Source organism: Coturnix japonica, unplaced genomic scaffold (assembly GCF_054131305.1).
Source record: "Coturnix japonica strain WE unplaced genomic scaffold, WE-NBRP24 Scf041, whole genome shotgun sequence".
In the NCBI taxonomy this organism is placed as follows: Eukaryota; Metazoa; Chordata; class Aves; order Galliformes; family Phasianidae; genus Coturnix; species Coturnix japonica.
In genome coordinates this window covers 2,685,018-2,755,435 of record NW_028188944.1, presented here as the reverse complement: position 1 = coordinate 2,755,435, position 70,418 = coordinate 2,685,018, and the positions used below count along the sequence as shown (strand labels likewise).

Here is a 70,418-nt window from a genome sequence, read left to right as displayed (position 1 = left end):
TAATGTCTCTGCTCATTACATTTGGGTGATTGAGTTTCACCTCTGGAGATACTCACATACAAACGTGTGCTTGATTCTCCTGTGTAAGGAAACAGTAAGTTCTATGCAGACAGTTCTTATTTCTTTTAATCAATTCTGTATTCTGCACGTGTTCTTCTGTAGCTAAAATGAAGGCAGCTAAGTAACGTGTTTTCAATGCATGAACAAACCTATTCAACACCTTGTCTCTAAGCTAACAAGCAGCGTTTGATGAGCACATCAGTATTTCATGCCCTTCATTCCATCCAGACAGAACCTGCCTGAGGAGCAAGCTGATGGCTGTCAGCTACAGGCAGACCAAGCTTAGTATTGCATTTCTTACAGCAACAACTGTTGCTTTCAGTCACTGGATATACCAAGGCCAATTGCTATGCCAGGCACATTTATGGCATCAGTGAACAAATAATGCATTAAAAATTGTAATAGACAGGAGCCATCTATTCTTTTAAAACTAGGTGACCAAAGAAGAACAGCCCCTCTAGAGTCAAGCTGTTAAGAACTAATAGCATCAATCAGTATCACATAGATAGATTACTTCCCTGCCCTAAGACCATCTTGTGACCATTTGTTGCTCCTAATTAAGCCCTCTTGATGGCATTTTTGTCTGAGCCACGTGACATTTTGTGATAGGAGTTACTGCTAGTGTTCCCTTCACCCTGCACCAAAGTAGGAGGTATCCATTCTCAGGGAATCATGCAGGCTTCCTCTGTATTTGATGCTCAGAGACAGCCCCAGAACTTTTTAAATCTTAGCTTAACTCTCATCCAATAATGTTCATCAAACAGTGCAACTTGTCCTTTGGGGATGCCTTTGTTCTGCATCCACCAGTTCCAATGGAGTCTTCTTGGCTTGTTTTAGATCAGTTTTTCAACAGATAAAGAAAGGGTCTTTGAATTACAAAGTGAAATTGCAGAATGCATGATTCTCAACCAAACAGAACGGGAGGTGGGATGCAGGGTGAATACCTGAGCCAACACCACCTGCAAGCAACCCTTCAATATCTTAGGAATCTCTAGCCATCCCAAATCCAGTGTTGTGCTTGATCTATCATCTCTGCTGAGTTTTTAGCCTGCTGATGGTGAGCATAATGGTGGTGATGGGTGAGCAGTTGGACTAGAGGTTCTTAATCAACCTTAAGGAGCCTGTGATCAGAGGAATGTGAATGTGGTGTTAAAGGTCACAAGCGCTGCACTGCAGCATGAGCATACACAGCAAATAGCTTTCAGTAGAGCTTCAGTTCATAAATGAGGACTGGGTTATGGAAAAGAGGTTCAAGAAATAAACCAGAAACCAGATCTTAACGCCAGGTTCTGTGAATGCAGCCAGCTGAATTTCACAGATATTGAATTTCAATGACAATTTCTTGTGTTATTTTACCCTCCAGCTCCACCCTGAACAGGAACAGGTCAGTGACAAGCATTACTCCTCCAGGCTTGACCTGACAGTGCTTTACTTGTACTATGAGCTAATGCCAGGAAGAGCAGGAAAAGAGTTTCATCCACGTGCCTTCTCCTTCCTTAGTAAAACCAGTGTGAAACTGCAGCCACGTCAGGCTGAAGGAGACGTCTCAGATGTCCTGCCTGGATGCAGGAGCTCACGTGTCAGAGGATGTCTGGCACGTCAAGTCTCATGGCAGTGCAGTGCATGACAAACTGCAACAACACTTTCCTGTGGGTTCCTTTGGGCACGAGGCCCAGCGGGTGACACACCTCTGGCTGCAGCTCTTCAGAGCCTCCCAGCAGCCACGTGATGCCCATGGGAGAGACACAGCTGACCCGCACAGCAGATGATTTACCAGCTAGCTCTGATTTACAGCAAGAGAAGATACAAGTGGTGATGCTGAATGGTGAAATACTGCGAGTGTGTGGCATAGGTATAAGATTTGTGAGCCTGAGGATGTTCAAAGTCAGGATGGACAGGGCTCAGAGCACCTGATGGAGCTGCGGTGCCCCTGTTCATTGCAAGGGAGTCCAACTAGCTGACCCTTAAGGGTCTCTTCCCTATCTATGAGATACACAAAAGCTGATTCTGCAGTAACCAAGCTACCAACAGCAGCTGTTTGTCTTACAGCTTGCCAACACAGATTTTAAAATAACAGCATTGATTACTCATTTGATAGTCACATTACAGTGCAAAGCACATGGAAACGTCCATCAGCTAATTCATTTAATTCTTTGGGCAGACCTGCCAGTATGAAATATTATGCTAACATGACAGAGAGAAGAAAAGCAAAATTAAGACTAGCTGACAAGCCGTGGCAGGAAGTTCTGCTCTCCATCAATTTAGTCCCATTATTCAATTCTGTTTGGAGATGTCTCCATGACTCTCTGGAGTTTGTTCTTTGAGAAGAAGCAATTAAGTAAGCTCTCCAATGCCAAAGTGCATACACTACTCTAGGCCTTTCTTGTTTCTCCATGGATCAACAAGGGTGACAAGCCAGCAGAAGATGATGAAGAGCCTCATCATGCAAACTCATGCATTTTATCCCCCTCACAGATGCACTGACAACTTACAGCATCATCCATTGAGACGTTGTGAATTTTCAGGGTGTGTTTCTTCCCCACAATGTGCAGTTCATATTTTTCACTGGCCTTGAGCTCCTTCCCATCCTTCATCCACTCCACAGTAGCGCCTGTGTCTGAAAGCTCAGCCTGCAGTTTGGCTTCCTCACGCAGCCGAGCGGAGATCTTTTCTACATCTTTGCTCTTATTGGTAAATCTCACTGCAGCACCTGTCAGGAGCAAAGGCCTCGTTAGTTCAATTGATATCAGGCTAACGTGGTCAATGTTTGCTGCAACATCTCTGAAAAAGTATCACCTTCTGTTCCTGCACTCATCATTGTGTCACTGCTGAGCAATTCAAGATATTTCATTTGGTGTTCTTGCCGGATTTACTAAGTAAAAATCAACCAAACATCTCCTTCTACTGATTAAGAATGCTCTAAACATGCTTCTGCAGAGGTTTCCACCCAATGACAAACAGGTCCTCCCATCATGAATGTTTATTTGTTCTATTTTGTCATGCAAAGCTGATTGATAGAGATATTATTGGAATGATTGCTCCCCTACTTCTAAATTATTCCAGTGCAATCAGAAAGGCTGTCTGAACCTGGAGCTGAAAGTACTGCTCTATGGTGATGCAGTGGTAAACCTGGTGACTGAATGCACTGGCCAATAGCTGTGAACTGCAGACATTCATCAGCTGGCATGAAGCAATCTGGTTCAGATACCAAGCAGCTGGGTAGACTGGCTTACCCTACACTCAGTGCTATCATGTTTAGGTCATTACCAGGACTCACATCAGTCCATGGGATGCAATTTCAGGTATTTGGTACAGGCAGTGAATGCCTGCAGCCCCAGTTCTAATCATCAGATCACAGCAACTATGCCTTGACTGTAAGAGGAAAGGAGAAGGATCAAAGCAAATACCTCTCACTCTCATCTTGGTGCTGACATCAACATTTTCGGCAACAAATTTCACTTCTGCTCCACCATCATTCTTGGTGATGTTCTTTATGATTAGGCTGTGAGTAGTTTGGGTTCTCTTGATGATGCAGGTCTCGCTTTCCTGTAAGACTTTACCACTGAGGTACCAAGTGCTGCAACACATTGTTGTAAGATCAGTAGTAAACATGGATCCCCTCCAGGTACAGCTTCACCAGTTGTTAGGGGGGATTTCACAGCCAGGACTGGTTCTGAGGAAGAACAACATGGATGTCTTAATGCTCTTTAGATGCAAGTCTGGTATCTCATTTAGAGATGGAAGATTAAATCATAGGTACATTTCTACTTCTCCCTTTGCATGAGTGCTGGAAGAAGCACTTCTATGCTTAAGATCTGTTACAGAAAGTTCTGCCTCTTGCACATGTGAGATATCAAAAGATAAGTATATTCATGTCTCTCTCACAGAAACAGAACTTGTATCACTTTAGTGGTAGCTGGAGGTTGACAGGAGAACTAGTAATAAAGGAAAGCCTTTGGTGTGTTAATGCACTACTATCCTTAAAGTCAAATGAAACATCTTTAGGGAACCAACACAGCTGCTCAGCTCACACTGACCCATTTCCATTGGGGTTTTTGTGCTTACCAAGGTGCACGCTCCCTGGGAATTCCAGAGACGGGCTCTGTCCATGCGTATTGACTGCAGACACTCGGAACTGATCATCAGCCTCTTCAGACAGATTGCTCACCGTGAACTCTGGGACGGGGACATGAGACTCGTGGCACCTCACCCAGGTGAAGCCAGTTAGTTTATTGCCTTCCACAATGTAGCCATCGATTGGAATGGGGGTTGCATCTTCGGAGGGGACCATGCCAGCGTCACTGAGGTTTCTGTTTTATTTTTCACCACGGGGTCAGCTGGGGGCTGGGTGGGAGGTTTTCTGGGAGCTGAACAGAAATAAATACAGAAATATTAGCATAAGGTCATGTAGGCTGGAAAAGACCTTCAAGATCAGCAGACTCAACTTTCAGCATGACCTACTGAGTCCCACCATTAACTACTGTGGTACCTGAGGACATACATGACAAGCTTATTCCTGCAGGTATTTGCATAGTGAATATATTCACCCTCTGGTTGCTTTGGAACATTTTAGAGGTTAAAATCCCATCAGACTTTTTCACTGTGTGCAGCCACTGATACAGGCAGGAGGCTGGGAATTACCTGATGGGCTCTAGTTACAGACTACTGACACAGTAAAGGATTGATTTCATTTCATTTTGGCCATCAGAAAGTTTGGTGTCTGGTTTAAGTCATCCATCTAGACTCCAATTATAATCATATGGAGAACAGCGCATTTAGGAGAACTCATCTTAATAAACCTGAGTGAAATCACAGAATCATAGGATCACGGGAGGGCTTGGGTTGGAAGAAACCTTCAAGATCATCCAGTTCTAAACACCCTGCCATGGGCTGGCTGCCCACTAACCAGCTCAGGCTGCCCATCACCCATCCAACCTCGCCTTCAACACCAAGGACAGGCATCCACAGCTTCTCTGGGCAGCCTGAGATGGAAGCAATGAGCCACATGTTGAAGATACTCAAACATTCATGACTGTAGAGAGAGCCAAATACTCCATACATATTGCCTGCCTGGTCAATGGTATTAAAATGCCAACAACAGACTCATCCAGCTCATGGAAAATGGTGTGAACATGGCGTACAGGATTCTTCCAACATCGAGTTAGATCTGCAAAGTGTAAAAATAGGAAATCTCAATGCAATGCAATTTTCCCTCATAACATAAATAGACACATAACTGTTTTGGGGTGCACTGTTACCAGCCTGTCAGTTGCTGTTGGTCAGTGCTAGATGCCAAAGGTCCCACTAACATAGCATGAAGCTGAAAGCTAGATGCTGGAATCAGATCTCCTGACCTTACCATCAGAAATCGAGATGTCATATTTTGCTCAGAGGTGCCTGCTTGTAGGAGGGACAGCTTCCGAGCTTTTTCTGCTCCAGGAACCAGCTCCAGCTTCAGGATTTAAACAGCAGTCAGAAATTAAACTGAGCTTTTTCACCTCCATCAACAGAAGGAGTGGTTGGGTGGTACAGCTTTCCAAATCACTTAGAAACTGGCACAACAATCAGATGCCTACCTTTTCTTTTTGAACTTGTTAATACATAGAGCTTAATAGCATCAGAATGCCCCAAGCACTTCAGATAACACGACAGCTGTAAACCCTTCTTTAAGGATTCCTTTGTTTAACCACTGAGTAACTGTAATTCAGTGGTGCTGGTGGGAGAAGGGAAGTCCTAATCTTCCCAGATGGTGAATAGAGTTGATGTTCACATGCAGACTGGTGCTGCAGCACAGCCAGAAACCACTCATTTGGGAAACACAGCACCAAGAAAATAATGGGAATAGCTTCATAAAATCAGGCAGCTTCACCCAAATTTCATGTCAGGTCCATTATTCTTCCTATTTTCAGGAAGAAAGGTTTTCCCTTTTTCTTGTAGTTTTATTTTCTTTTCCTTTCATGCAAGCAGCTTTGTAGCTTAAAAAATTGTTTTCTAATCACCTCCTGGTGTGGACAAATCACACAGGTTTGACTCCATGTTTTACATAGTTAGCATTTTATATTTGTTCCAGTATGGAACTGTACAGCCATAGAATGGCCTGGGTTGAAAAGGATCTCAAAGATCATCCAGTTCCAACCCCCTGCTATGTGCAGGGTCGCCAACCACCAGACCAGGCTGCCCAGAGCCACAATCCAGCCTTTCCTCATAGGAGAGCTGCTCCAACCCTCTGATCATCACAGTGGCCCCTCCTCTGGACCAACCCCAACAGCACCACAACCTTATTGTCCACAGAAAGCATATAACCCTCATTCAATTGCCCTTCCACTCAGCTTTGAGCACTACTAAAACCAGCATCTTCACCTTAGCTCATCACACTGCTGCAGTTCCTTTTACAAGGATTTCACTGGCAAAAATTAAATCAAAGCCATCACAAGGGATTTAGCACAGTTACATGTTACTGGCTACGAGAGCTGTCAGCACAGTCACCTGTCAGGCTTTGCTGCTGTTCTCTTTATGTAGAGGCACAACAAGGTTCAGACACCTCACAGTGCAATTCTCACTTGGACTGTAAAGAAAAAGGAGGCTTGAAAAGCAGCGTGTGGAAAACAAAGAAACAAGATTAGAACAACAGTGGGGCCATGGCACTTGTAGGAATTGTTCTGCCTTTAACAGCAGAGCTTTTCAAGAAGTATGAGGGCATTGCAAACCAGACCAGTTTGGACAGATTAACAACTGCAAGCAGTGGGTTCCAAAATTCCAGACATGAAATCAAAGATAGAAAAACTCTTCACATTTTCATCTCTCAATTTTTCGTACATTGTGCATTACAGTGCAAACAAGTCTTCACATACAACTTGGAAGCTAAAGACAAGTCTGACAAAACAGACTGCACAAAAATGATGGATAATTAACAGAGCAAATTGCTCTTTCAAAAACAGAGTTTATGTCTTCTGGTCATAACACTTCAGAAGCCTCAGAGGCTTCTTCTCCTTTGTATATTTTCATTAATCTTAGATTTTGTTTTCATTCAATGTGACCTCACTAAACAAATATTGTCTAAGACCATGAGTATCACATAAATGTGCAGATCTCAAGCTGCTCACTTATCTAGTACCCTTGGCATGATGCTTTATTTTCCTCAGCTGATCATCTAGATTGTGCCTGTTGATTGTGCAACAACAGCCTGTTGGTCTCGATTACCTGTGAGAGGCTCTAACTTTGGCCAGGAAAAATCATTTGAGGATAAGTAATTCTCTTGGAATCAGTAAGGCAGTCTTCCCATTCTTTCTTACCAGTACCCATCTTACATGTTAATAAAGGCTTCTGGAAATCAGTTTGAAGATCAAGAAACAATTCAGTTCAAGCATATGCAATCACAGGATTTGTACGTCACCTGCAAAAGTCATTTTATTCTATCCACAATCTCATCCTACATGCAGTTCCTTAGAGGGTTCCTTAGGCACACCAACCCCATGCTCCTATTACAGACCCTTGCATAAGACAGGTGATATACCTACAAGATTATCTACAGCTTAGACTATGAAAACAGGGAGTCTAGCTAGAGAAAATTATCTACCTGTGCTTCTGAGCAATCTGTTAACCACTCTCATACAGTTCAGGCCAATCCAAACAAGATGCAATGACATGTCAGCCACAGAAACAGCTTGATTTTAAGGAGTTTGTTTGGACAAGCCCCTGTTGCATACGGTGGTCAAACATGCATTACTTGGGGGCACATTGTATTTGATTTAACACATCCTCTTACCTCTGGCTTTGCACAGAGTCCAAAGTCTATCAGCTTCAAATTGTCAATCAGCAGATTTTCCTGGTGGATGAGAAAGCAGTCAGGAATGATTTCCACCCAAATGCCCAAGGAAACATCTTTTCTCTTCTCTTATTTCCTGCTGTGGACAGTGGTTCCCAGTCTACTCAAAGCTCGCTCTCTCTCGCTGTCTCAGAGATCTTCACTGACTGCTGGCAAGTTCCCATCTTCCAATATCCCAGGTGGGAAATACTAGCTTGTATCTGTTGGAAAGGACCTGGGGACTAGGAGGACAAGTGGTGAGAGACCACAGGCTGAATGCAAGCCAGCAGTGTGCTCTGACAGAAAAGAAGTACAACAAGATCATCAGCTGCATTAAAAAGCAGCACAACCAGACCAGGACAAGTCATTCCTGCTTCAACACTCATTGCACCACATCTACAATACTGTATCTGGTTTTTGGCCAGGAAGGATAACAACCTGAAACAAACTCTGAAGCAAGTTCTATGGATGACCTCCAGCCTGTTCAGGGGGCTGAAGCTCCCACTCAGAGAAGAGAAGCTGGGGAGAATGATCTTTGTGACAGAAAATCCATTGGATGGGGCCAGAGGAATGCATCTCACCCCATACCCTCTGTACAGCCACCATTTGTTTAAAGGATCACTCTTCCTTGAGGCACAAAACTAGAGCAGGTTACACAACAGACTGACACCACAAGGGCTTCTCTCGAGATACAAACTGCAGCAAAGAGCATCACAAAAATGTGAAACCAACACTCAGATCAGATCTGTGTCTCTGCTCCGCTCATTAGGAGCATCATGTTTTACTCCCCTTTCAGAGGAAGATACTTCTTCAAGGATAACAAAATCCAGCTCAGCTACAGAACACAGTACCACATAGCAATAAATATCTAACATTTCCTGTAGGGAAAGAATCCTAAGCACAAGTTATTGTCTGAGTTTCAGCTGGGACTGAATTATCTTCTTCAGTGTCTGATATAATACTACGTTTTCATTCTAGAGAAACAATGGAGATAGCGCAGTGATGCTTACAGTTGCTGCCAGGCAGCGTTGTACAGAGCCACAGTCAATCTCAGCTGAGAGCCCAAGGAAGTGAGAAGGAACAGAACTAGGACAGCTGACTTAAACTGGCCAAAGGATATTCCATACTATATGACATATTGTGGAAGGAGTTTTGAAGGGGGTATAACTTCATGTAAATCTCTTCCACTGGAGGCTAACTGGACACTGATTGGTAGGTGGTGAGCAATTGCTTTTGCATTCATCATAACTATTATCCTTTTCTCTATCTCAGTACATAATTCTATCTCAACCCATGAGTTCTACTTTGTGTTACTTCTCCCCCCTTCAGTTCTCTCCTGCAATCCACTGGAATGGAGTGGAGTACTGTAACTCTCTCTGCCAACAGAAAAATAAAAACACATTCATTATTATTTATGGAAGACTGACTGCAGTTCAGGCTCACTGGTTTGAGGTCTCTGGGCATAACCCTGACTGTGAACAGAAGCAATTGCTGAAACAGTCTGTCAAAAAAAGACTGGAGCTTCCTCTTCCAAAAGGCGGTCCTTAGAAACAATGCAATCAAACAGCTTCCCTGTAAGATAAGGTTATCTGAAAATGCATTTAGAGAGTATCAGAGAAAGATAAGTAAGAAAGACAGCACAGAAAGCAGAAACTATTTCGTACCTCTATGACTATAAATATTTCTTTGATGTCTCTCTTACGTGATCCAATGGGCAAACATGTTGATGACTTCAGTTCTTCATGGCATCAATTTCTGTTTTAGCATGAGGCAAGTCATCCTTAAGAGACCATAAAAGCAAGCGATGAAATCGCTAACTACTGTGACATACCAGGTACCACATCTGACTGCTGTGGAACAGAACAAGCACATACGGGACAGTACACAATTCAACATCAACTCAGCAATGACTGACATCACTCCCATAGAAATTCTGAAACAGAGCTGTGAAAAATGAAAAGTAAAACATTCAGCATTTTCATTGGCATTTTGGTAAAGTTGCTGTAATAATGTAACAATAATGTAATGTAATGTAATGATGTAATAACTTCCTCCATTTTAAAGCCAGAGAATTCTGCCCTCTGAACAACCAGCAACAAGATTTGTGGTGCTCTGTTAAACTTTTTCCAGCTCTACAGCATCTTTCAAAAGGCAATGGGACCAGTAGGCTGCATTCGTATGTACCATCCCACCTGCCCCCGTGTTCTTGAGAACTCCACAACTCCAACAGAAGATATTATCATATTTAAATGCCTTTTGGCTTACCCCTACAGTAACTTTCTCCATGATTTTTAGTGCAACTTTTTCACCAGTAAGAAGATGCCGCCCGAGTTTTACCTTGGCAAAACCACCTACAAATCAAAACACAGATGCTTAAAGTTGAGTGTGAATTCTTCTCTAATATAACATTACAATTTCCAACTGGTTTAAAAAACGAATTTCAAATTTATACAAATGAAACCTGACTTAGAGAACTGACAAGAGCTGTTAATCTATTCTCAGATTAATTCTAGAGTGGTGAGACAGACTGTTAGGCGTGCTGTTTCTGTACAAAGATGACACTTACCCGTTCCAACTGTTTCATGGAATTCCTAGTACTTGAGAATTTCCTCGTAGTCACTGACAGACATCCTGAATGTGCAAGAACTGAAGATCCTCCAAGCACGTGCAATGAGGAAGTGCCAGCAGTGTTCACATCCTACTTAGGACATATTCTTAGAGGCAGAAGGGACACTCGTGGCAGATCCAGCAATGCTCATCTTCTCACCAACGTGCATCCCCCTCTCACCCAGCAACAACAAAACACAGTGCATGAAGCTGGCTTCACTTAGGTTAACAATATGGAACATCCCTCAGGGCTTTGTGCCACAGAGCAGTAGCAGGGCTGGACTACAGCTTGAGGAAGCAGTGGAAGCCTTTCCCTGTATGGTTACAGTGTCCCTGCACGCACCCCACAGCCAGAGCGTTGCAAGCTGAGCTGTCTTGCTGTTTCTTGTACTCATCCCAATCTCTGCGAATGAAAACTCAGAATTCAGTCAAGGCGTTGATTGAGCACGAGCGTGCCTTTATTCAATAGGAAAAAGGAGGGGGTGTGAGGTCTGGAGGAAAGATGGGACTCATTCTCTGTTGTCTGACGAGAGTGTCTCAGAAGTCGTGCTGTTGCCCGGAGCCTGGGACTCTTGGCCTGATTCTACCTCCCCCTCCAAGATGTTTGGCTTCTCCTCTGTAATGCTGACCTGAGCCTGCATGGTTGTGCTGCTGTCGGGGCACTCGTGCTGTGCTTGGGCTGGGCTGTCCTCGAAAGGCACTCGGTTCAGGCTGGTGCCTGAGGAGTCTGGCAGGCTCAGGTCAGCAGCTTCAACAGGTATGGGATGAACGAGAGCTTCAACGATGATGGCATTCTTCCCTTTATAACTGATGTTATACGGAAGGCTTTCATCTGAACTGCAGCATCCTGTGCTTAGTAACAGTTCTTCATTGATGGAATCACAGGATGCTGCATCGTAACATGCCTGGCGTCTTGGAGATATACAAGGGCTCGGGTCACCTAGGAAGGAGTAGACGCACAGCAGTTAGTGTCAAAGTTTCACAAGATGAATCATGAAACAGGTTCTTGACATTTGGCTATGCAGTGATGGTGGGCAGAAGCAAATAGGCTTCTAGCAACAGTGTCACTGTCTTGAAAGTGATCCTCGTGCAGGTCCAGCTCTTGTGTTGACAAGAGACTCATTTGGGAAAGACAGGGGTCAACTGAAGATGTAAGGCACAGGCTTGAATGCCAGAAGGATGTACAAGCCCACTGAAAGCATGAATTCTACCTGTGTTGCTGACAAGCAGTGATTTGAAAGCTGGATTTGCATGCTTACCTGCCAGGACCACGACTTCAGCTTCAGAGGGCTCCCTGGCACTGCTCTGCAGTTGGCGTTTGGCCACAGGGGATGGTTTGCCCAGGCAGAAGCAGGAACGCCAACTGCAAGCTGCTGACTCTGCCCTCTTACTGGGAGAACTCATTCTGCAGAGAAAACAGAGCATGCTGTCAGTCGTGGTGCAGGGTGAGGGAAGAGCTGCACCGAACCCTTGCCAATAGTTGCCTGTTCCGGGCAATGCCTGGTTTCTGCTGAAACACAGCTTAGAAAAGCGCTCTGTTTCAAACAGCAGAGGATGCTTCCATTCCTACAGCTCAGCCCTCAAGTCCTGTTGGCTAAATACCTCTCAACGATGTCAAGCAGGGTCATGGATCCCGAGAATGTTGGAGGCTCAGGCTGCTTCGCTCTCCTGGGGCAGGCCTTCAACAGGGAACGAAGGCAGGAGATGAACTTGCCCCGTTTCTTTGGCTCTGCGCAACAAAACAAAAAAACAAGTTCATTTCAGCCCTGGCTCGGTTGGACGAGGCCGAGTGCAACACATTCAACAGAACACGTAACAACAGAAAGCATGTTCCCAACAAGGACACACAAGAACGGATTTTCCCCATCCCTGGAGGTGCCCAAGGAGCTTAATGCAGTTCTCTTTCTAAGCTTGCTCAACTCGGGCATTAATGAACCCCCTGAAAGCCACGTTCAGACCCCATTTTACTAACCCGCATTGTCAAATGTAAAATACGCACCTGGCTTTGGCAATGAATGTAGGATGGACTCGGGCAGTTTTCCCCTGATGAGTTCCACGCACTCACCAGGGAAAAAACCAACCTGTAATAAGAACAAAAAGACAGGTGGGCATTAGCCCAAGCCCAGAGCCAAAGGGAAGGTCCTCTGACACCGACACAGGGCAACTGTTTGCATCCAGCAGCCATCCTGTGCAGGCAGAGCAGCTCCAACCGGAGATTCCCGACTCTACTGAAGCTGTGCTCTCTAGTCAAAAATGTGTTCCTACCTCAAAGCCACGCTTGCCTCTCCAAAAGGGGCTCATCTCCTTTGGTGGCATATCAACAATGCACACGATGTCTCCAACCTGCAAAAGATTGAAACATCAATCCCAGCTTCAGCACAGCTAAAAGAAAAGCCTTCTTCTACGACACAAAATATGAGAGTATTCCCGAGGCGTTCACACTCTATACTAATTCTGTGCACAACAACAAGGAACGCCTGGAACTGCTTACCTCCAGAGAGAGCTCATCCGGCCCCTGGGCGACGTGGCTCCTAATAACATGGGCTGCCGCAATCGCTGGTACGTTTAAAGATGACATAGCACGCACCAGCTGCGGCTCCCGCATGTTATCAGCCTGCAAAACAGAGCACAGGCCGTGGTCAGGAGCTGAGGACAAACCAGGAGGATTTCAAGGTGAGGAGCACATCTGCAAAGAAAGCTGCAGCAAATGCGCTCCGTCCTTATCAGGAGCACTTCAGAAGGAGCTGCACGTCTCATCACAGTTATTTCCCTTTCTGGCGTGCATTGCCAGGCCATGCAAAGATGCATCTCTCTATACCCAGACTAATCAGCAATGGCACTGGCACAGACAGGTGGCCAGGCCCTTTTTGGCCCATTCTTTCCTGCAGGAGAGTACACCTGCAGCTCCTTCTAATGGCTCAACACAGGGAAAAAAGACTGGCCAGAGCTTCATACTGTACCTCCGTCGCCGCCAACTCAGGCTCACGGCTGATCCCACTGCACGCAGCACCCATCACAGCAAGTGTGAACAGCTGGAACAGAGCAGAAACACACTTCTGTTTTCTCTATTCACACAGCACAGTATGGACAGACTTCTTCAGAGCTACCCGCGCATACCCTGCGGCAAAACCATGCGGGGGACAAAACATGGCACGTACCTGGCAGTGAGATCACCTCAAGCTATCTGCAGCAGTTCCTTGTCGCTTTGCTCGGATGAAATGAGAGCAAAAGCTGCACTGAGGCAGTGGGCGGAGGGTGAGGAGAGGAGAGAGAAAGAGCAGGTCAGTGAGCAGGGCTAAGACAGTCATGGAATAACACACACAGCACAACCGTCCCACCCACTTGCTGCAAGACATGCTGAGTCTCAGGCTACGTGATGCCTGTCCGCCCAGCAACTTTACAATGCTTCCACTACTGAGCAAAGACAATGGAAGAAGCACGGGACAGGTGCCAACTTTACTGATACCCCCTTTGGAACGTGTGTACCGGGGAAAATTACGTCTGATGGTCAAGAGTAAGCAATACGGTGCTGTGAGCTCAAACAGCCAGCAGTTCTCAACACCTCACTGCCCACCCATCCATCGCACGTCAGCTCAGCTTACCTACAAGCTGCTGCACACGACGGTGAGAAGAAAAAGCACTAAAGATACTAACTAAAGCCACTAACTAAAGGCACTAACTAACTAACAGCACTAACTAACTAAAGGCACTAACTAACTAACGGAACTAACTAACTAACGGCACTAACTAACAACAGTAACTAACTAACAACAGTAACTGACTAACAACACTAACTAACAACACTAACTAACTAACAAAACTAACTAACTAACAAAACTAACTAACTAACGGCACAAAAGGCACAAGACCAACAAGACAACCAACCACTCCGACCACTAGCTCACCCACAAAGGAACACAGAACGCACCGCTCCTCCCCTCATTCCAGCCGCTTATGACATCACCAACGGCCAACAGCCTGGTCCACCATGACCCCCCACAAGGCGGGGAGCCAAGACCACGTGGTCACATCTGATTCCAACACGGCACCACAACATTCCAGGACTCAGTGTGGGCTTGGAATTCTATCCTGGTGTGGCAGCGCAATGGGAGGTGTTAGGGCACAGCTGAAGAGCTGACAGACAACGGACGTTTCCAAAGGAGGGTGCCAGATTAACTCTCAGCATTCTCTTGCGGGGCTCTTAGGAATGCTTCAAACCCATTTTCACTGCCTAGCTCATTTCTAGAAAGTCCAGTTGAGAAATGCTCACTTTGTCTGGGGAACGCCTCTATGCATCATGAATGAAAAATAAAATAAAATGGGCACGCGACCCTATGAAACTTACCTCTCTGCTCTTGCTGTCAGCCAGACACCTCAGATGAGCATGACGTGTCCCTGCTCCTGAATGAAGATTCACCCAAGTCTGTGTTCCTCTCTGCTCCTTCTCTGGGTCTAAAAGAAACACAGACAGAGATGATTACAAGATCCTTTGTGCAGACGAAAGACAAGGGTGCACATGAATTCTGTTTAGCAAGAAATACTACATTCCCAATGGTAGTACTTGAATCCTCCTTTGGGGCTGGAGCTCAACAGGTCAACACATCAGAAATAACACAAAGTGCATCTGGAAGACGTGTCTCAAAGCCCAGAAAATCCAACACGGGAGGGGGCTGGACAGTGGACCACAAGTGTCCATTTCCATTGCAGCTCCCTGTAGAGAACAGCACCAATCAGCAGGCGTGAATCAATTCATTCACAAGCTGCACAATGACTCTGTTCTTTACATGATAAAGAAACACACAGAGATTCCTGACCAAAATGTTGGGAGTTAATAACGACCAAAGAGGTTCCTGTTCCTACGCCTCATCCTCTCACCCCAACTCCTGGGTGATGCCCACAGGCTTCAAGTCAGCTCTCAAATCCATTGAACTCCAGTCACAGAACTCCATCAAGAAGGATGTCACACATGTGACACTTACATACATTTTGCATCAGAAACAGTGACGCCAGCAGGAGCAGAGAGGTGACTGTCCCTCTGTACTCAGCACTGGTGAGGCCACAACTCGAATTCTGCGTCCAGTTTGTGGCCCCTCACTGAGAAAAAGACACTGAGGCATTGGAACGTGTTCAAAGAAGGGCAACAAAGCTGGTGAGGGGTCTGAAGCACAATGGGGCCATATGAGGAGAGGCTGCAGGAGATGGGAATGTCCAGCCTGGAGAAGAGGTGGCTCAGGGGAAACCTCATTGCTCTCTATAACTTCCTGAAGGGAGGTTGCAGTGAGCTGGTGCTTGGCCTCTTCTCTCGTGTCATTACTGATAGAACTAGAGGGAATGTTTTCAAGCTGTGGCAGGAGAGGTTCAGGCTGGACATTAGGAAATATTACTTCTCAGAAAGGGTGGCCAGGCACTGGAATGGACTGCCCAGGGAGGTGGTGGAGTCACCCACCCTGGGGGTGTTCAAGGAACGTCTGCAGAAATCCCTGCTGAAATCCTGACCTCTGCCACAGGTGGCTGAGTGACACAAAAGCTGTGTCCTTGGTTCCCGGCCTTACCTTCACATGCTGTTCATCTTGCTCTGCAGCTCCTGTTCTGAATAGTCTTCTTATATTCCCATGTGATGTACCCTGAAATACATCATTTAGTGAGTCTGAACAAAACATAAGACATTAATTGGAACTGTGAAGAAATGTTTTTTGCACTTTACTTGGAGGATGTTACATGCTATACCTTCTTTTCTCAATTGTAACACATGATTTTTTATAAAAAGAAACATAGCAAGTCAGCTCTTCAGTGTGCATATTGATGAAACTTGGTGAAATACAACTTTAGAAAAAGGTAATTTGAAAATTTAAATATTCTTATCAGAATCTCTGCTATTAGTTACCGTTCCAATGTTCTGATTTGATGATGATTCTCTCAGAGCTGTTTTGTCACTCGCCACCTCAAATGCACTTCAAGTGCTTTAGGAGCATCACTGGAATTTTGAATAAACTCGATATATTTTAGGAAAGCTGCTACAGATGCACGACTGCAGTACTTTGGAAAAATATAATCTTGATTGAACGCTGAACAGTGTTATTTAATTATAATCCAGGTAATTAAATTAATTAAACCAAGGGAATCACCTCCCAGTCAGTCAGCTCCCACCAGGGAACTCGCTTCCCTGCCAAGCAGATGCAACCAACACAAGCTGCTACATCACTCTAGGGCCCCACTGAGTCTTTCCAAGGGGTCTCCAAAGGCTTCCCTGTTGACTTCTGGGAACCTGGAAACACTCACATGGAAACCAGTGCCCCCTAATGTGCCCCAGAGGTTTCTCAGGGCCCTGCAATTAGCTCTACAGACATCCAGACATGCCCCAGAGCAAGTATGTGTGCTGTAGGGAGCCCAAGAGACATTCCAGAGTATGCTAGTACTCCTCAGTGAGCTCAAGGGTTCTTCACCTGTCTCTAAATATGCCATACTTGACTTTGTTTTCTCTTCTGGAGCTTAGTTCTCAGCTTTGCTTTCTCATGCCATTTATCATTCAGTTTAGAGATTATTTTAACTAAAATATTTTAATCCACCATATTTTCTGAAAACTAAGAATTGATCCCGCTCAAGGAAACAGAAGAGAAAAACATCACCCACAGGCTGCAGATATTTACCTCGACTTCTCTACATGCCATCCCCAGTGTGCTTTTCAACTCACCTTGCACAGTGACCCTGGCTTTTGTTTCAGAGTCCTCTGTCTCACAGGTGTACTCCCCGCTGTCCTTGGCGGTAGAGTCATAGATGATCAGAATGGCCCCAGTTCCCTCCTACTGCAAGTCGTACTTCTGGCTTTTTCTGATTGCTTTGCCATCCTTGTACCACCTGATGTTCACATCTGGTTTCGACAGCTCACGGCTCAGGCTGATGTCCTGCCCTGCTGCTGCTGTCTTATCCTCCAGCTGTTTTGTTACCTCAGTAGGTTTTTCTGAAAGAAAACATGCTTTTTGAGTAACATACACTTAGGGTAGGATGCCTCTCTCAAAATACACGCATCTACATGCTGGACATAAGTTAGAGAGGCACTTGCAACAGACGCCATCCTACAGCCAGCAGTAATCTGTAAAGTACAGACAATAGAATTGCAGGCACCATTAATTCTCTCTTAAATCTACCCCATTGAGGATGATGAACCATGTCTGAAAACTGCCTCTTCCTTCTCTCCACTGATCACACTGGGAGCCTCAGATGATGCTCTCAGATGCACATGTTCTAGATAGGAATTTGTTGTACAGCTAGATGATGTGAAGGCCATCCCTTCAGCTTATACTTAGAGGATATTTGCTCCCACAGTTCCCTCAACAGATCATTCCTGATTTACTGTTAATGGAACAAGCTGTAGTGAGATGCCCATTTCCAACACTACCCCAGTGCTTTGGGTAGTTCTCACATTTGTGTAAAATGGTTCCTCCTTTTACATATTTTTAAGAGAAATTCTCAGTGCTTCAAGGTTCAAGTAGAAGGTTGCTATTCACTTTAACCATATTATGAGTTAGCTCTCATGACAATCTTATCAGAAGACAGTTGAAGGAATCAGACCCCAGAATCTCTCCCATCTCATTACCTTTCACAGACTGAGAGGCTTTGGAGGTTAGACCACGGGCAATAAAAACGACTTCCCCAGAGTCAGTAGAAGTCACACTTTTGATAAGGAGAGTCTCTTACCAACCCACGTTAGAAGCTTTAAATCGCCCACCACTTTCCACTCTGCTTCCATTCAGTGTCCACTTGAACTCATCAATGCTTTCATGGGACAGAATGCATTCAAAAGTGCAATCTTCTACCTCCTGGATTTCATTGTTTTTCATCCGTTTGCTAATGCCAATATTCAGCTCTGGAAGATAAGAGATAGGTTAGTATGAGGTTTAGATGGAGAAAAGGCATTCGTGACCAATGTGAGTAGCAGTACTGGTGTTTGAACTCAGGATTTGCAGATCATGGCTGCGTTCCTCACTGATGTATTCTCTAAGACATTCTCCACTCAGAATTACCAGAAAGCTATAAAAAAAAAGAGACGTGAATCTCTTGGCTTTGCTCTGGAAGAACTACAAGGAGAGCAGCTCAGTCCATGGAGCACAATGAAGATTCAATGAGCTACAGAGGGAAAAACCTAACAGAGAGGACAACTCTAGGATGCTGCGTGAGAAAAAGGGTTTTGCCTACGACAAGACATTAAATGTTTCTATTAGCTAATTTGTTACCATCCTACCCCTACTGGTGTTCAAACCATTTCTCCATTTTAGGGATGTTTAGAAAGGAAACATTTCCAGGACATTCTTGACGTTTTTTGTGATTTTCATGGCAAAAGGAGATACATTTACTTCAAAAGCAATGGGAATTTTCCAGACATCACTGCGCTAAATTGCAGAAATACAGTTCTATTGTAGAAACTATTAAGGCTCGTGGGGGAATAGGTGTAAGACATAGTGACCACTCTGAATGTGCTTTTAGCACTCCTTCACTTTCCACAGTACTTACCCTGAACGCCGACATTTGACTTGGCAACATCAGTGCCAATATCACAGGTATAGAAACCTGCATCTGGCTTCTCGAGGTCATGGAGAAGGAGACATAGGGTCTTCCCAGACTGTACCAGCTCATACTTGTTGCCAGAAGTGAGCACATCACCGTCCTTTTTCCTCACTGGTTTGACCTTCTCTTTAGAGACTTCACATTCCAATTTAATCACACCCCGCTCCTCACCAAAAACATCATCCAAGGACTTCATGAAGACAGCAGGCTTCTCTGTAATTAAACAGGCAAAACAGAACAACGTGATACAGAAGTTGAGACATTTCCAGTTGCTTTCAGCTTTTTAAGGAGAGATCAATAAATCTTTACCAGTACTGACAACACCAATATAGAACCTAAAGCGGTTTCATGTCTCTTGACAGAATGCGCTTTAAGGAATTCTGAACTAATCAGTAGGAGAATACAGGGAACAGGAGGGACAGCCTGCATTGCTGTGGGTGGGACTGATATCATATGAAGTTATTGGGATGCAGCTCTTCTAAAGCTGGAGAGCTGGCATTGCCCTCACATGGAGCAGAGCTCATACAGCAGGCCACAGGATTAAGAGGATAAGCTGATCTCTCCCTGCAGTCATAAATCCTTGGAGACAACAGCATTGACACTGCATGGCACTGAAGCAGTAAAAAAATTGCTCCTGTAACTCTTCTTGTGTTAAGTAAAATGATGATAAAAAGCAATGGAATGCTTTGGCAGGACACCAAAACCATCCTCCTTCGTTGATATCTGCTGCAATGGAACCTTCCACTGGAAGAAAGCCCCTGATAACTTGTCACCCCAGAGAGGTGAGCTTTAGAAGCAGGATTGCTTCACAATAGAATGAACTGGAGCTCCTTAGCATCTCTTACATCCAGGAGGGTTGTGACCAGACCCACCTATCACCTTCAGGCGCGCGCTTTCTGACACCTTGTCTGACTTCACTGTCACTGTGCCAGCATCTTCAGGCTTAACCTGACTCATTGTCAGTGTGCAGCAACTGCCAACGTTCTTGATGTCATTGTAATTGTTGGTGTAAAGGAGGTTGCCATTCAGGAACCATTCCACGTCCTCGTCATCATGGGACAGCTCGCAGGAGAAGACAGCAGAGCTCTCTTCTTCAGTTTCCACATCATGCAGGTGCTTCGTCACTTCTACATTGCGAGCTGTGGGGAAACAAGGTGAATTGTTACAAAAATAAGAACCTTAAGAAGAGAAATCTGAGGTGAAATAGGACATGGAAGAGGCCACCCTCCATGCTCATACATTCAGCTGTCAGAGTGGCCTAAGTCTCTGCAATTTCTGCCTTGCACTTGTACACACCAGCATCATCGGGCTTCAGCTTCAGAATCTTGAGCTCTGCTGAATGCTTATCCCTCTTGATCTTGTACTTCTCAGAGGGCTCGATGGGTGGGTGGCCCTTGAACCATTTCACAACCTTCGGAGAAGGCCTGAAGTCACAGGACAGGATGACAGAATGACGTTCCAAAGCTGTCTTGTCCTCCAACTTCCTGGTGATTTGTAAATGGTAATCTGCAAAACAGGGGTGGAAGAGAAGAAAGGATGAGGACAATTGGAAGAAGAGGAAAGTCTCTTGCGTGTATTCCATTCCAATTAATTCCATGTTCACAATTGTTCTTTGAACCACTCTAAAGATAAAACAAACGATTGCCTATAGGGAATGCCATTGACTACATTTCTATAAAGTAATACTGTATATTATCTACTAAATGCAAGGTCCAGCTCTTGTTCTGTGCTTATTAAATTGCTCCCAGTTGAGGCTTTTTTTCAAATAGGAGTGAGTTGAAAATATAACAAGTACTTTAGGATGTGAATGGAGACTCTTACGCTGGGGACAACAGCAGATAAGAAGCCTGGAAGTTTCCTTCAGATGAAATCAATGACAAACTGCATCAAATTTAGGTGCTACCAAACTTAAACTTATCTAGTTCAGAAATACAATTAATTCCACCTGATTTGACTTCTTTGGTATAGCCAAGGACAAAACCTCAGCTCTGTAGGTCTGAATAGTAAGCACATCACAACTATTCAAACAGATCTTTTACTGAGATGCAGCTGTCTTATTTAGTGTCCAACGACTTTTAAAAGGAAATGGAGCAGACCCTCCAGAAAACACACAATATTTCAAAGACTCCAGTGAAGGAAGACTGTACGTTAATTAATTCTTCATCTTCATGATGTAAATCAAGCCAGGATACGTTACCTCTGATGAGCAGATTGGCTGTGGATTTGGATTTGCCAATTGAGAACTGAATGGTGCCTGTCATATCAGTGGTGGTTTTCGGTATGGTCAGCCAGTGGATGGTGCCTTCTTGCTGCATAATCAAGTTTCTGCCAGCCTGTAAGATTTCTTCACGCAGATACCACTTGGGAGGTTTCATAGAAGGAATGGATATCTCGCATTCAAATTTGGCTTCTTCAGGCTCAGTCACATCCTCATCACACAGCTCCTTTACTACATTAATGGATTGCTCTTTAAGAAGGATGGAACACGAGAAAGCAGAGATTTAGAAGGAATATAAAAAACCCATACATTATCACCCTACTTACTCATGTCAGCATTACTGCACATGAACACTACACCTATCAGCTCAAAATGCCTTAAAACATCATTAAAAAAGTAGTAGAAAGAAAGGAAAGTTGTTAAGAAGTCAGACAATAAGACTGACAACCTGAAGAGAGCCCAGATCTTCTGATTCCCAGTCCAACATCCAAATCAAATCATGACCTTCCCATCTCGATATCAAACTCCTCGCATTACGAAATGGAATAGAGGATCAGTGAAACACAGACATTGATAATTACTTTGGTTAAATACAGCAACGTAGCTCTGAACAACAAGTTTTCTCCTAGTAAAGGTCTCTGTAGCTCAAATGTAATGACTCTACTTAGGAGAAATTCATTTTCCAGGATGTTCTTGCCCTTATAATTGTAACAGTGGCAAAGCTAGGGACTGAACTCTTGAGTACTGTGCTAACTCAAATGTCTCCCTTTTCTTTACCACACTTAACATCATATATATACCCTAACATTGTATATATTAAAAAAAAAACACAACCTGTGCTCATTTCAAACATACAGAGAAGATGAAGAAAAATTCAAGCTATGTTTTTATCCCTCAACGTTCAAACACAAATCTGAAGTCTAAAGGTAGAAAATCAACTTCCTAAGAAAATCGCCTGTTTTACTTAGCAAAGTAAATCCCAAAAGACAAGCTGGATATTTTGTGGGCAGAAAGGCAGGTAGGTTGGAGCTTTTATTTCTGTGAAAGGTCATGGTGGTGTTTAACTTCCTTGACATTAAAGCAAAGGATGTTAGCTGGTTTATAACATAAGATAATTTAAGCAAAATCGTCATCAGAAGCATAATTACCTTTCACTGTAAGATGGGCACGAGATTCTGCCTTTTCTGCTACAGATTTTATTTCTGCGGCATCCTTGACTTGGACACGTGTCTAAGTCAGCGAGTAGGTCTTTCCTGAAGCAGAGAACCACAGAGTCACTAAGGCTGGAAAAGACCACTAAGGTCATCTAGTCCAACCGCCAACTCATCCCTACCAAACTGTGCTCTTGAGAGCAAACCCACAACTACACTTGGCTTCCTTGAGCAAACAGCTCTGAGGCACATGGCCAGGCTGAGCATCATCCATCTGGTTTCACAGCATCACTGCCTGTTCTCTCATGTCAATGAAACCAGCCATTCCCCCACATCCACATCCAACCAAAGCTGCTTAGTGTTCCCAAAGCGAATGCTCACCAGTTGTTTCCAACTTGAAGGTCATCTTCTGGCCAGCAGCCTCGCAGATGTATTCTCCAGCATCTTTCTTCTCCAGCTGCTCCACAACCAGACGCCGTGTTTTGCCCACAGATTCCATTCTGAACTTTCTGGAGGAGGCAAGCAGTCTTCCATCCTTGGATCATTTTACTTAGATTGGATCCTGTGCTACTTCACAGCTGAGGGAGGCACTTGCTGCCAGGGCAGCACTCAGCTCTTTCTGCACCTTCTCCTGGTTTATAAACACAGGTTTTGGCTCTGAGGGAAGAAAAGAAAAAGTATTGACTGAGGGACTGAAATGAGACCATCTTGCAGGTTTGTATGTACAGCTTGGAACAGGTTTAGGTTACCACTTGTGCCCAAACTAATAGCCTTCACTAGAGAATATCAGCTCTTCTGTTGAAACAAAGTGTCAAATCTAGGCAAGAAAGAACCTAGGAACTGAAGGAACCAAGAGGGTCCTTGAACACCAGTCCCATGGTTGCAAGTCACTATGCAAACATATTGAACCCAAAAGAACATCTGTCCTGCAGGCAACCAAAACCTGAGTTCCTTTTACTTCAGACCCACTGTGAAACATCAAAACACATAAACGTGTGATAGTCAAATCACTGGCTGCCTTTTCATGACCCAGAACAGTACTCCTGGCTTCCTGAACAGACTCCTCATGGCATCTACCATTGCCACAACTGTGACTGTCAAAGACACAAAGGAAATATGCTCACCAATGCAGTCCTTTGTTCTTTGTGTGTGATTTGCAGATATCTATTTTTCTTTGAGCTCTGGGAATAGTCAGCTCTACCAGGTCTCTTACTGTGAGTAGCAGACTCACCTATCCAGATGCAGCCTCCAACATAAAGGCATAGGAAAAAGGCAGTGTACTACTAGGAGAAGTTCCTGCTTCTCCTGCCATGAAAGCCTGCACGTACAACATGCACTCCAGCCTCACTGCACATACCTATCTTAGTCAAATGTTTCGGTGAACAAGAATTACAGTTTGGGATCTCAGGCACAGGAGAGATTTGAATAATATCTTGAATATTGCTTCCATTGTACATATATCAATAATTATTATTCTACAGACAGACTGAAACAGGTCTTTGTGCCATACTGAAACCAAATACTTTCTACAAACCCAGGCAATCAAGTCTAGGGAAAAAACCTCAGCACAGACTACTGCAACTGGATCACTGTATAATAGAAACTAGATTTTACTTTACTGTTCTCTGCTGTATTTCAGACAACACCTGTCTCACCTGTGACATGAATCTTGAAGGTGAGTTTCTGGCCAGCAGCCTCGCAGCTGTACTCCCCTGCATCTTTCTTCTCCACCTGGCTCACCACCAGCCGACGCTGTTTGCCCTCTGACTCCACCTTGAACTTCTTGCTCCAGGTGATCAGTTTCCCCTCCTTGTACCACTTCACCTCCATCTTCTCCTGGGCCACCTCGCAGCTCAGCGTGGCATTTTCTGTTGGTGCAGCCTTCATCTCCTTTTGTATCTTGTCCTTCTCTGTAAACACGTCTTCTTTCTCTGCAGGGACATCACAAGAGTCACACAGTTTTGCTGTAGTCTGCTGCAGAGCTTACTCCAGTTGCCCGTTTTCATTATACTTGCACTTCACAGGGAGCATCGTGATGCCTCACTAAGACAGGAAAATACTTTCCCCTCTATTTTGCCTTGGGAAATGATAGACATATCATTTCATGTCATATCATATCATATCATATCATATCATATCACATCATATCACAAAGCTAAACATTTTGCAGTCTGATAGCAGATTTGGACATGAGATTTAGAACACCTGCATGCACTGCTGAACCTCCTATCTTATCTTTTTTTCTTCTGATGTCTCTCTACATTTCCAGTAAATCAGAAGGGAACGGCCCTCTAGAACAGGTTGCCCAAGGAGACTGTGGATGCTCCATCCCTGCAGGCATTCAAGACCAGGCTGGATGTGGTTCTGGGCAGCCTGGGCTGCTGGTTGGCAACCCTGCACATAGGAAGAAGGGGGTTGGAACTGGATGAGCACTGTGGGCCTTTGCAACCCAGGCCATTTATGAGTCTGATTATTGGCATTTTCCACCTAATTGTGTCACTCAAATTTTGTAACCAGATCTCTTCAAACACCTCCCCTTTTCTCACTCCTTGCATGCCTGGTGTGCTCTTGCACTGTAACCCTGCAGACACCAGCTGACTACAAGAGCTGCACAAGTTACCCTCCTTGCCTATGGTTTGTTGCAGTAATTCATTCCTGGATGGAAAAGCACATGTAGAAAAGTGTTGCTATGAGACTAGATGACAGAGAAAGTCCTATAGCCAAAATGTTTTGCACCAGAGAGGCTGTCAGTTGATCCTCCAAATGCAAGACACACCAAATGAAGCGTTCCTTTATCTCTGGGATTCCAAGCATTTTCTCACCTCTGACTTTCACTTGGAATGTTGCTTTGTCATCTTTTGTTTCACAGCTGTAGCTCCATTGGTCTTTCATTTTTGACCATGAGGTTGCGGTGCGTCCCCTGGGAGATGATGGTTGTCTTCTGGTCCTGCTTCACCTCTGTTTGATCTTTCTTCCATACGACAGCTCCGCTTGCAGCTGACACCTCACACACCAGCTCCAGGTCTTCAGAAGGACTGACTGATATTTCTGGAGTCATTTTGGGCTTGTTGACAACATTAATGGCTTCATCTGAAGAAAAAAAGAGAAAGTGGTTTACATCCTGACTCAGGCTTATTCAGCACAGCATGAAGATACAGTTAGAACTGATTGTAATGTCTCTGCTCATTACATTTGGGTGATCGAGTTTCACCTCTGGAGATACTCACATACAAACGTGTGCTTGATTCTCCTGTGTAAGGAAAGAGTAAGTTCTATGCAGACAGTTCTTATTTCTTTTAATCAATTCTGTATTCTGCACGTGTTCTTCTGTAGCTAAAATGAAGGCAGCTAAGTAACGTGTTTTCAATGCATGAACAAACCTATTCAACACCTTGTCTCTAAGCTAACAAGCAGCGTTTGATGAGCACATCAGTATTTCATGCCCTTCATTCCATCCAGACAGAACCTGCCTGAGGAGCAAGCTGATGGCTGTCAGCTACAGGCAGACCAAGCTTAGTATTGCATTTCTTACAGCAACAACTGTTGCTTTCAGTCACTGGATATACCAAGGCCAATTGCTATGCCAGGCACATTTATGGCATCAGTGAACAAATAATGCATTAAAAATTGTAATAGACAGGAGCCATCTATTCTTTTAAAACTAGGTGACCAAAGAAGAACAGCCCCTCTAGAGTCAAGCTGTTAAGAACTAATAGCATCAATCAGTATCACATAGATAGATTACTTCCCTGCCCTAAGACCATCTTGTGACCATTTGGTGCTATTAATTAAGCCCTCTTGATGGCTTTTTTGTCTGAGCCATGTGACATTTTGTGATAGGAGTTACTGCTAGTGTTCCCTTAACCCAACACCAAAGTAGGAGGTATCCATTCTCAGGGAATCATGCAGGCTTCCTCTGTATTTGATGCTCAGAGACAGCCCCAGAACTTTTTAAATCTTAGCTTAGCTCTCATCCAATAATGTTCATCAAACAGTGCAACTTGTCCTTTGGGGATGCCTTTGTTCTGCATCCACCAGTTCCAACGGAGTCTTCTTGGCTTGTTTTAGATCAGTTTTTCAACAGATAAAGCCAGGGTCTTTGAATTACAAAGTGAAATTGCAGAATGCATGATTCTCAACCAAACAGAACAGCAGGTGGGATGCAGGGTGAATACCTGAGCCAATACCACCTGCAAGCAATCCTTCAGTATCTTAGGAATCTCTAGCCATCCCAAATCCAGTGTTGTGCTTGATCTATCATCTCTGCTGAGTTTTTAGCTAGCTGATGGTGAGCATCATGGTGGTGATGGGTGAGCAGTCGGACTAGAGGGTCTTAATCAGCCTTAAGGATCCTGTGATCAGAGGAATGTGAATGTGCTGTTAGAGGTCACAAGCGCTGCACTGCAGCATGAGCATACACAGCGAAAGGCTTTCAGTAGAGCTTCAGTTCACAAATGAGGACTGGGTTATGGAAAATAGGCTCAAGATAGAAACCAGAAAACAGATCTTAACGCCAGGTTCTGTGAATGCAGCCAGCTGAATTTCACAGATCTTGAATTTCAATGACAATTTCTTGTGTTATTTTACCCTCCAGCTCCACCCTGAACAGGAACATGTCAGTGACAAGCATTACTCCTCCAGGCTTGACCTGACAGTGCTTTACTTGTACTATGAGCTAATGCCAGGAAGAGCAGGAAAAGAGTTTCATCCACGTGCCTTCTCCTTCCTTAGTAAAACCAGTGTGAAACTGCAGCCACGTCAGGCTGAAGGAGACGTCTCAGATGTCCTGCCTGGATGCAGGAGGTCACGTGTCAGAGGATGTCTGGCACGTCAAGTCTCATGGCAGTGCAGTGCATGACAAACTGCAACAACACTTTCCTGTGGGCTCCTTTGGGCACGAGGCCCAGCGGGTGACACACCTCTGGCTGCAGCTCTTCAGAGCCTCCCAGCAGCCACGTGATGCCCATGGGAGAGACACAGCTGACCCGCACAGCAGATGATTTACCAGCTAGCTCTGGTTTACAGCAAGAGAAGATACAAGTGGCGATGCTGAATGGTGAAATACTGCGAGTGTGTGGCATGGGTATAAGATTGGTGAGCCTGAGGATGTTCAAAGTCAGGCTGGACAGGGCTCAGAGCACCTGATGGAGCTGCGGTGCCCCTGTTCATTGCGGGGGGAGTCCAACTAGCTGACCCTTAAGGGTCTCTTCCCTATCTATGAGATACACGAAAGCTGATTCTGCAGTAACCAAGCTACCAACAGCAGTTGTTTGTCTTACAGTTTGCCAGCACAGATTTTAAAATAACAGCATTGATTACTCATTTGATAGTCACATTACAGTGCAAAGCACATGGAAACGTCCACCAGCTAATTCAATTAATTCTGGGGGCAGACCTGCCAGTATGAAATATTATGCTAACATGACTGAGAGAAGAAAAGCAAAATTAAGACTAGCTGACAAACCTTGGCAGGAAGTTCTTTTCTCCATCAATTTAGTCCCATTATTCAATTCTGTTGGGAGCTGTTTCCATGTCTCTCTGGAGTTTGTTCTTTGAGAAGAAGCAATTAAGTAAGCTCTCCAATGCCAAAGTGCATACACTACTCTAGGCCTTTCTTGTTTCTCCATGGATCAACAAGGGTGACAAGCCAGCAGAATATGATAAAGAGCCTCATGCATACTCAGTGTGAAAAAAAAAAAGCCAATTGTTGCTGGGAAGAAGGTTCATTTGCATTTGTGTCATCTGCAGAGGGTACTGCAGAAATGGAAAGTCTTCCACTGGAGCAAACAAAGGGCTCTCATTTATTGCAATCAAGGCCCAGCGTGTGGATCTCAGAGATCAGACCTACACCCTGCAGCAAAACAGAGACCTGCGTGGGAAAGTTAAGTTTCTCTCTACATCTGTGCAAGAAAAAGCCCACCATGGAATGACAGCTAAGTAAACATCCCTGTGACTCTTCACAGGTCTCTTCTACATTTGGGATCACTGCTACAAAAAGAGCTGTTTACATCATCTCTCGTGGCCACCCTGAGAGAAGAACAGGAAGACTGGGATGCTCTTTTTCCTATCTTTCCCTTGATTTCCTCTATATCTTAGGGACGAATCACAGGACAGAACACAGAAATCAAATGGCTCTACAAAGCAGATTGGCCAGTTCAAGTCAATACACCCACTGAAAACACCCCAGATGCTGTCTGACAACAGCTGGACTGTCGGGGAGTCAGGTGAATGCAGTCTGCTGGCCCTGGGCTGGAAGAGGACAGCCCAGACTGTCACATACCTTTCAGTGAAAGCTGATAGAGCATTTTATCCCCCTCACACATGCACTGACAACTTCCAGCATCATCCATTGAGACGCTGTGAATTTTCAGGGTGTGTTTCTTCCCCACAATGTGCAGTTCCTATTTTTCACTGGCCTTGAGCTCCTTCCCATCCTTCATCCACTCCACAGTAGCGCCTGTGTCTGAAAGCTCAGCCTGCAGTTTGGCTTCCTCACGCAGCCGAGCGGAGATCTTTTCTACATCTTTGCTCTTATTGGTAAATCTCACTGCAGCACCTGTCAGGAGCAAAGGCCTCATTATTTCAATTTATATCAGGCTAACGTGGTCAATGTTTGCTGCAACATCTCTGAAAAAGTATCACCTTCTGTTCCTGCACTCATCATTGTGTCAGTGCTGATCAATTCAAGATATTTCATTTGGTCTTCTTGCCGGATTTACTAAGTAAAAATCAACCAAACATCTCCTTCTACTGATTAAGAATGCTCTAAACATGCTTCTGCAGAGGTTTCCACCCAATGACAAACAGGTCCTTCCATAATGAATGTTTATCTGTTCTATTTGGTCATGCAAAGCTGATTGATACAGATATTATTGGAATGATTGCTCCCCTACTTCTAAACTATTCCAGTGCAATCAGAAAGGCTGTCTGAACCTGGAGCTGAAAGTACTGCTCTATGGTGATGCAGTGGTAAACCTGGTGACTGAATGCACTGGCCAAGAGCTGTGAACTGCAGACATTCATCAGCTGGCATGAAGCAATCTGGTTCAGATACCAAGCAGCTGGGTAGATTGGCTTACCCTACACTCTGTGCTATCATGTTTAGGTCATTACCAGGACTCACGTCAGTCCATGGGATGCAATTTCAGGTATTTGGTACAGGCAGTGAATGCCTGCAGCCCCAGTTCTAATCAACAGATCACAGCAACTATGCCTTGACTGTAAGATGAAAGGAGAAGGATCAAAGCAAATACCTCTCACTCTCATCTTGCTGCTGACATCAACATTTTCGGCAACAAATTTCACTTCTGCTCCATCATCGTTCTTGGTGACGTTCTTTATCATTAGGCTGTGAGTAGTTTGGGTTCTCTTGATGATGCAGGTCTCACTTTCTTGTAAGACTTTACCATTGAGGTACCAAGTGCTGCAACACGTTGTTATAAGGTCAATAGTAAACATGGCATCCCCTCCAGGTACAGCTTCACCAGTTGTTAGGGGGGATTTCACAGCCAGGACTGGTTCTGAGGAAGAACAACATGTATGTCCTAATGCTCTTTAGATGCAAGTCTGGTATCTCATTTAGAGATGGAAGTTTAAATCATAGGGACATTTCTTCTTCTCCCTTTGCATGAGTGCTGGAAGAAGAACTTCTATGCTTCAAATCTGTTACAGAAAGTTCTGCCTCTTGCACATGTGAGATATCAAAAGATAATAATATTCATGTCTCTGTCACAGAAACAGAACTGGTATCACTTTAGTGGTAGCTGGAGGTTGATAGGAGAACTAGGAAGAAGGGAAAGCCTTTGGTGTGTTAATGCACTACTATCCTTAAAGTCAAAGGAAACATCTTTAGGGAACCAACACAGCTGCTCAGCACACACTGACCCATTTCCATTGGGGTTTTTGTGCTTACCAAGGTGCACGCTCCCTGGGAATTCCAGAGACGGGCTCTGTCCATGCGCATTGACTGCAGACACTCGGAACTGATCATCAGCCTCTTCAGACAAATTGCTCACCGTGAACTCTGGGACGGGGACATGAGACTCGTGGCACCTCACCCACGTGAAGCCAGTTAGTTTATTGCCTTGACAATGTAGCCATCGATTGGAATGGGGGTTTCATCTTCGGAGGGGACCATGCCAGCGTCACTGAGGTTTCTGTTTTATTTTTCACCACGGGGTCAGCTGGGGGCTGGGTGGGAGGTTTTCTGGGAGCTGAACAGAAATAAATACAGAAATATTAGCATAAGGTCATTTAGGCTGGAAAAGGCCTTCAAGATCAGCAGACTCAACTTTCAGCATGACCTACTGAGTCCCACCATTAACTACTGTGGTACCTGAGGACATACATGACAAGCTTATTCCTGCAGGTATTTGCATAGTGAATATATTCACCCTCTGGTTGCTTTGGAACATTTTAGAGGTTAAAATCCCATCAGACTTTTTCACTGTGTGCAGCCACTGATACAGGCAGGAGGCTGGGAATTACCTGATGGGCTCTAGTTACAGACTACTGACACAGTAAAGGATTGAGTTCATTTCATTTTGGCCATCAGAAAGTTTGGTGTCTGGTTTAAGTCATCCATCTAGACTCCAATTATCATCATATGGAGAACAGCGCATTTAGGAGAACTCATCTCATCTTAATAAACCTGAATGAAATCACAGAATCATAGGATCACGGGAGGGCTTGGGTTGGAAGAAACCTTCAAGATCATCCAGTTCTAAACACCCTGCCATGGGCTGGCTGCCCACTAACCAGCTCAGGCTGCCCATCACCCATCCAACCTCGCCTTCAACACCAAGGACAGGCATCCACAGCTTCTCTGGGCAGCCTGAAATGGAAGCAATGAGCCACATGTTGAAGATACTCAAACATTCATGACTGTAGAGAGAGCCAAATACTCCATACATATTGCCTGCCTGGTCAATGGTATTAAAATGCCAACAACAGACTCATCCAGCTCATTGAAAATGGTGTGAACATGGCGTACAGGATTCTTCCAGCAGCTAGTTAGATCTGCAAAGTGTAAAAATAGGAAATCTCAATGCGATACAATTTTCCCTCACAACATAAATAGAAACGTAACTGTTTTGGGGTGCACTGTTACCAGCCTGTCAGTTGCTGTTGGTCAGTGCTAGATGCCAAAGGTCCCACTAACATAGCATGAAGCCGAAAGCTAGACGCTGGAATCAGGTCTCCTGACCTTACCATCAGAAATCGAGATGTCATATTTTGCTCAGAGGTGCCTGCTTGTAGGAGGGACAGCTTCCGAGCTTTTTCTGCTCCAGGAACCAGCTCGAGCTTCAGAATTTAAACAGCAGTCAGAAATTAAACTGAGCTTTTTCACCTCCATCAACAGAAGGAGTGGTTGGGTGGTACAGCTTTCCAAATCACTTAGAAACTGGCACAACAATCAGATGCCTACCTTTTCTTTTTGAACTTGTTAATACATAGAGCTTAATAGCATCAGAATGCCCCAAGCACTTCAGATAACACGACAGCTGTAAACCCTTCTTTAAGGATTCCTTTGTTTAACCACTGAGTAACTGTAATTCAGTGGTGCTGGTGGGAGAAGGGAAGTCCTAATCTTCCCAGATGGTGAATAGAGTTGATGTTCACATGCAGACTGGTGCTGCAGCACAGCCAGAAACCACTCATTTGGGAAACACAGCACCAAGAAAATAATGGGAATAGCTTCATAAAATCAGGCAGCTTCACCCAAATTTCATGTCAGGTCCATTATTCTTCCTATTTTCAGGAAGAAAGGTTTTCCCTTATTCTTGTAGTTTTATTTTCTTTTCCTTTCATGCAAGCAGCTTTGTAGCTTACAAATTGTTTTCTAATCACCTCCTGGTGTGGACAAATCACACAGGTTTGACTCCATGTTTTACATAGTTACCATTTTATCTTTGTTCCAGTATGGAACTGTACAGTCATAGAATGGCCTGGGTTGAAAAGCATCTCAAAGATCATCCAGTTCCAACCCCCTGCTATGTGCAGGGTCGCCAACCACCAGACCAGGCTGCCCAGAGCCACATCCAGCCTGCCTTTGAATGCCTGCAGGGATGGAGCACTGCAGGGCTGGGCTGAGGGCACAGCCCTTCCACTGCAGGGTCACTGGGGAGCCCTGAACGAGGGCCAGGACTGGGGGCCTGGATGGGGTGCTTGGGCTCTGCACACCAAGCAGGGCACACTGCACCATCCCATCCCATCCCATCCCATCCCATCCCATCCCATCCCATCCCATCCCATCGCATCCCATCCCATCCCATCCCATCCCATCTAGCTCAGCAACAGCTAGAAACACTGCTGCGTTACCAACACTGTTTTTCTCCTAAAGCCGAAACGGAGCACCAGATGCCAAGAAGGGAAAATCAACTCCGTCCCAATGGAGACCAGAACATGGTTTAATTTGACAGGGGGGGATGCGGGGATGGACTGAAGAAGGACTCCCGGATCCCAACACTGCAGCTGTGGCAAACACATACAGTGAATACAAGGGCTCCTTCCAGACCGAACCTGCCCAAGGACAGGGACGGCTGTGGGGCTCTGGGGCGAGCCCAGGGCAAGAGGAGGGGTTCTATGTGGAGGCGGATGGAACGGGGTGAGATCACAGCCCCGTTACAATGGGCTTTGACCACCAGGAGGCAGAGCTGGAACACGAGGCTCATTCGCCGCTGTTCCTCACTGCGAGATGGAGCAGAGACCCCCACTCCGAGTTCGAGAGGCTTGGCCAGAGAGGCGCAGAGCATCCCGCACCCCCACGGCCCCGCAGGGGCCCGGCGAGGTGCATGGGGTGCAGCCCCAGCAGGGGCCCGTGGGCTCAGCTGAGGATCCTTTTGCCTCCGTCGTGTCACCTCAGGACGAGGATCCCCTGAGCTACATCGACGCCTGCTGTGCATGCAGACCGCAGGTAGTGTGCACTCTGTGCTTCCATGGCTGCCCCTGCCCGGCTGTGCCCAAAGGGTGCCGGGGTCCCCCGATGCCAACCCCTGTAACTCCCCTCCTGTCTCAGACACAGGAACAGAAGCTGCGCTTTCTGGCCTGCGTCCGCACTGCCTGCACAGCTGCCATCACGGACAGCGTGGTCCACAGCCAGCTGTGTGACTACGTGCTGAAGGTGGTGCTGTGCATTGAGGTAATGGAGCACTGCAGGGCTGGGCTGAGGGCACAGCCCTTCCACTGCAGGGTCACTGGGGAGCCCTGAACGAGGGCCAGGACTGGGGGCCTGGATGGGGTGCTTGGGCTCTGCACACCAAGCAGGGCACACTGCACCATCCCATCCCATCCCATCCCATCCCATCCCATCCCATCCCATCCCATCCCATCCCATCCCGCTGTGCCCACAGGCGCTGCTGCAGGAGGAGCCTGCCGAGCACCTGGACACGGAGCTCCGGCAGCAGGCCATGAGCACCATCGCCGCCATGAGGTACCGCCCCAGCACGGCTTTGCCAGCGTGGAGGCATCAGTCCCAGCCGGGGCCCTGAGCGGGACAGGCTGCAGGGCACAGGGTGCTGAGCGGAGCATCACACCTCTGCCCTCTCTCCCCTCGCAGTGGAGCATGGCTGCTTCCAGAGGAGAAGAACGGTCTCCTGCGTGCCTGCCTCGGCAGCGTCCTCCACCTCCCTTGCTACGAGGACGACGCGGACCTCGATGCGGCACTCTACGTGGAGGTGTGCATCAGCTGAGCCCTGGGGACGCTTCCTGGGCACCAGCACCCGGGATGCCCCTCTGCTGCCAGCAGGACGCAGCAGGGCAGGCCGCCCTGACCCCTGTCCTCCTTTGCAGACCATGGAAGCCCTGCACCACCTGCTGCAGGTGCTGGTGAGCAGCGCTGGCCGCTTTGTCCTCGTGGAGCTGCAGAACATCATGGAGGTTTGGATGTGGCAACGCTGGGGTTTGCGGGGATGGTTCAAGGCCACAAAGGAGGGATCCACACGAGGTCCCCCCAGGTCCTGCTGCGGGCAGGGGGTGCTGGCCCAAAACTAGCCCGTGTGGTGTTAGAGGGATGGGTGGGGAGCAGCGGGAAGATGGCAGGGCTGCAGCAGGACAGGGACGCAACCACCCACCCCGCTGCAGCTGGGGAGCAAGGGGAAGGACGAGTGCCCCGTGCTGTGGGCACAACAGCAACTTTTCTCTCCACAGCTCCTGCTGCCCTTCACCACGTGCCAGCTGGCGGCCGTGGAGGAGAGGGCTGTGGTGTGCATTGCCAGGCTGCTCGCCTTCAGCAACACCTGCGTCTTGCCTGAGGTAGGGAGTCCCGGCGCGCTCAGCTCTGGGACCACATCCTGGCTCCCCAGCCAGAGCCCACCTGTGTCCAGGCTTGCACAGAGCCTGGGCTGGGCCCTGCTGCCCACTCAGCCGTGCTGCCTCTCTCCCCAGCTGTGCACCTGCTTCGTTGGAACCGCGGTGTTCCAGCACAAGTGCCAGGAGAACCAACGCTTCCCCGTGCTGGGAAAGCTGGTCGGACACCTCATCCTGTCCTGCACTTCCACGGATGACAGGACCAGAGATGAGGCGATTAATGCTGTTCATCAGCTTTTCATCTTCATCGCTGCCCCAAGTGAGAGGAGTTGTGTTGGGCTAGGTCCCTCCAGATGCCCAGACCCCTCACTGACACCGTGTGTGCTCCTGTCCAGGACTGCCATGGCAACCGGAGGAGCGCACAGTACCACAGCTCTGGGACAGCCAAACTTCGCTCCACCAGGAGGTTTCCCGTGAGGACAGAGCCAGAAATATCTTCGAGGTACAAAGAGCAAACCCTGAGCCCACAGGAGAACCCAGGCCTGCAGTGTCAGGAAGAGTGCACGCACTGTCCCCGAGCAGCCCTGGTGCCTTTGGGGCCCTCACGCTTCATATCCCTGGCATCACCCAGCACAGCCTCTGCTCCCAGTTCTCCTGGGACACCTGCACAGCTGAGCAGCCAAGCAGAGGATAAGTCATCCCTCCTCTCCTCCCTCCCACAGGTCCTTCTGAAATACCTCCTGTACCCTGAAAAGGTCAACATTTTACTCACAGCCATTGAGAGCATGAAAGCACCGAGCCTCCACAGCACCCAGCTGGCTGCCCACATGGTGGATGTGCTCGCAGGAGAGGCTCGCTTCCCTCCACAGCAGGTGGGAACCTGCTGCTGCCTCCGCTCCAGCCCTGGGGGCTCTGCTCCATCCCTGGCACTGCGCTTGGCCGGCAGGCAGCAGTGGGGATGGCAGCAGGGCCCTGCTCTGGTGCCATCCCATTCTCACCCATGCTCCCCCCCTCCAGGTGCAAAAGATTGTGAAGGCGATCCACAGCAGCCTGCCTTCCATCAAAGCCAAGCCAGCTCTTGAAAGCCTGAGCAGGGCCTTGCTTGTGCTGGCCAGCAAATTCCCAAAGGAGATGGTCAGCAGCCTGCTGGTCTGCTCTCTCACCTGCTCCAGGTATGGGGCCACAGCCCTCAGGGCTCCTCTCCCCCCCCCCCCCCCACCCCACGGCCGTCAGCCAGGCAGGAGCAGCCACGCTGACAGCCCTGGGGACCTGCAGAGTTGCTGTCACCATGTGGAGGGAAATGCTCTCGGAGTCTTCAACCGTGAAGACGGTGCTGCAGGAGGTGTTCCAAGTGCTCATAAACCACACTCTGCAGCACACCTCCCCATTCATCAAGGAGAGGCCACGTGTCCTTGCCCTGGCCGTGAGTTCCTCATTCACCCAGCTGAACCCCAGCTGAGTCCCCACTCCCCTTCCCTGTCCACCCCCGAGCCTTCTTCCTGCCCTGGGATGCATCCATAGACCTGCCTGGGGCTCTGGGGGTCTCCCTCCCCCCCCCTCCCTTTCTCCATCCCTACACTTCTAAAGACGGGATGGAAACCCAGGGGACAGGGCAAGAATCATATCCGGGTGCTTTCTGCAGGCAGCAAGGATCCTACCAGAGATACTCCAGCTGCCTCTGGTCCTCAAGGAGGCTGAAGCCATCTTCCCCCAGCTCTTCCCAGCCCTTCTCCTGCAAGTGTCCTTCACCACGGAGCTGACGCTGCAGGAGGTGGAAATCTTCTGGGAGGGGCAACAGCAGCACCAGCTCACTCCCATCAGGTGCCACATCCCCGTCCCCCTGCTGCACCCAGGGACCCGGTGCTGGGGCTCCTGATGTGACTCGCACCCTTCTCCACCTGCAGGTCCGCGGTGCAGTCCTTGAAGGTGCTGCTCTGCATCGTGGGCCTCCAGAAGCAGATGGAGGCCATCCAGGAGCAGGGGGGCTGGGACGCGCTTCTCAGCACTGTGACCCACCTCCAGGGTGTGCAGGTGGTGGCCAGGTGGGAGCCCTTCCTTGTGGTGTCACGGGGGTCCCCAGTTCTCAGAGCCTGTGGCCCCTGCAGCAGTGGCAAGAGGGCTGCACAGCCAGAGCTGCGTCTGCCTGGTTCAGGGCTCACGGTGCCTTCTTATCCCTGCAGGGTGATGAGGGAACTGCCTGCTGCTCTGCGTGACCCCATCTTCCAGCAGCTGGTTGAGCTGCTCAGCACCAACTTCTACTCCTGGGATATGGTGGCCATGGTCTTCCTCGTTGAGGTGAGCAACAGCTGCAGAAGCAGAGAACACTGGAGGCTGCAAGGCCACTGGCAGCACGAGCCCTGCTGCCTCCCTCGGGGCCTGCTGTCTTTCCCCAAGCTGACTGTTAGATCCAGCACTAAGAGCCACGTGTGTTGTTGCAGATGCTGGAATGCATGGACCTCAGCAAAGAGCTGCACCGCATCATAGGAATCTTTGCCCACTATCTGCAGAGCAAGAGGGTGGGCATGCAGCAGCTGGTGCTCAGGGGCATCCTGCAGCTCAGCAAGAGGCAGGACACGGTGAGCAGGGGTGGCCAGGAATGCCACAGGTTGGGCTGGGCCTGCCATGGGGCTGTAGCGGGGCCATGTACAACTCGGCAACTCTTCAGGCAGTGAGGAGCTGGTGCGCTCTGCCCACCCCGTCACTGCCTGCTATTCAGGGCTGGTACTGGAGTAGCCTTGCCCTCATTACGCTTGCTGCCGTACCTAAAGGATGGGGTGTTTTTCCCCACAGACAAGGACAATGATCATCTTCCTGCCGTGCATCATGGAGCAGCTGCAGGATGCAGATAGTGACATCCGTGCCACGGCCCTACCAATATTCAGCAACCTGCTGCACCTCCTGAAGGAGGTTAAGCTCAGCGTCATGGCTCTGGAGCTGGCCGGCAAGCTCCCAGCTCTGCTTAACGATGTAAGGATGATAGGGAGTCCAGCACATGAGGGATGTGGCTGCCAGCCCAGCGTGCCCATGCCTGCTGCCTTGTGACAGCGCACCAGGGGACTTTCCTGGCCGCTCACCAGGTTCAGGCACTGCGTGGTCCTGGGCAGACTTTCCGCTGGGCAGAGCTTGCACACTTTGGAGCAGTTCTGAGGGCATCCTCAAGATCTGCATCCTCTCAGCTCGGAGATTTTGCCCCCACTTCACTGGTGGTGCTGTCCCTGCTTGCCATGGACTTGGAGCTGCTGACACAGATGTCCTTCCTTCCTCCTCCACAGGAGTCCGGCACGGTGCGTCAGCTCTCCATCGACTTCTTCCTCAAAACGCTGAGCTTTGTGGAGGGCCAAGAAAAGAGGAAGATGCAGAAGACGGTGTGCAGGAACCTGGTCCTGCTGTATCTACACCTGCACGATGAGGAAGAGAACGCGTCCAAGGTGGGAATCAGGTTCATCTGGGGGAGGGTGATGCTGCTCCCGTGGTGCCCCCCATACATCAAGAGTACTGCAGCCCACAGCAGCATCAGCCCCTGCTGCTGCATCCTCCCTGCAGAGGGGCTCTGGGGACACGGGCTCTGCGGCTGCTCGGGCTGCGGTGCTATCTCAGCTCTTTGGCAGGCCTCCCAGAAAGCCCTCCTTGGTGCTGCACGGTTCCTGCGCTGGAGGAAGCTGGAGCACCTGGTGCAGACAGAGCAGTTCTGGCAGATCAGCGACTGCATGGTGTGTATGCGCAACAGTATGCCCATTCCCACACCCCAGGACAGGGTCGGGACCAGCCTGCACTGACCTCACATTCTTCCCTCTTCAGCTGACCAAGAGGAGGAGACAGAGTGCAGCGCAGGACTACCTGGGCGACTGCCTGCTCTACCTGCAGAGCCTGCAGGAAACCCTGCGACTGGAGGCCGTGAGGTTCATCGGTGAGCTACGAGGCTGAGCTTCCCCCATCCCCGGCCCTCCATGCTGCACCCACGGAACAGCGGGGGTCGCTGACGGGGCTTTGTGTTCGCAGGGCTCTTAGGGCGGCACATGAGGGATGAGCAGCGGGCTGACAGAGAGCACATCTACCAAAGTAAGCCAGGGAGTGGGATGTTGGGGCAGCCAGCAGGTGACATGCCTGTCCCTCGCTCCCTCCTTCCAGAGGGGAGAGCTGGGTCATCATGCCTCTCTTTTCCTCTTATCGCAGGCCTTCAGGGAATGAAGCATGACCCCAGTCCAGCTGTCGCTTCCTTGGCCCTTCAGACGCTGAAGATCCTGAAGGAAACGAGGCCACATCCACAAGGAGCCATTGGGCAGCTCTCCACCAGGCTCCGTGGCACATGGAGGAGGTGGCACTCCTCCCGGGCAGACAGCTGAGCGCCCTGCAAAGCTCCCAGCATCTCCTGCCTGCTGCTCAGCCCCACTCCTCGGGCACATCACTTCCCTTTGCCCCATCGCCCGCACAAATTGTGCTTTTGGAAAGTAAATGGGAGTCGTTAGGACTGGCCCTAGTATCCAGTTTTCATAGTGACTGGGCCCGTGTGCTGCTTTGTAACCTGTTATACTGCAGATAACAGCGGAGCGACATAATGGGAGAATTTCTAGCATTTCCAATGCAGTCTCAGGAACTGCAATTATTAGGCATTATCCAGGTTATTATCCAGTGTGCTTCTATTTTATTAATAAATTGGATGTGAATCAAATAGGATCTAATGTTACCAATGCTGGAATCTATGGGAATAGGCATTTGATGTGTTAGTAATGCTGGTTACAATGCTGTTAGCCTACCAATGAGCCTTTTCTAAATTGGAGAAGACAAAACCTGGACAGAAATCTCGGGTGAAGGGGATGTTCCTGTATCATAGTGTGATCACTTCCTTTCAGCCCGCTCATCAGGATTTGTAAACTATGACCGTGCATCACTTGAGACAAAGCTGTTGGGTGCACCTGGGCTGGAGTCAGGGAGGTCACAAGTACCTGATGGGGGCGGTCACATGTACCGGTATATACTATTTGTTGCAAGGCATTAAATTCGTTCTTTTGGCATTACGCACTGTGTGTGAGTCTCATCTGTTCCCCATGTGCGGAGGCACGGTACTTTCACACGCAGCCTTGACTTGTCGCCGGATTTGGAGGCGACAGTTAAGAAAACATTTCTAACAGAACCAAACATTTCTAACGGTACCACAGTGATACCAGAAAGCATTTCACCCCGTCAGCTCTGTCCATTGGTACCAACTCCTCACTGCCATTGGAAGTGAAGATGCTTCTAGAGCTGTCTCAGGACCTGTGGAGTTTGCTATGTGATGACAGTGAAGTCTTCATGCTGTACGTCTCAGCACACTCGGCATTTCCTGCTCCACTCAAACCATGTGAAGGGAATGCTGGTTGTTACAACGTGCTGCTCGTATGCTCTGAAGTCACATCTTAGACCAGCAATACGACATGGCGCCCTTAGGAAACAAAATTCAATGCTTTATTGCTTCTGAGCATTGACATTTTCAATAAATTAAATCAACACAAAGGTTTATAACAAACACAAAAAGGAGCAACCAGATGAAAAACCTCGTTGTAAGAAAAAGCAGCATTTTTTTAATCCAAAAGCAAGAGATCCAACACGCACAAACCCAGAAGGAAATCTCATTCAACATACACAACGTTCCACTTTGCAGAAAGGCGAGACAAATCTGCTCATAACTGCACTGATCACCTCAGGTAGGAACAGAACAGCAGTGAAGTCAATGATATTTAACTCTACCTTCTGGAACTTGGACGTGACTGTAATTCACAGCTGTTGTTCGGCACTGCTCAAAAACCCACCACACTTCTGTCTAGAGAAAAGCTTCAGAGCATTTCTGACAAGCTAATCGATTCTCTCCTTACATGAATGATGCTGACAGAAGTAAACTCACACAGCCAGCTTGGACTTGGACACGCTGCATATTCCAGTAGCTTCCCTGCAAGTACCAGAACTGTCTGTTTAATGCTTCTCACTTCAGGGCACCGATAACTCAGGTTTTTCTGCGCTGCATTACGTTCCACTTTGGTACTGGTTTCGTGCTTGGTCCTCGCTCCAGTGTTTGCTTCAGGTTTTGGTTCTGGTTTTTGTTTTTCAACATCAAACCATTTCTTTGCTAACTTTTTCAACAGCCCACCATCCTCAATAAGGGTATTCTTAATTACATGTTAATTAAGACGTAAGCCATACAATGCCTTCATATATGTCTCCCTACCAGTAAGAATGGGAGCTCCCCACATTAATTCTGGCCATCAGTTCATGTCAGGCAGGTGCACTACAGACCTTCATCACCAACGAGGCTGTTGGAAGAAAAGCTAAGAACGAATGATGCATGAAGAGAAAATTACTCGGCTCTCTTTCACTGTACAGAGTAGTTTAGTCAGCAACCACTTATACTGTCACTATCAATACTTCCAACAAACTCATGTGGAAACCTTTATCCAGGCAGACCCGTGCAAAGAATACAACCCTCCATAATTGCAGCCACGAACAAGAATTATTCTGCCCACGAGCATTTCATGTTCCTTTCTTCATATACTGGGAGAGGAACTGGCTTCTGACAAAGTGGACCAGCTTGGTCTCTGTGCAGAACATGGTAATGGTGGTAGCTGCAAAGCACAGCGCCCCAATGCTGATGTGAATCAGCCTTGACATCCAACCCTTATCGCAGCAGAAGAATGCCTAAAACAAAGGAAACCAGCAACTGAAGGAAAACCAGTTGGCACAAGGTAGGCCAGCTACATACATGATAGATGTTGTTGTTTTATTCCCCCTGCACTGCTTTTTTATTTTTTTAACCGAATCTTTAGTGACCATTTCTTTGCACTATCACCATCAATTACCAAGAACTAAGAATGTGGATATACAGATGGCCAGCAGAACTGTCTGACTCATTAGGTACACAGTTCTCTGCCACCTGGAGAAGGCAAGCAGGCACACATCTGAAGATCAATATAATTGCATGTCTTTGTTTCATTTTTAATAGATCTATACGCAGCCTTGCAAGATGTAATGGAAATCTCCAAGGCTATGGTTGTAAGCCTTTCCTGTTGATAATATTTCTTTCCTTCTGGTAATGAAGCCATCTGACAAACCTCCGCAGTGAAAGGAACATCCCGAGGCAGATACTTACCTCTGAATAAACAGTAATTCCTCCACTTATGACATAAGCGAGTATTAAAAACGGTGAGGGAAGCAAGCCTGTCAAAGGTCTGTAGGAGCTTTCCTTGAAGTACTCATAGATGTACTGGATGCTGTGAGCAATGCGAATACCCATATTAAAGCAGTTGGCAAGGATGAAGCCAACACTTCCGTGCCAGCGGGTCAAGAAATAAGAGATGCACAGGAACACGAAGGACAAGGCCAGCATAACAAAATTGTACCTAGGAAGAAGAAACAACATAAACAACATATGCAGTTGCACTATTTAATTACTAAACTCATTTTCAGAAGATAAAAATCCATTCGCTTTCTAAAACATGGGAGCAACAACTCCTGTCATCTGCTAACAGCCGGCAAGGCTGAGAAAAGAAATGCAGCACAAGAATGAAAAATACGTTGAGTAAACTAAACCAACAACTACTTTAAGTGAAGGAAATTCTATCCTACTATTCACCTGTGCATTCACTTCAGAAAACCTACTAACAATAATTAGCAGTATCAAACACTGAGGACTTTTTCCTTCTCTATTCGGTACTGAAGAACAATAACGCTCAATAGGGTGACACTTAGTCCTGCTCCAAACAGTGGCTTTAAAGAGAAGATCACACTTGGAAAGGGGGACAAAAGCAGTCCTTGCACATCTAAAAAGAATTGCTCAATTGCTAAACTGCTAAAAGAGGATCTCTTTTAATTAATGACCTAAAAAAAATAAAGGCCTAATTAATTTGGAACAGAGCTGTAATAGACAACAGCCACAGAAGTGAAACAAGTCCGATGGCAGCCATCAGGTTGCAGTGCCAACACACCACAACAGAGAACCAAGAAAACATCCAGGCTGCAAAACATCACAGGAAGTCATCTTGTCCAGAGCTCTCCTCAAGGCCGATAAACCACTGAACTCATGTCATCCCAAATGTGATCTATAGAAACTGTGACTGAGAAGTTTTAACAGCTGCAAGACTTTAAGGAGTTTAACATAACAGTCCACCTTAAAAACTGAAGCTTCTATTCACGTACATGTACAGAAAATAAGACTTCACATTAAATTACTTTCCCAGTTTGCTGTGTATTAAAAGCTAATAACCTTGTCAGTTCGGATCCTTTTTACCCAAAGGTTTAAACTAAAGCTTTTACATCGAGGTCTGCACACAGTCCTTAAAACGACTGCAAAAAGAAACTGCCTTCTCAGTAACAGAAAAGCATTTCCAAGCGAATATCCAAGCAGAACAATTGTTCTCCATTTGCATGCTTAACTCCATGCAAATCACACACAGATGCACTGGGGGTACTCCTCACCTGTCCACTTCTTCTTTGCACATCGAAGCAAACGTGAAACATTCTGTTACTCCATTGACAGCAAGAAATAGGACATACAACGAGTAGCACCGGAGAAGATCGGGACCTACAACAAAATAAAGACAGCAGCATTACAAGGATAAAGAGATCATTATTTCTTTTATAAAGCCACAGTTTCATACTCCACAACAGAAGCTGTAACATTATCACCGATGATAACAGCAACTTCTGTGTCCCTTTGAGAAGCTTCTGGTCTGGACATCTTGACAAGATGACAAACAGAATAAACAAAGCAAGGGGAACCCAAACACAAAGTACAAGGCAGCAGCAGCTATTAATGTAACAGACAAGATCTCCTACACAAAAGTGGTGGTTGTATTTATTGGGCCATAAGCTGGTACACGTGACACAAGTCAGGAAAAGCCAATGCTTTATCCTTCCTTCCTTGTAAACCTCCTAATATTGTTAAAACTACTGCTGGGCTACATTCCAGCCTCTGCAAGCATCCCTGCAGGTAACTTTGGGAGCTGTGGTGCTACAGTTGGAATATTCTAAATGCATGCATCTACAGGAGGGCAAAGCAATCAAATAATTCTACCAGAATGAGGCTACTTGAAGCTCCTTTTAACCTGAGCTGATTTTTTTCAGACAGAAAGCTGACCGAGCCAAGAGCTCAGAACAGAGCTGAGAAACAAAAAACACAGCTAAAGCTTTTTACCTGTTCCAGAACTGAGCATTGAACCTCCATAAATATCCAGAGCCAGCTGAGAAAAGGCACATCCAAAAACAGCAATGGTAAGGCCAATCAGAAGCACCAGCTTCAACAGCAGTTCTAACACATTCGAAGCCATAGCAACATCATCCTGGAGAAAAAAACAGAAACAAAACAACAAAACCCAGCAGTCAATTACACGAACTAGAACCAGCACAACTGCTGCTGTCACCAAGAGAAACTGTTCCAGGGGGAAAAAGTCCACTGGCACAATGCAAGGCACAGCCAAGACTATTTTTTGGTATTGACACACCTACACACTTGGTCCTGGCTTCCAGCTGTGCTCAGGTATTCTTATTCTCTTCCGTATTATATGCAGAACTCTCAACAAAGATCAGCCATTGACAGCTCTGTTTCAGGGCTTAAGGAAAGGGGCAAACAGCAGCCAGTAAATAGCAAAGAAAAGCACAGCATTTGCCCAGGGCCACAGCCTGAATCACCAAAAGGGCCACGTCTTCATTGTTACACTGGACTACAAGTTTCGCCACAGCATAAGGAGCCACTTGTGAGTTCTGTACATGGTAAGATGCAGCTGCCCACACCCCTCATGAGGAGTCAAACCTCCTGCCAGGTGCACGGGATAAGCCCACACACAAACACACCATGAACACTCCACGTCAAACACACACACAGGTACACCTCTGTCAGCCTACCATTAACGTGAGACACGACACTTGGCTGACTGGGACCTTCCTATCTGACCAAGAATTTTTTCTAGAGCATACAGAAACCTCTCCTTCATGTAACCATCGTTACTGCGCAAACAATCCCAAAGCTCAGCTAAAACACAGCTGTCTTCCTCTGGAAAGGGCACCCTCTGAAGCGCTCAATGCTTACCAGCCTGTTGTATTTTCAAGTCAGTCAAATATTGTCAAGTGCCACTTATTTGCTGGAAAGAGATTGAACCTACAGTAATTGCCTCAGCACAGCTGCACAGACATGGTGCACAAGCACCATGCTGTTGGAGTAGAGGATTTTAACTTCAATTACCAGACAATGCAGCATTATGTCATTGCACCTCGTAACTCCTACTTCGCTACCTTTTTATCCATTTGCTTTTTGTCCAGACTCCTTCGGCATGGTCTCCACTTCAAGTTTCTTTCCAAATATCTTTACACTCAGTAATTTAAACACACGTCAGTCACACTCCTGATACAATTGATCTCCAACAGAAGGTAAGCATTTCATGTGGAACCAATACTAACAAACGTACCTGCTTCTGATCCTTTACATTCTTCCCTCTTTCCAATACTTGAGCGAAAAAGACATAAAAACTTTCTTCAATAGGCAAAAAGATGAACCTGGCCACCAGCGACCCGAGATTATTCACGATATCATACACACCTTCACAAACAAAACACACCAACAAGCTGTCACTTTTTTTCTGGCACAAATTCCTATTCCACATTTCTGATAAACAAAGAGAGAACCAGTGGAACTTAATGCAGCATTAGAGCAAATCTAGCAATAGCCCCAGACACCCCCAGGCAGCCCCTTCAGTTCTTACTACAGAGGAAGATAAAAGATCCAGATGCAAGAGAATCAGCCTGTGGCGCAGCCAGTGCTGTCACCTGAACTGCTGCTGCCATTCATTACTCTGTAAGGACACTGCTTTTATGGAGCACATTCAGTTGGAGATGTGATGCTACAAACAACAGTGTTCCTGCTGTAACAGCTAACAGACTGCAAAGGAAGACAACAGGGCCAAGAAAATGAAGAGAAGGAACTGCAATGTATCAGATTCTATGCTGCCTCCTTCCAAGTTTTTAAAACAGAAACAAGACGCACAGCAGAAGAGGCACAACTGCCAAGTTTTGATCCAAGGGAGAAGCATTCCTTAAATCCACGACCCTCAAACAAGTTGCTCTGGTTTTGTTTCTTGTTTTTTGGTGTGTGTTATATTTAATAACCATTTACCCATCATTCTCTGAAATGCACCTCAACGTCCCAGCGCCACTGAAATCCTCCAACATTTTCATGTTATTTTCAAATGGTTTCTAATATTTTCAGTATTTTCAGAAGCAGACAAAAAGGAGCAACTAGAAAATGATGTCATTGTTGCACAGCATCGCCACACTCACCCTGATCGCCAAAGTTTATCACATTCAGAAAAGTCATCACGTATCGCTCACCTGAAGTTGAAAACACAGAAGTAAGGACAAACCCCCACATCTCTCCCCGTGTGTGTCCAGGCCCTGCTAACAGGACGCATTCCAGAGACATGTCCAGCAGGACGGTACAGTTCTGATCCTCCACAAACCTTCCGTAACTGCACCTGGGTTGCCAACACCTGCTGGTGCCGCTCTGACCACCATCACCTCCCAGCCTTCCCAGGCTCCTTGTCCATTTTGTGACCTGTATCCACTTTCCTTCCCCCAGCATTCCCACACATTGAGCCTCACCCTCTGTCAAAATCTGCTTCAGGAAGGACTGTTTGAAGAAGCTCCAAGTCAGCCATGCTTCCTTCCAGTTAAGGAAAGCCTGCAAAATCAAAGAAGCAGCGTCACCCTGGTCTGGCTGACTTTCTCCCTTGTGGAAAATCACCATCTTTGCAGATACACAAAGGAACTGCATAAGTTTTCTACAGAGTAAATCACTCAACAGTAACCAGAGAGGGGGAAAAGTTGTTTAGCAGACCAATATAACTCTGCCCCTCACAGTACTGTACATCTTTCAGTGCTCTTCAAAGCACTCCTGCAAGCCTCACAAGACAGAACTGCCTTCATGTCCTCAATCCCTCAGTCTCTTCCTCATCTTTGCCTTTTCATTTCTTTCTTTGCCCCATTTCCTTTTTGGATGACATCAGAGATCTGAGTATCTGCAGGACGCTGTGCACCACCACGTTCTGTCTGAGGAGAAGTTGAAGTACCAGCTCTGTAAGACAACCCTGGATTCTCTTCTACCTGATACCAGCTCACTCCCTTTAACACTGTAAATGTTCCATCTCCAATCAACAGATGAGGCAGCCAACGAGGCCCAGAAACAAAGAGCTCCAGGTTCACTGTGGTTTTCTGACAAGGATTTGAATGCAACAACTGTGAATGGAATTTTATACAACCATGCTTCCTAACCAGCCATGGTGTCCAGGAGCAGAAATAATCTCTCAGTCACTCCATCAACTCCAGTTTTCAAAGCGCTCTCGTCAAAGACTTAAGAATGAACTGTGTGACCCACCTTATCCGCCATCCAGTTAGGTAACAGGCCTTTCATTCCTGTAATCGGAAATGACTTCTTTGTTGCTTCAGGAGACCCCAAGAACTTTGCAAAACAAACCACATAGCACAGCACCAGAACACTGGTGTACAAAAGCTGGAAAGACAAGGAAGGAAAAAAACAAAGAATGAGTGAGAACTCAGTGAGAAGTGAAGGCAGTTCTTCCTCCTGTCAACTCTGAACCTAGCTGAAGGCGTTACTGTAACTCCCCTCCCCACACACAGAGTACTGTTGATTTAAATTCATTTTAATCAGCAGATCAGCATCACAGCCCTCTGCCCTCAAGAACAGCTAAAGCACACACAACATAACAACCTTATTCACAAAATGTACCTTTAGGCACACAACAAAGGTGCCCATTAAACTGACTGGGCTCAACGCGCCAAGTAACGTCTATCACCAAAATCCTTCACATTTAAACCCTCACCTCGGAGGAACATTCTCTCACCTCCTCAGTGTTATCTAGCAGGTTAAATGTCACAGACAGCAGCAAAGAACATTTCAGAGCAAGAATTTATATACAGAATACAGGAAACTTACCTGAGCCAAGGAAAAAATGTGAAGGCCCCATTGCGGATAAAGGATGACTAAGATAACTGTCAAAGTGCATTTTGACACTATCGAAAGGCTTTCAGCAATTACCTTCAAGAAAGAGAAAATAGACAATGCTCATTTTTGCCAGCTTAACCACCTACAGGAAGGCAAAGCACTCCAGTTTCACACACACAACCCACAAAGGACCTGTAAGGCATTCACAGTCAGTGTGGCTACCACAGTTCTGCTGCTGCATTGACCACGTCACGCTGCAGCATCTCTGCACATTCTCAAGTCTTATAGGGCACTTTTCCCCCATCACACTGCCCCGCTCCCTTGTGTGGGACCCACATGGGAGTAAATCCTGCTTGGCACAATCGTGACCCCAGCTGCTGCATTTCACAGCCTCACACCGACAGTGAAAAGCAGAAGTGTGGAAGGCGTCTGTGCCTCCCTCTGAGCAACACTTGTGATTATACATTTAATGAGCATTAGGGAGGTAACTTCTAAACAAATTAACTTCCTTTTTTAAACAGGAGCAAATTAACGTTACAAATACATTATGACTACATCGTACAGCACGAAGCAACCCATAGCTTCATTTGTTTTTTAAGCACCCCTGTACATGCACAGATCCAGTTCAGGAATCTGGTCTTCATTTCCATTACGTCACTTTTTCAGCACGAAGTTTCTCCGTCCCACACAGCCCTATGCTCACAGCTTCCCTACTAACCTTAAGCCTTACAAACAGGTGAGCCTGGGCTAAAACCCAGAATGGCTCCCCTAGAAGCTCAACAACTGCAGAGAGGCCAAACGCCACCACGCCAGCCTGATAGTGAGGAACCACGGATGGATCTGGAACTTCAAGTACGTGCAGCCAGACGAAGCCCAGGAAAACAGACCAGAAGACACCAAGAGGGACTCTAAAAAGTTAATGTAAAAACAGTCAGGTTTCCTTCAGCAGAAAAAAGAACAAGAGAAAATCTGATTCAAATTTCCCACGCTGCTGTACTTTACGTATGTCGAAAGAGATCAGACAAACTCATTGCTATTGTAGCTACAAGTTTTGGTGTAAAACCTGTCAGTGCGAGCTACTACTTGCAGCTATGAGTCTGATAGCCCCAATGTAACTGTTACAGTGAGCCTTCCAGGCAATGGCAGTGGAGTCAGCAGAAGAAAACATGCACGGCATGCAGTGCAGACACGGGCTGCAGACACGGGCCGCCTCGTGCAGGTCCTGCTGCAGGACCCGCCGCCTCCTCCAGCCGGAACCAGGAGTGAGCTCTAAAGCAAAGCGGAGCCGCTCTCACGTCAGCCACAGCAGGTTGATGGTCGCGGCCCAGCTCCGCTCCGCGCCGCCGCTCAAGCAGGCCCTGCGGAACGCCTCCCTGGCCAGGAACACCGCGGTGGAATAGAGCAGCGTCAGCCTGCGGGAGACACGACGGGACACGGGGTCGGCCCCGCTCCGTGCCAAGGAAACCCGGCCACCAGAGGCGGTTCCCGGCGGCTCCCATTGCCGGGGCAGCGCGGCGTCACCTCACGCTGACGACGCCGAGGAGCTCCCTGGACAGGTAGCGCAGCGTCAGCGCGTTCAGCCTGAAGGTGACCGCCCAGAACAGCACCTGCGGGGGAATGGGGGAGGAAAGCGCTGCCGGGGGGCCGGGCCGGCTCCCGCGGGCGCCGCCCAGGAGGGCGAGGAGCGGGAGGAGGCGGAGCCGGGGGTCCCGGGTCGGCCCGCACCTGCAGCAGGGTGCTGGACGAGGCCAGGCGGGCGGTCTGATGGAGAGCACCGACGGCCGCCATGACACCGAGCGACCGGCCGGAAGGACGGCGTCGCGCCGCGATGACGTCACGAGGGGGCGGACGGCAGCAGAGCTGAACCCGACCCGTGTGGTGCCTGTCAGCAGGTGGCGGCGGGGTGACACAGCGGGGTGTGCAGCGATACAATGTACGGCCTCAGTGTGCGGGGAAATGGCAGCCAGAGGCGTCCAGCTCCACTTGTGAATGTGGATGGAGCACAAGCAGCGCGTGTGAGCGCAGTGATGTGGTGCATTGCAGCACTGGGGGCACGGACAGGAAAGAAAAGCCCCAGATCTGGCCATGCAGCTTTTAGCAGCGCCGCATTCGGCTCTTGTTCTTTGCTGGCCAAAACACGGAGCTGCTGGTAGTGACAGTGCTGAGACACGGCGCTTTGTAGCTGACACTGCTCCACACAACTGTGCTGTTGTGCTCTTTGCACCCGGTGCAGTTCCCATGGAAATAAACGGCAGGCATTACTTTTGGAGCAGCCCGTACAATACAACTTCACCACCTCATTTTATCTGTGCCTTATCATCCTACCTAAAATGTACGACTCTTTTCTGAGAATCCAATAGTACCGAAGGTTCATCGTAAGAGACACTTCAGGAGTCACCTCAGGCTGTTCTAAGCGGTAGAACACTCCCATCGCATCCTGAGGAATGTGGAGAGGTTCAAAGAAGAGGCTCTGACCCCACGTCTGAGGCTAAACCAGCACTGACATCCTCCGTGCACACCATACTCCTAACATTCCATGTCTGATGTGGAGCAAACTCCTGTCCATCCGCACACAAAACCTGATGCGATCAATTATGCTGAAAGCACAATACAGAAAGCAAAAACCTGTTCTCTGTCTGTGGCGAACCTGAAATCTTTCCAACAGAAACAGAGCCCCACAGCATCCCTATGGGAGCAGCAAGGCACAAATGCCACTTCTGACTACTGCAGTGACACCATACCCCGAGCCTGTGACTTGAATCACTTCATCCTCTCACAAACACTACATTGTACAGAACGAAACCCCGTAATGTTGTCAGTAACGTTTCCGAAGGGTATATGCAGGTTCACTGCAGCCTAGGAGAGAGCTAGCCAGGAAACCATGAAGTCAGCCTTGCTTTTTTATTGAATTATGGCAGTTTTCCAGACCTTTGTGTGATTATTAAAACAAAAGAGAGAACTGTGGTGCTTAACAATGAGATCAGATCAGCGGTACAGAGAGTGGAATGTGTAATTTGCAACAGGGGAGGCCCAAAATCAGACTTGCCTTGTTAAACCATACAGATAAAAGGGTGAGCAGCCCTTTTCACTGTGCAACACTGGGTTTTTCAACCAAATCCATGTGAGGCTGCTATGAGCTTTGCGTGTCATTTTCTTGAAGCACATGACGACTCACCAATAAAAAGTGAACTCATTCAGTCTGCTGGCTGTTTTGCAGCCCAGGCTTACATTTGGTCCCTTTTTACCTCTGAGCCAAAGTCTAGCATCGTTAGCAAGAGGCCAAGCTAAGACATTTACTTACACGCAATACCATTTAACCACGTTAATAATGCAGGACATCAGGTGGTTCCAGCTGGGTAGTGCAGTGAAGACATATCAGCTATTTGCTCAGAACTGAACTGAGAAAACAGAACACTTCATCTTTGCTAACACCATCGTTACTGTCCGTGTTCTACACACAGAAGGTGTGCCCACGTGAAGAACACGCTCTGTGCTAACTGTGGGGCACAGCACACTCCTCGGTGGCTGCTCCTGCATTCCTGAAGGAAAGCAGTCTTTGTTAGCAGATCTTTTGCTTGGAAGACAAACCAAACAGTTACTTACACCAGAACACAGTAAAGCAAAAAGAATAATAAAGTTACTTGAAAAGTGATTGTGCAGAATGGACAAGGGAGAAATGCTCAATACTTGCAGAAGTAGAAAGAAAGGTCCTGAAAACAAGGGAGAATTCTGGCATCACTTATTTTAAAAGAATGGTGACTCAGTATTTAGAAAAGAGGTCAGCCACTGGATTTCACAACCACATGTGGAGAACACTACAGAGGAAACTGGATGGGTCTGCCAAAGCAGTCAGTGTAGGGCCGAGAGCTGCCTCCCCCACACACACCGAGGTGGATTCAAAACAAAAAAACACAGAACTCTCCTCTGCAACTATTTCTGAAGTGTTTGACCAGCAGAGTGCAAAAACCAGCAGCACTGAACTGCTACAGGGACCGAAATGTGCTGACATCACCAGAGCCAGGTGGGCAAATCCGAGACAGCTTCGTGTGTTACTGCCCATCCTGTACCCAGCTGTGCATAAATAGGAAATGTCAGTCTAACTATTCCAATGCAGTCTGTAAGGTGAACAGACAACACGTGGAAAAGAAGGACTTCCCAGTCTTCTCCTGGAAGTGAATGAGAGGAATTTTATGGACAACAAGGAAAGCATATTGATAGTCAGAATGCTTGTACAGCACATGCATGCTATAAACTGCACTGTATTCCACGATACTGTCTCATCCTTGTTGCTCTCCTCTGGTGTTTTCAGCCTGGGTAACGTCAACTGAAGCAGCACACCTTACAGCACACACCGACATAACTAAACACAAGTCACAAATAAGGGAGAAGTGGAGCAGATCATTCCTTTATAAGATTAAAAAACCATCCTGGGGATTTTCTTTGAAACTTATGCCATGCGGTTCCTGAACTTCCTTTTCATCCCAATGGTTCCCAAACACTTTGTCCTTCACAAGACCGTCTTCCCCCCCTGGGGAAAACACAGCATTTCCACTGCTCAAGCATTACAGCTGGAAGGCACAGGACAGGAATTAAAGCACACTTCACTAAGTGAAACTGTTAACTGCATTTAGAGACTGAAATAATGCAGAAAGCCTAAAAGAATGAATGTCCTCTCCTTGCAGAAATGGATGGAGGTTTCAAGAACCAAAGCTCACCATCTGTCTCCCTTTCTGTCACTGAAGGAGCACGCCAGCTCCTTCATAGCATGCCTCTGATCCTCTCATTTTCCAAGGCAAAAACCTAAGAATGACTCTCACAGGACTCATTAAGGCTGCTCCCCCCTCCAAGCAAAGAGTAAGCACAAGTAGAACTCTGCACAGTGCTCCCAGGAGATGCATGGGAAGACATGTACTGAGGCAGCCAACGCAGCTACTTTCACCTCTCTGGGAAACAGACTGAAAAAGCTGAGGCTGAAAGGACAAATGATGTTTTCAGTTTACTGCTTTAACTTCTCAGCTAAACAGCAAGGATGAGCTGTCCACAACTACGAGCAGTTTTGCTAGTAATTCACATGGCCACTCACTGGAATGAGGGACGCGCTGCTTAGTGACTTGTGTATAGAAGCAGGGAGCACACACATGTCATACAGCACAGGGGTTTAACAGCCAGTATCCTTACGGTGCTTTTTGAAAGCAGCCAGGACAGTCAGGTCACAAAGATCACAGCAGTCTTGACTGACTGATCTTCACTCACAGAGGGGTTCTTGAGATCTTTCCTGTTGCATTATAAAACGATGAGCATCAGAGCTCACACGTACACCTGCACAGTGGAAAGTACCCAACGTTCATTGAAGTCATCCAGGATGCACGCAGCATTCAGAGATTCCTGGTCCTTTTACATACCCACAAAGCACTGTGTACTTCGAAGACAAGGAAGTGGTGTACAGACACACACCTGTGATTGCTTGGCCCCACTGATGCTGTTAGCAGCCAGGTTTGATCAGAGGCTGAGCAGTCAAAAACTCTTTCAGAATCTTATCCACCATCCTCTCTTCAGCTCCCCTGCTGGAGCTGTTTTCACATCCGTGAAAATCTATTAAACTCTAATGTTTGCTTTTGTAACAAAGTCCTCCAAGACTGCAAACAGCCTTCCTTTTCTCTCCCTTTTTACTGTTTAATAACTTGTACAGAAATAGCCATGCTGCAGATCTGACAAAAGCCAACCCACCACAAACCGTGAAACAAACATGCACATAAAAACTTGGGGCAGGGGAGGAAACCCTCCAAAAATCCACAACCTATTTGAGACTTTATAAAGACTCCTCCCAGCCTCACCATGGGGTGTTTGGCCTCAGCCCACCCCCCACAGAAAATATTCTCTTTTTTCCCCTTGTGAGAATACTGACAAATGTGGGTGGCAGCCTGGGGCTCTTCTCCTGGCTCACAGCATTGCCCAAACACACACAGCCCGCCTCCATGCTAAAGTAAAACTGCAGCATTAAAATATTTCTGCGTGCTGCATCTGTTCTCACCACCCACAGTCTTGCTCCTGCCTTGCTGCTCTTGCCTACTGGCGTGAGTATTCCAGCTTTAGATAGAACTGTTTTAGGGATACAGGCCAAGAAGGTTAACAACAGTTAGCTTTTGTTGTTTGGGTTGAATATGGTTAAAATCAGTGCCCACACCCAGTATTAATAAACAGGCTCAGTCCGTGGCAGTGGACAGGTTCATCCCTGCAGAAGAGAACTGCCAAATGAGTGCCAGCAACTACTCCAAGTCTGTGCAGCACCGCCTGCAGAAAGTGCTCTGTACTCTTCCTTACTGACGTTCTTGGGTTGGATGTCTTTGGGAAAGCTGCCTGTTTTCTGTGCTAGGATGACCGAAATCAAGCAGCTTTCGACTTCCAAATCCATCCACAGTCCAACTAAATCTTGACAATGAGAAGTCCCTGTTCTATAGCTCTACTACATGGACACTCAGCTGCTGGTCCAAACGTGGCACTCTGAAATTATGCAGGTTCTCAAGCAGCTCTACAATTACTGGAAAGTTAATTCCAGAACTGCTGCAGTGAATTGTTTTTAGCAGCTATTAACCTATGTAAATGTCCATCTGTTCTGATTCCTTTCCACTGCTAAGTGTCCAGTGTCTGTTTTGTGATTTGAAGGTGACTGAACGTTACAGTCAGCTGTGAACAGGAAAGGTAACGGGTCACTAAAGCACACAGAAAGTCAGCATCGTTTGTAAGGTGGAAATGAAAAACCATAGTCTTCATTCTGATAGTCCCTCTCACTACCAGCCTTTATTACTGCTGAAATGAGAAAATCAGACTAGAGGGAAAGTTGTAATTAATGGAGTGGAATTAATCCAGGTCACTCTATTACTCTGGCTTTGCACAAGGGTAACTCTACTCCAGTAACTTCAGCTGAGTTTTTCTGGCACAAACCCACTGTAAGCAAAAGCAAAATTTAGCCTCTCGTTTGTTCTCATTAGGCTCCTGGCCCTTAAGCATCAGACTGACTGGAAACAGTTTACAGCCTTCAAGTTAGAAAGGAGAAAAATCTGACTAACAAGAAAAACACAAGTGTGCCAAATAAATATGGTACTGTTTTATAGACTACAGGATCAAAAAGATGCAGAAACACTTGTCTTAAAAGAAAGGTGACAGGGCTTAGCAAGAAAGCACTCTTAATGGCTATAGCTGCTACTGAAACTGCTGCCTCTTGTCACTAATCTTGGGCAAACTGCTTTTTTTTTCTTTCCTCTTAAATGGAAACCATAATCCTGCTATGAAGCAGAGCAGCCACGAATTAAGAGTTTTGGTAGCTATTATAAAAGGTTAGATTTTATGACAGATAAGACAATATTTCTGAGGTTTCTTAAAGCATGACTGTGATGAGAATGACGATAAAAGCACCCCGTGTATCAGGGTGAGCACAGGAGACATTACATATTTTGCAGTCTAAAAGTAGCAGAAAGCTTGTTAGTTTTGAAGTGACTTGGAAACAAGCTGGCTCCATTTTGCAAAGGTTCCTCCCTGTGCTGCCAATCACAGCCTTAGACTCCTTTTCTAGGTCTCTGTCTCTTTATTAGAGCAAATAGGAAGCGACAGTAATGACACCAATGATGGATGCAGTATCTGCGATACAGTTTTCTCCCATTTCTCTCCAGGGATTGGGCTGATTAACAAATCTGAATTTGTGTTTGCAGTCACGGACTATTTATGGGGCTTGAGAACGTCAGCAGTCATGGAACTTCATACCATATATTTTTCATCACCCCTTTTTTTCCCAGAGCAAACAGCCTGTTCAGGAATGACCACGGTTTTGACTGTAATCATTCATCTAACTGCTTATTTGTGCCTATTTGTCCCAGACACATAGAAAGGCTTGGATTGGAAAGGACCTTAAAGATCATCTCGCTCCAAACCTCCTGCCATGGGCTGGGTTGGTCTCCACCCCTTAGTTCAGGCTGCCTATCCAACCTGGCCTTGAAGGCACCATTCGCCTCCAGAGATGAGGCAGAGATGTGGGACGTGCAGAGGCCAATCCTCACCTGCATCGGTTAGGGTCAGTTCAACTCTTGCACAGCAGCCAAATCACTGGTTCTAAGATACAGACTTGCTCTTAAAAAAGCTTGTCTTGCCACAAATCTTTAGTTCTGAATAAATAGAGAAGCTATTTAGAGCTAAAACTAGCATTTGCATAGCCCTGCAAAGACTTCAGCAGAAGCCGGTATCTGAGAATAGGAACAAAACGTAAAACATGTTTGAAAGAAGGATGGCCATTCTCAGAAATAACTCAGCAGAGAGCTAAAATAAACCACACCCCATGGCAATGGTTAGCTAAAATATTCTATCCTATCTTTTATTAACTGTAACAAGAACAGACTAAGAACTGCTGACAATACACACATTTTACAGAGAAAACGGGTACCATGAGACATAAAGGACAGTGACGCTGCAGGCCAGGACAGCACTTGTGCTGTTCCTGAGGATCACAGCTCACATGGTTCTGTTTTAGTAGGGCTATAAGTCACTGCATCTCTCAAATCTCTCTCTGCTGGACTGCGTTTCTATAGAGGATTCTTTGTTTGCACCTGGATGTGTTTAAGAGCCGTCTGGATGTGGTGCTCAGGGATATGATTTAGCGGAGGGTTTTTAGAGTTAGGGTACTGGTTAGGCTGCGGTTGGACTTGATGGTCTTCAAGGTCTTTTCCAACCTGGGTCATTCTATGATTTTCTGGAGAAGCGTGTTTGTCCCAACTGAACTTCACATTCATTTAGTCCACTTCCCCGTTCCTATCCAAGGAAGGAACCATCGAGTGTCTTTAACTGTTCTACCCCAGTGCAGCACCCAGGGCGCACTCCCAGGTGGCTTATTTCACTGGTAACCTTACACCTGCTGAAGATCTTGTTGATACGGCAGCATTCCCTGTATTTCCTTTTTCTGGAAGAACTGGCAGAGTGAAACTAACATAAACAAACTCTTGCACCGAGACACCGGCAGACTGGCTTAGCCTGTAATTTGTTTTCTTGCACTGTTCCTCCAGGATGACTGCATAGCTATTTGCAATACCATAAAAAGGTACAAGAGACCAAGCCCTGCCCTTCTCGGTCAGTCATGACCCAGTAATTTGTGGTGGCAACTATCCTAGTATAGTGGGAGGGATGCAACGGCACCATGCTTAGGTGTTTCATGTGTGCCAATAAAATGGAGCAAGCATAATGTTATCTGGAGCAGGAATAAGAACGGTCACTGTCAGGGCTCAGCTCCAGCAAGTCTTCCAGCTCATTAATCACGTGCTCCCAACCCCACTGTAAAGACAGGTTCTTCCCCCAGTTATTCTGCATTTAAATGCGGCCTTGTCTGTAGGTAATGTACAACCTGGGACTGTTCTACATGACGGAGATTTAGATACTACAAGGAAATTGTGCTTCTAAGACGTTTTCTTCTGCAAAACCATTAGCATGATTAGCATAAAACCCGTATGAGACCCCGCATAAAATCCAAAGCAAACATGTAGGGCAAATGAAATCAGTGCAGTAATACCACGGCTTACGTTTGCCCAGAAGGATTTCATTTTCTGCACCCTGAGCTGATGGGGCCGGCCCAGAGCAGGGCCATTGGGATGCTCAGGGGGCTGGAGCACCTCCCGGGTAAAGACAGGCTGAGGATGCTGGGCTTGTTCAGCCTAGAGAAGAGGTTCTGGGGAGTACCAATACTGATTTGCATACCTTTTAAGGCCTAAATCAGATGCTAAACACTACTGAAGTGCTGAAGATCTAAGACAACATCCCAAAAGTAGTTACTACCATTCATATGACTGAGAACAAGTATTCTGCCAGGCAGGTGCTCAGTTGTTTTTCTTATTCTTCTTAAAAAGGGGAAAGAAGTACAAACCTTACTGTGAACACAGTGCTCCACTTCTGTCTTTGCTTCCAAACAAAGTGAACTTTATTTCCCCGGGCAGTTGATCTATCAAGCTTCATAGGTTCTTAATCGCACGTTAAACAGATGCTCTGTGATGCACTCTGCCTGGTGAAGCAGAACACCTACCCACTGTGGAATGTTCTCACTATATAGAAAGTGCTGTGCTAAGTAACCCGCTGGTTATTACCTCTGCAAACAGCAAGAAGCTGCTCCCTAATGCCAAGGGAAAAGATAGAAAGGGAAGAGCTACGTGACTATATAACAGAGAACCAGCAGAAAGCCATTAAGCCCCCTCACAGAGCTCCTGAAGCAGAAAGCTCGCTCAAAAGATGCAACAAAAGAAAGCACATGGAAGCCCCCGTTTGTCCTGAGCACACCTTGCACACTAACGTGTCACCCCGCTGACACACTGACTGAGCTTATGATCTCCAAGTGAAACACGGCCCTTCTATTCACATTTCTGTACCATCAGAAATGCCGATGATTTGTGTTACTTCTTAATTTCTGCCTCAAGCTTCTTCATTTATACTCTAAGCCGATGCAAGTTTTCCTTCCAGCAGGCTGTAGGCCACATTGTTCTGTATTAGAAGAGCATGATGAGTTTTATATGTTTTTATTCCAGTTACTGCAGAATATTAAGAAGGGTGAGAGCAAGAGGGCAAAATTCTCCCACCCAAATCTAAGCTGTCAGAATGGAGGGAAAAAAAAGGAGGAGGGGGGACTCTGTGATAATACTGTATGACTCAGAGGCTTTGCAAACCACCTTCAGAAATACAGCTGGGCAGGATAAAGGCTCCCTTCTCTTTCTCTGCTCCATTTACACATTCCCAGGACTTGCTGCAACAGGAAACACCAACATTTTCCTCCAAATCTTCAGGGAAAAAGTTTCATGTTTTTGCAGCTGTGCTGGTCAGAATGCCGCTCCCAGCAGCCCCTCAGCTCCCTCCTTAAACGTCCTCCCACTGCTCAGATTTCTTTTAAAATGATGGTGGAATCCTCACACAGGTTCCCAGCAGCACACACACACTGTTGTGATCCAGCAACAGGTAGCTCAGCTCCACCGCACCATGCTCCACTCCTCAACAGAACAGGGGGGAAATAGGATGGAGGAAAAGGAATCTCACAGGTTGAGGTAAGGACAGGGAGGTCAATCACCAGTTACTGTCACCGTCAAAACACTCAGCATAGACTGATTGCTGTAATTTATTACCGGCTGGTAACAAATCAGAGCAGTGAGAGCTAAAGCAAATGCAAACACCTTCCCCACATCCCCAGAGCATAGACAGCACTGCTCAGGCTCAGCTCAGGCCACCAGCACCACCCTTCTAGTCCTGGGTGGATCTGGCTCTGAGCTGAGCTGGGGCAGCTGCTGGAGACCACCAGAGGTCACTGCTGCAGCTGCCATCAAACCCTCGTCGTGCAGACCCAACATACAGACACAGCCCCATCTTTAAAACGACACAACTTTGCTGTCTTGCAGTTGACAGAGCAGCTGCTATACAGCATTGCCAGAAGGAATACAATGCAGCTCAGTGACTACAGCAAAAGACTGAACTTTTTTTTTTTTTCTATTTCTTTGCCTGTTTCAGGATCTGTAAGTTGCTGCAGTGCACGTGATCTGTCCAAAGCTGCAGATGGGAACAAAGGCTTTTTAATTTCCAGGTTGCTCACCTGGTGCAATCTACATTAGGAACTTTTAGAAGTTCCTCCGCAAAGCTGAGAGCATCACAGCAAATCTTCATCTCAACACCTACATAAAAAGAACAGTTTTCCTTTGCTCTCCCTGGCAACATTAAGCACATTTAAGTTGTCAGAGCTCACAAAACAGCCCTGAAATCTTCATCCAGCTTGTACTTTAATAAGAACAGAAAGACAGAGCAGCCCTATAAGTTCACTTACCTTGCCTGTAGCTGGGCACTGCCGCATACACAGCAAAAAGAAGAGGCTGGTCACTGGTTGAGAATATGAATACAGATGGGCTAAATTTAAGCAGAAGGGCCAATATTACAAGACAGCAGCAAGTGAGATACAAGTCCAGTTCAGCTCTTTTCCTGATAAGTACTCCAGCTGAATTAAAAAGACCAGCCAGCTGTATTATAGGATCACAATAGTGATGAAGTGCTACATGTGCATGTTAAATAGCTGCATTCGCACTTATAATGCTTGCCTAAGTACACACTTCCACAACAGTAGGGATACTCCAATATCTTAAAACATATGTACATATATGTTATTTTACAGCAATGAGACCGCACACAATATACAGTGCTAAGAACAGTAACATCCTTCAGTGCAGGTCTGCTGTTTGCAATGAACAGCTGGAAGCATTCCGCCTCCAGACTGGGCAGATCTCCCTTAGAAACTCTCACTGGCCAAGATTTGTCTCACAAGGGCTCAGAAACGAGAGCCGCCTGGGTTGGTTCTGTGTGTGAGCACAGCCCAGCAGCACAGCCCAGCTGTAACCTGAGGGCAGGTGTGGGACGGAACATTGCCCTCAGCAGCACAGAGCTGCCCTCACGCACCGATCTGCCTCACAGGTACTGAGACTGAAATAGCACACCCAGTATTTATAGGCCCACAGAGCACTCCAGGAGGGTTAGTCACCGTGTGTGACGATGGACACAGCCCTCCTCCGAGGTCTAAAAATAGGAGGCTGCAAAGGACTCCTGCAGCAGCTCTGCTGAGTGATGCAGTACTGCTCACCATCAGCAGGAACACTGATTAACTCGGGGTTCCCCTGCGGTTACTCAGTGATATTCAACTCCTGCACTCCTTGCACTGAGCACAGCTAAACTACTACGCAATTAATCTGCGCAACCCTTGATTCTAAACGAGGGCTGGTAACTCTTGCTGACAAATGCACTTGACAGAACTGCTTTCCTGGCACCCCCAACGAGCAGAACACGTTCATATAAGGCAGAGGTGAGGTCAGCTGAGCCTTTTGTGTCACTTCATTCTTACTGTACACTCACCCAGCGTCAACAGCAAAACATGGCTTTGCAGTCTTCAAAGCAAAAGTGAACTCACTGGATGTGAAAAGCACCTCTGCAGAAATCCCCAAGGCAAACAGGTCAGTGTTAAACAGCTGCTGTTCAGAAAGAAAGCAGGACTGACAGAATGCTGGAAGGTACCTGAGGCGGCTGCACTGAATCTGTGCTGTGCACAGAGCTCTGAGAAAGACAGCATTCGTTCTGAATCCCTTCCAGCACACACCTACACTGATGCATTTATAAGAAGGAATTCAAAAAACCCGACTTCTCTGTCCTTAACTTTCAACTGTACTTTTGAACTTTAGATGCTGGCTGAGGAAAATGCAGGTTTTCAGGACATTGCTCCACTCGGGACAGTGTCAAAAGGGCACAGACTTCAAGAACCTTTCCCACAAGGTGTGTCCCTTCCCGGGCTGTCCTCCGAAAGATGCACGAGAAACACCCACTGACCACAGGAGACAATAAATAGCCTTAGGGACAAAGGTGACAGCTGTACAAACATACTTTCAATGCCAGGTTTATCCAGAGCAGCTAAACATTTGGTTCTTAGCCCTTGGGAGCCAACAGATACGGCCTGTCCTCACCATATCCAAGACTAATGAAAGGCAGAGCGCTCCAACATCTGAAAAGCCAAACACGGAGTAAAACAAAGAAGGCGGCTCCTGCCTGCGGCAGAGTTGAGGGAGCCCCGACACCGCTGGAAAGGCCGCGTTTGTTTGCTTGCTGTTTTTCCACCTCCTGGCACGTGCGTGCAAGCCCTCGGGCACAGCTCCGTTTTAGCATTAAAATTACAAAGCATCCGCTGCGCGTCTGACACCGCTCCAAGTCGGCAGCGGCACGCAGCTCTGAGCGAGCGGAGTGGGGCACAAGGAGCACCAAGGGCTGGCACCGGGCGGGCGAAGCGTTGCCTCTGCTGGGCATACAAAGGAAGTTCCTCCTTGTCCTATCACTTGTGTAAAAATGTTATTCCCCTCCTACTTATGTTTAAGTATTGTAAAGCCATAGCGAGGTCTCCTTGAAGCCGGACTGAAAAGCCCAGCTCCCTCAGCCTGTCATCATAGCAGCAGCAAGCCCTCGAGCATCCTCATGGCTTCCTCTGGACCATCGCTAGAAGTTCACAGTTTTCCTGCGTTAAAGACCCCGAACCTGGACGCACTACCCCAGCTGGGGCCATACAAGAGCAGAGCATAAGGGGCCGTGCCAAAGGCTTTGCAGGATCCCAGGTAGATGCCATTAGTTGCTGTCCCTTTGTGCAGTGATGCCAACACTCCATCATAGGTCACCAGGTCACCAGGTTGGTCAGGCACAATCTACCCTTGGTGAAGCTGTGCCAGCTGTCTTGGATCACCTGCTCAACCCTCGTGTGTCTTTTTATTCAGAGGGCAGTGAGGCCCTGGCACTGTTGTCTGGAGAAGCTGTGGGTGCCCAACCCTAGAGATGGCCAAGGCCAGGCTGGATGAGGGCAGCCTGTCCTTGTGGGAGACAACCAGCTGTTGGAGGGAGTTGGAAATTTAAGGCCCCTTTCAACCCAAAGCATTCTATGACTGTATGAATTTCTCAGCTAAAGGCACAAGGAAAACGTAAGTACTAACATACCTGATATTAACAGGCTTTCTCCTGTAACTGCCGTGTTGTCTGCATTGCACCTGAGTCACAGTATGTAAACCCATGACCAGAAGAACCAGTCCCTCAATAAAACAAAAGCATGAAAACAGGAACATAAAGAGTCACATACAAGAGTTATAACTGAGTCAGCATCAACCAGGCTGAATCACTGCCAGACAAACAAGGAAGTTAGAAAACTCTGCATAACAGGTATTTTTAAGGGGAGTTTCCTCTTTCAGATTGCCTGAAGCATTTCAAATGGAATTTAATTTGTGAAATATTTGAGGAGCACTATGGAACAATGGTATTGAAAATCAATTATTCTTCAAAGTTAGGTGCAATTACAGGAGCAAACTGACATGCTTTCTAAGTCCAGTCACCGGACTACTGGCATAGAGTGACAGAAACACTAACTTTATCAGTACAAAAAATCAAATTCAGACCATATCTATTTAATGGCCTAAGGCATAGTGACTTCCATCACAGAATGTGTCAGAAGCACATTGATGCACACACATAGCTCCTTCGTGGGTGGTGTGGAGGGCAGCACACTGCCTGTTTAGTGCGCAAAACAGCACTGCACAAAGACTGACACTGGAGACAGGATCAGCATGTTGGTGATTGGAATGGTGACCAGAATGGAAAACCAGGCCAGTAGCACTGTACTGTGATATGTTTTGGCAGTGTAACTTGAAATACCACTTCCACTGTCCTTAACTATTTTGTCTCAGAAATATTTAGGAGAAATGAAAATTCTGTTATTCGCCGTTTAAAGAGAACATGAGAATTATCCATCATTTCACTTGATTCATTCCTGAAGAACCCTGGAGCTGCACATTCAGTACTAAGGAGCCCAGAGTAAAAGGACAAACCACAGGCAGCGTAAAGAAACAAAAGGTTGCGCCTGGTTCTGTTTAAAAGCCATTCCATGAAGGAGATCCAGCAGTCTCTGTCAGTAGTTCTCACATCTGTGATATCATAATCCTGTGGGGTTTACAGTTATGTTTTGGGTTTTTTTTTCCCCTAGAAGGAAACTATTTTATTGCCAGGAAGAAAACATCTGAAATCTCTAGCCAGCAAAATCCACTAAGGAAGGAACTTACAGACTGCGATCATTCTAACTTGGGCTGGACTTTCTGTCCTAGTCCAAAGATTTCTTTATGCTAAATATCTCCTACACCCTCATCAATCTCTTCAATCAGCTTGACTCCTCACCAGCATCCCTCACCCACAGTTGCTCACCTGTTGATTGATCAAAGACCATCCTTCCCTTTTGATTTATGTAAGCCTCTCCCAAAATAAGCTCACAACCAACATTTAAGAAATTACAGTAATAAGCCACCTACTCTGTGCCACTGCCTACATTATTCAGTCATACATTCTACTTCTTCTTTCCCCCTTATGGCTGTCATGTTTGTTTTTTTTCAGATCATTCATTTTCTGAATCCACGCAGGGTTGGTGACAAGGGCTCCTTATCAGCTATAATCATAGTAAGCAATATTAATAACTGAAGACTTTTCTCCTGAAAACTGAGGTGTCAAATTCAGATGCCTGCATAAGAATGGCAGCTATCACGTAAGAGAAGTTTCTAGCTGCCACAGCTGAGGGACAAAAGCATCGAGCTGTGACTCAAACACACTCCATATGTTCAGAAAGCAAAGAATCCCTACTTTTCATAGTTCAGATAAGACTTCCAATAACTTGAACAGCAAAACCATCAGCTGTGATGCTGTGCCGGTTTGAAGCTGGAATTTGACGGTCATTCGATGTGAGCATGAGAGCAAACACAACAGGGAAGAATCACATGATGAACAATGTGTTCTTCCACACTTCTGCAAAGTTTCACCCAGTGAGAACACAACATCCTGATGTTTTTCCTCCTCTGGTCTCTCAAATCTACTTCTTCTGCTTACAGTAAAGCACCAAGAGAAAGTAAAAGGGCTCACATGACAAGTGTACTTGATAAAGAACATAATAGGATTCGGAAAACAGTAGCATTCCTTGTTAAACAATCGTCTTGCTCCCTATTTATGAAGCTCAGATTTTACTTGAGCTATTTAGGAAAGCACCTTACAGAACAGCAGCTGGTCACGAGTGGAAGGCTAGGGTGCATAAATCAGGCCTCAAGTGCAAGGACAGATGAACTGCTTTAACCTCTGCTGTGCACCATGGAAAAAAATCCCACAGACATTTAAACTATTATTGTGGACTCACTCATGGAAAATATTCCACCTGATACCTGAAAACCTTAAACAACAACAGCAGAGAAAGGAATCAGACAGTAACAGAAGCACATGAGCCCTAGAAAGAACAAAAGACAAGGAAACAAAATAATATGGATGCAGAAAAAACACCAAAAGACCCCACTGACATTTAAATGAGATGCAATATTCTGATCTATCAAGTATAATGTACTTCAAGATGTCTAATTACCTTGATGGCCCTTAACTGGGAAACGAGCACAGTTCCTCGTACTTCATTCCTGGCATCAAAGACAGACTTGATCTACTTTCTCCTGCAGCTACACTTGCAAAATACAAAATACAAGACCGTTTTCCCTATGTGGAAATGAGGACTGTGAGCCTCAGCCTTCCTGTGAGACTGGGACGAACAGATTCTGCTTCAGGAGGGAAATCATCCTGATAGTGATGAAACTGACACCCTGAGCAATCAGATCTTGCCTGAAAAATAACAAACTTCAAGACCTTTGGAAGTGAACTCTGCACTATGTTTCCATCTGATTTGATTGTGTTTACAAGTACTAAGAGCACTTTAATACATGCCTGTGCACCACTGCCTGGGTATAATTCTCCTCTGGGAGTGTCATTTTAGATGTTTCACTTACAATGCAAGCAAACAACAAGAAAAGGTCTCTGATGCGTGGCCTTCTGCCTACAGATGCTGTTTGCCTTCACCGAGACCTGCATTCCTTCATGTCCCCTGGGGATTATTAATGTGAGTGGTTTTGTATTTGAAGATCCTTACCTGTACTTTACATATGTCTGAGCTGACACCGCACAGTAACTTAGTGAATTCTTCCAGACTTCAACACTTTGGAATGAAGCCTGCAGCAGATGCAGCTCAGGGTTCTGTGCTCTAATTGCTCTTTATAGTGTTTTTCCCACAGCGAAAAACCCTTCTGTTTCTCATTATGAGGAACACTGACCCTTGAAGGTAAAGCCTGATCAAGTACCTCAGCCATTTCACTGCAGTGCTGCATTAAGGTCCTGACAGAACAGTAAGAGCCTTTCCACAAAGCTGTGCTTTTCAGATGCTGCTCCTTTGTCTTGCACCTCCTCCAATCAAAGCCTGGGAAGCCAAGAATTTGAGGACTTATGCAAACAAGAAGGAAAATATAAATTTACTTCATGTTCTACAAAAGTCCTTCAAACATAACAGGCTATTCTGAAACAAACTGAACAAGCAATTAGGCATCATATCCTGCAAGCCTGTGCTCTATGGGTGATGCCTCCTGAGCAGCAGCAGCTGGGAACCTCCACTAATTCAGCTCCTGCAGACCCAGGTGTGGTTTCTTTGTCTTTGCCGTTCTTTCTACTTGCCCTGCAGATGAACTTAATCTATTAATATATAACAGTAAGGAAAGATTTCCCCTAGAGACAGCAGTGAACTTAAAACAACAGGTAACTGGTTTTATTTTCATCTTACAGAGAAAGAAGTTGAAGTAGTACTTCTAAAATCAAGACCTGAATGTTTCTGAATAGCAACAGCGCTTTGATATCTTTTGTTCCTCCCATCTCCACATCACTGGAATCAGAACTCAAGCAAGCTTGATCTGTAAGATGTTACTATTGACAGTATGTCTGATCAGCTTCAGGACCTACACACAGGGACACACAGACATGTTTACCTTCAAAAGAGCAACTGCAGTGTCCTTCATCACTTACATACATTATGCTGAAATATTTCAAACTTAATTGCACGTGGTCCAGAAAAGACACAGACAAAATGCAAACTGCAACTCTTGAACTCCAAATGTGACTGCAATCACAATTAATTAAATCGCTGCACATCAGGCCATTTCATGCATGTTGGAATTATCACAGCTCCAGCTGCCAAAAGGCAGACCTTGTGCTGTTGTGCTGTTATCCTGCATCTCTCTCAAGCACAGAAACCCTTCACTGAGCTTATGTAATCTGAAGAAAAGTGGAAGAAAATTCATCGTGTTTATAGCAGATCGGGGGAGGAGGCCTACAAAGATAATCAGGTCTAACTGCATGACAGCTTCAGGGCTGAGCACAAGTCAGTTCACGTTGAGGACACTGTCCTAACGCCTCCTGGACACTGCTGGAGAGAAATTTCTCCCCAAATCCAGTGTGAACCTGCTCTGGTGCAGCACTGTGCTGCTTGTGCAGCTCTTCCTTCCACTTCACAAAAGCACCCCATTAGTTAAGTTCTGCTCAGCTGTCCACATCAAGGATCCACGTCAGAAATCAGCACCTACACAAACACATGGTCTCACCTTCAGCTGTGGCAGTCCTGCATACAGAGTGCTTGTCTACATAGCAGTGGCCCTGCTCAGACTTTCTGGCTGCTCCCAGTCAGTCCAATGAAACTGACATTACAGACATTTGGTAACAAACAGCTCAGGTGTGGTCGGGGTGGCGCTGGTTGGTTTTTCTCCCTATGGCAGCCATGAGGTCTTCTCACCATTTGCTTTTGGGTCCCTCTACAAAGTGCAAAGAAACACAGTCCGCTACAGATGAGTCAAAAGAGAAGTCTTGGTCAAGTGCTCTAAATTGCTAGTAAAGAAGCCCTGCTTTCTAAAGAAGCCTATGAAATTACTCATCAAAAGGAACCTGAAACTGAATATATCCCTACATCCCACTTCCCAACATGAAAGGCATTTAAACACCGATACATGTACGTGACATCACTGTATTAAAAATAAAGGAGAGAGCGCTGAATGCTTTTTTTCAGAGCTGCTAGGGAACATCAACACAACTGTCAGCATCATCCCTCAGGGCACCTCCAACAGCACTGACAACTTTGTACTTTACAGGCAGACATGAAGTGAGAACTGGGAGTGCTGTTACAGTCCCAGTACAAAGCAATTGCTTTCTAATTGTGCAGCGGCACGCTTTAAGCTTCACAACCAGATGAAACTTTGTTTTGTGTATGACTCTACGATGACTAAGACGAGCAATTCCCTCCTGGTCTTCTAGAAAACAGACTGAAAACCTGTAATTTATTGATACTAAAAAAAATGCAAAACAAATTCACATCACAAAAAACAAGATGCAAAAATGCCCAAGCCTCTTACCTGTCAAGATAGCAGAACAAATGAAACCTTGCAAAGGGAGTATAGATTTTAGCCAGATTTCAGCTGTGACAATTCAAGAAAACATCTTCCATCTCTTTCTGCTTATCCTGAGGCTGTAATTTTTCTTGTCAGTGAAAACACCCCCCGGAGAGCACGCCATGCTCAGGGCTCCCACATGCCACCTTTACCAGATTATCCTCAGGATGTCAACTCAGGGGGGACCCTCAGCTCAACTGCCTACAAGCAACTTTGTTAAGGGACAACTCTGCTATGAGCACAAGCAGGAGTTTGGTCCACTTATTATTTGGCAAGATCAACGTAGAAGTGCTATTCCCACCAAACGCTCTCTCAGCATGACACAGTTGGGAAGGAGAAGCATTTTGCCATCTCTCTGTGAAGCTGCATGGCTCAACAACTATGTTGTGACACTGTAAAGCCATCCAGGACATGGAACTTTCCCTCTGTGCTTCAGCGTAACCATGACGTGCCTGGGGAGGGCAACTCCAGTCTGCCACTCCACCCTCGTCCTGTGCAAACACACACAAGCTATAGTTTAATTATGGGTATTTACTTTCATTTTAAAGGTTTACTGGGAGTTATCTCACATGCTACCTTGTTTCAACGATACTGTGCTCAACTTTTGATACCAGCAGTTGCTGTATCAATAAAAATAAATCCAACTAAGCAATTATCACAACACAATTATGGTCTAACTAGTACTTGCCAGAGTAAAGGCAAATAGAAGGATGAAGGAGTACAGCCTAGAAGAACGTGAAAACCTAAGAACAACATTGTTAAGTATCCATATAGCAGGGAAAAATACCCAAGCAGACAAGAACCGATACACGAGAATTAAATGTTAGAGGCACCAGCTGCCAAGAGTGAGCTGTCTGTTCACAGTGGTCAAACTACACTTCAAAATGACGCCAGCAGACAACGAAACCAGGAATCAGGTGCTCCCACGTCCTCACACCAGGCTGCAGTAGGGCACATTTCTTCTTTCTGCAAACAAAGCCTTGTTCCAGTCACACCGTGAGACTGATTCATGTTATTGTTTGCACAGTCTGACAGTGGTTAAAGCACATTTAATAGAACAAATAATACTAATACCCTCGTGGTTCGCACATTTTACCAATAGAAGAAATTCTAGTTAATAACTTATGTCTGCATTAATCTGAAAATGATTGCAAAGAAAACCTATCATAAAGGAAAGCAGAACCTCCTTAGGTTGTTCAGAATGAACACTGACAGCCAGAGTGTTGGACCTGGGTGTTAAGGGGATGTGTGCAAAGTCATTCTTAACATAAATACTTCTGAAAGAACAGGTTTATGTGACAGCCTCACATGTTCAAGAATCAGTTATGAGCCTGCTATCCGCAGCACAAGGAGGCAGGAGGAATACTGATAAAAGTCTTCAGAGACTCCCTGGTTCCTTTCATTTGCAGCCCAATTTTGGGGGAAATGTAGGTCACATTTGCAAGTTTGCTATAAAAGCGTGTGAAATAGGTTTTTTTTTAAGAGGGAAAAAGCACCCAAGATTGTCACATAGTTTAAATCTACCTCAAGCACACAGGCCTTAAAAAACAAACATAAGCAAAGCTCTCTAGGCAGGAATCTCAGAGTGCCAGGAAGGCGTTTTCTTGCCTCATTTGTTATCAAGCCAAATACAAAAGTTTGTTCAGATAAGTAAAGCTGCAGAGCAGTTGGGACATAACGTATATCTCAGATTTAATCTCAGTTTTTAAGACTAACATCTGATAACCAAAACCACTCTGCTGTAAGTTGCAGACACAAATATGTAGAAATCTGCATGCTTTCCTCTTTCAGCATGCCACAGGACATGGGTTGCCTGGCTTATACATCTCATCCTCCAGGAAAAACAAAAGAAATCCATTCTTTTATTTCATCTATAGCAGGCACAGAATATTATGCAATTACAAGTTCTCAAAACATCATAAATTTAAACAAAGAGATTCTAGCACCTCCTACATGTAGCAGCCTAACCACAGCGTCTCACTCCACCCAGCTGCAGCTCTGCACGGGCACAGCAGCAAACCACGAGGAGGTAGGAAAGCCCAATTCAGCTGCACATCACAGTAATTGGCGTGCTGACTATCAGAGTGGTGGAATCCTTCCTCAGTACAAAAGCTAAAACGATCTGTAGAAACTGATTCATATTGCTACCAAAAGAATCTCTAAAGCTTCAGGACTTTAGAAAAGGAAGGTGAGCTCCTGTCTCAATAGGGCATCAGTCCAAAAGCGGACAGCAATCAGATGAGTTTTTCATAGCCCCACCACAAGCAGAACAGATGAAACAAGGCTCGGGAAGGAGAGACAAGTGAAGTCCTCTGATAAGCACTGCTCTATGAAAAAGAAGTTGGCAATGAGTGCCATGATTGTTTTCTGTTCTGCATGTCATAGAAATGGAAATAATGCTTTGGCACAAATAGCCATCTCTGAATCAATCAGCTGTCCACCACCAGAATCACAGCAGGTGCCGCAGATATGGCAGCTCAGCCTACAAGAGGTGATGGCATCCTTTTTGAGAATAGTTTTGTACTAATCTGACTGTGAAGCCCCACGGGAGCTGGTCTTACCCTCCACTATTGGTATGACTGAAGCTTTGCTGAGGAAATTTTAATTTCTCACTTTCCTTTTTACTATACGCTCTGGGTGTCTGGATGAGGAGCTATGAGATGTGGTTGTGGCAGCAACGGCGATGGGAGGGCGGTTGGACTGGATGATCTTGTAGGTCCTTTCCAACCTTGTGATTCTATGATTCTATGAGAAGCAAAATCACAGAAGATAAGCAGGCAGCAGGAGGGTCTCTCAGTGCCGTGAAACATCCCAAGTTTCTAAAGCCATCTTTCTCTAGCAGATGAGAATATTCTCCATTTCCTACAGGCCAAACTTAGTTAGGACTGAATAAAGAAGTTGAACCCACTGAGAGACCAGGCAAAGGCAGAAGAGGCAAAACTTACACGGTGTT

At 46.4% G+C, this 70,418-nt stretch overlaps 4 protein-coding genes and 1 long non-coding RNA gene across 5 annotated transcripts; 1 reads left to right on the top strand and 4 right to left on the bottom strand.

Annotated features, from left to right (window-relative positions):
* Positions 1 to 10,538: 10,538 nt before the first annotated feature.
* On the bottom strand, positions 10,539 to 11,970 carry LOC146752788 (rho GTPase-activating protein 32-like). The gene is made up of 2 exons (XM_085531319.1): positions 11,731 to 11,970; positions 10,539 to 11,411 (listed from the first exon to the last, which is right to left on the bottom strand). The coding sequence occupies exons 1-2, from the start codon at positions 11,894 to 11,896 to the stop codon at positions 10,981 to 10,983; spliced, it is 597 nt and encodes a 198-aa protein (XP_085387445.1). The 5' UTR covers positions 11,897 to 11,970; the 3' UTR covers positions 10,539 to 10,980.
* Positions 11,971 to 13,629: 1,659 nt separating this feature from the next.
* LOC146752787 (uncharacterized) lies at positions 13,630 to 16,097 on the bottom strand. The gene is made up of 3 exons (XR_014940371.1): positions 16,024 to 16,097; positions 14,817 to 14,923; positions 13,630 to 13,707 (listed from the first exon to the last, which is right to left on the bottom strand). It is a non-coding gene; the product is annotated as an uncharacterized LOC146752787 (long non-coding RNA).
* Positions 16,098 to 18,959: 2,862 nt separating this feature from the next.
* On the bottom strand, positions 18,960 to 33,075 carry LOC146752786 (immunoglobulin superfamily member 22-like). The gene is made up of 3 exons (XM_085531281.1): positions 33,030 to 33,075; positions 19,906 to 20,172; positions 18,960 to 19,246 (listed from the first exon to the last, which is right to left on the bottom strand). The coding sequence occupies exons 1-3, from the start codon at positions 33,073 to 33,075 to the stop codon at positions 18,960 to 18,962; spliced, it is 600 nt and encodes a 199-aa protein (XP_085387407.1).
* Positions 33,076 to 34,076: 1,001 nt separating this feature from the next.
* Positions 34,077 to 39,070, top strand: LOC146752785 (maestro heat-like repeat-containing protein family member 7). The gene is made up of 16 exons (XM_085531280.1): positions 34,077 to 34,279; positions 34,550 to 34,654; positions 34,787 to 34,967; positions 35,044 to 35,150; positions 35,371 to 35,520; positions 35,666 to 35,820; positions 35,924 to 36,071; positions 36,291 to 36,469; positions 36,553 to 36,690; positions 36,829 to 36,943; positions 37,087 to 37,316; positions 37,417 to 37,615; positions 37,921 to 38,358; positions 38,447 to 38,555; positions 38,648 to 38,707; positions 38,822 to 39,070. The coding sequence occupies exons 1-16, from the start codon at positions 34,196 to 34,198 to the stop codon at positions 38,989 to 38,991; spliced, it is 2,568 nt and encodes an 855-aa protein (XP_085387406.1). The 5' UTR covers positions 34,077 to 34,195; the 3' UTR covers positions 38,992 to 39,070.
* A 998-nt stretch (positions 39,071 to 40,068) lies between these two features.
* LOC146752784 (man(5)GlcNAc(2)-PP-dolichol translocation protein RFT1-like) lies at positions 40,069 to 50,890 on the bottom strand. The gene is made up of 14 exons (XM_085531279.1): positions 50,870 to 50,890; positions 49,950 to 50,061; positions 49,146 to 49,506; positions 48,920 to 49,036; positions 48,343 to 48,532; positions 47,616 to 47,717; positions 47,037 to 47,171; positions 46,265 to 46,343; positions 45,944 to 45,994; positions 45,076 to 45,206; positions 43,809 to 43,953; positions 43,091 to 43,196; positions 41,766 to 42,015; positions 40,069 to 41,314 (listed from the first exon to the last, which is right to left on the bottom strand). The coding sequence occupies exons 1-14, from the start codon at positions 50,888 to 50,890 to the stop codon at positions 41,150 to 41,152; spliced, it is 1,965 nt and encodes a 654-aa protein (XP_085387405.1). The 3' UTR covers positions 40,069 to 41,149.
* Between the last annotated feature and the right edge of the window lie 19,528 nt (positions 50,891 to 70,418).

Coding starts and splice junctions, on each gene's coding strand:
- LOC146752785 (XM_085531280.1), top strand. CDS start 34,196: ATGGAAGCCCTGCACCACCTGCTGCAGGTGCTGGTGAGCAGCGCTGGC. Junction 34,280..34,549: donor AGCTGCAGAACATCATGGAG/GTTTGGATGTGG, acceptor TTCTCTCCACAG/CTCCTGCTGCCCTTCACCAC. Junction 36,691..36,828: donor GGTGTGCAGGTGGTGGCCAG/GTGGGAGCCCTT, acceptor TTATCCCTGCAG/GGTGATGAGGGAACTGCCTG.
- LOC146752786 (XM_085531281.1), bottom strand. CDS start 33,075: ATGAGCCTCGTGTTCCAGCTCTGCCTCCTGGTGGTCAAAGCCCATT. Junction 20,173..33,029: donor CCTGGTGGTCAAAGCCCATT/GTAACGGGGCTG, acceptor GTTTCCCCACAG/CTCGCAATGTAGAAGTGACG. Junction 19,247..19,905: donor CGCGCGCCTGAAGGTGATAG/GTGGGTCTGGTC, acceptor GTTTAATTACAG/AGAAGCCTGCTGTCTTCATG.
- LOC146752784 (XM_085531279.1), bottom strand. CDS start 50,890: ATGCTAGACTTTGGCTCAGAG. Junction 47,172..47,615: donor ACATTTTTTCCTTGGCTCAG/GTAAGTTTCCTG, acceptor TTGTCTTTCCAG/CTTTTGTACACCAGTGTTCT. Junction 42,016..43,090: donor TGCAAAGAAGAAGTGGACAG/GTGAGGAGTACC, acceptor TCTTCTTCCTAG/GTACAATTTTGTTATGCTGG.
- LOC146752788 (XM_085531319.1), bottom strand. CDS start 11,896: ATGCTCTGTTTTCTCTGCAGAATGAGTTCTCCCAGTAAGAGGGCAGAG. Junction 11,412..11,730: donor TGAAGTCGTGGTCCTGGCAG/GTAAGCATGCAA, acceptor ACTCCTTCCTAG/GTGACCCGAGCCCTTGTATA.